The 60,948-nt window shown below is 41.7% G+C and overlaps 2 protein-coding genes and 1 long non-coding RNA gene across 6 annotated transcripts; 2 read left to right on the top strand and 1 right to left on the bottom strand.

Annotated features, from left to right (window-relative positions):
- Positions 1–3,404: 3,404 nt before the first annotated feature.
- On the bottom strand, positions 3,405–20,203 carry ZBTB49 (zinc finger and BTB domain containing 49). Its single transcript, XM_042469904.1, is given in 11 exon segments — positions 3,405–4,763; positions 8,428–8,448; positions 8,451–8,511; positions 8,513–8,592; positions 9,072–9,148; positions 11,014–11,065; positions 11,068–11,095; positions 12,162–12,208; positions 13,287–14,374; positions 17,876–18,048; positions 19,649–20,203. Coding segments are annotated over 10 exon segments (2,262 nt in total). The 5' UTR covers positions 18,028–18,048; positions 19,649–20,203; the 3' UTR covers positions 3,405–4,107.
- A 152-nt stretch (positions 20,204–20,355) lies between these two features.
- On the top strand, positions 20,356–34,070 carry LYAR (Ly1 antibody reactive). Of its 4 annotated transcripts, none has more exons than XM_042469899.1 (9): positions 20,356–20,569; positions 22,128–22,293; positions 24,442–24,556; positions 26,757–26,864; positions 28,610–28,693; positions 30,022–30,382; positions 30,830–30,904; positions 32,344–32,429; positions 33,743–34,070. In XM_042469899.1, exons 2-9 carry the CDS (start codon positions 22,172–22,174, stop codon positions 33,875–33,877), a joined length of 1,086 nt encoding a protein of 361 aa, XP_042325833.1. In that variant the 5' UTR covers positions 20,356–20,569; positions 22,128–22,171; the 3' UTR covers positions 33,878–34,070. The 4 variants fall into 4 exon arrangements, with proteins under 4 accessions (XP_042325833.1, XP_042325834.1, XP_042325836.1 ...); XM_042469900.1 differs by having other exon boundaries at positions 20,360–20,569; positions 30,025–30,382; XM_042469902.1 differs by having other exon boundaries at positions 20,361–20,569; positions 30,836–30,904.
- A 12,065-nt stretch (positions 34,071–46,135) lies between these two features.
- LOC121930674 lies at positions 46,136–49,181 on the top strand. The gene is made up of 3 exons (XR_006103991.1): positions 46,136–46,154; positions 47,107–47,215; positions 49,045–49,181. It is a non-coding gene; the product is annotated as an uncharacterized LOC121930674 (long non-coding RNA).
- The last annotated feature ends 11,767 nt before the right edge of the window (positions 49,182–60,948 follow it).

Below are 60,948 nucleotides of genomic sequence, written 5' to 3'. Positions count from 1 at the left end.
AAAAGCCTCTTCTAAGAAGAGGGACCTTCCTCTAAAGTTCCTGATCTAAAATAAAGCGTAGGGGTGCATAAGAACACACATTCTCCAAATTAAGGTACCATAACTGATTTGCTGAGAGAAGGGTCCCACAATTCGTCTGACCAGCTTTGCCTTATAGGCTGGAAGTACCAAGACTGCCTAGCTCCTTTGCAGCTTTGTCCCATCCCTTCATGCATTCTTCTTGGCTCCTCCAGACCAAACATGTCTTAGCAGGGACAGAAGAGCAAATGAACTTCAGTTTTAACCTACCACCTGAAGAGCTTTGGATGTTATGGGAGCAGGGAGAGATTCCTGTCCTTTAGCACTTTTCAACCTACCCTTCAGTGTATGCCCCAATTTTGATTGTGATATGTGTGAAGAAGTAGCGAAGTAGCATCTGAAGCACCCAAACACATTAACATTTTACGCTTTCAACTAATCCAGATCATGCACAGGGGGCTCCAAAGCCAGGCAGGGAAGGCTCTTCTTGGTTCCCTCTCCTTAAGCTATGGTATCTCAGAGCTGCACACACTGAGAGACAAGCCTTGGCATGATCACCAGAAGCATTTCTGCAGTGTCAGGGAGAGAGCGCAAGGGATCTACATTGATGTTGCCACGGAAAGGAGGAGGAACAGGTTCTGTGTATTCCAGGGGTGGGGACTGTGTGGCTTGAACTCCAGGACTATCAGAGGGAAATTCAATAAAAGATGGAGAGAGTACAACTTTCCTACTACTCTTAATAATAGTACCTTGACAGCCTGTTCAGGCCATAAAATGTTTTCAAAAACTGGGTACTGTATGTTCTTTCAGTTGCAGCAAGAGGGGCAAGTGTGGCCTGCTGACATCCTGAAGAAGAAAAGGGATGGATTTCCCAGTTGCCGATCCCAGACTACTCCATCTTGTCCTAAAAGGTAAGAAGAATAACTACCTTATCTGGACCACTTCTCACAATCCTTACTGTACTCCTGTGAGCAGTTTCTTCAGCCTGCCAGGGCAAGACAAGTTCTCTGAAATGAAGGTGTAACCTTTAAACCTGGCACTCACCCCTTACACGGAATTGTATCAAATGAAGTCAGGATGAAAAGAAAATAAACATCTTTAGCCCACTTCATTTATTGCTGCTTCAATCTGGCAGCTCTTCTTGTGTAAGGTTGACATATTCTAGTCCCTCATATCTGGGCATCTAATTTGCATATTATCCAAATTGTTATAGTTATGCATATTATTAATTTGCATACTGATTGTGCAAATTCAACACATTTACCATTGCACTTTTTTTACCATTATGTTTCAACCCGTACCAAGCTAAGATCTCTTCTTTTCTTCTTTTTCTCCCAGCCGGTGTGAAGAGATGGAGGCTTCCAAGCATCCCTACAGAATGGAGATACTCCGTTTACTCTCTTGAGGCTGTCTGGAAGTAAAGTTCCACAGTGCCACCTAGCCCTAGGCTGAAGCCTACAACACAACCACAACACAAGGCCATCTCTGCTTGCCTCCTTTCCTTTCTCAACTTCTGGGTCTGTCAGGGGAAGTGGGGAACCAATGCAAGAATAAGATGGCAAAGCTACTCCTTTGCAGTAGCTGATCAAGAGCAGGGCCAGGTGGGAATTGAAGAAGCTACCTTGCCTTTCTAAAAGAATATAAATCTCGGTAGGACATGCTTCCCCAATACCCTAAGTGTACTTTCGATTCTGATCTTTGTATCCTTGTCTAAATATGTGTGTTGGAAATTTGGTGAAAAGTTCGAAGTTACAACAATCCCAGTAACTGCCAAAGAAAGGAAAATAATTCTATTCTAAGCACACAAACACTCCTTCTTGTTTCTTCCGGCTCTTCCTGTTTCCAGGTTCCCTCTGCCTCCTCCATGGAGCCCAATCCTTCTTTCCCTCCAACTGTCTCTCAAATCATTCCTTTTCTTTCTTCCAGCTTTCCCCTCTTTCCCCCTCCCAAATCTTCCTTCTTTCATTTTATCTCCTTTACTCCATCTTCTTGCCCTCTGACCCAGCATTTTCAATCCCACTTCCAAATAAAGTTTATACTTCTTTATCTAATTTTGAATTTAATATATATAATCCATAATATGAATTTATGGCCAATAAATGAGGCCTGCTTTTGGATTAACATTCTGTCAAATTTTGAAACTTCATTTTGGTGCAAACAATGATTACTTTTAGACAGGTGAGCCAGCATGGTGCAGTGGTTTGAGGGTTGGCCTACGACTCTGGAAACCAGGGTTCACTTCCCATCATGACCATGAAGCCCACTGGATAACCTTCGCGTAGTCTCATTCTCAGGGAAAGGCACAGGAAAACCTCCTCTGAATAAATCTTGCCAAGAAAACCCCATGATAGCTCACCTTAGGGTCACCTTAAGTCAGAAACAACTTGAAGGCACACCACACACACACACACACTTGTGTCACAGAGTGGGAATCTGTTGAAAATACTACCAAACAACTCATTTTCTCCCTTTCTCTTGCAAATTAATTGTAACTGAAGAGATATTACTTATCAGGGGATGAAGAGCAAAGTAATGAAATAATTTATTTTGGGCAATTTGGATGAGAAACTAACCAGATGATATCAGTTTCTGTAAAATTTAATTGGAGCCTAGTAATTCTTTCTAAATATGTATGTGTGTATGGGTTTGTGTAAGTGTAAAAATATGCACATTTTATGTAGATTTATGTTCTTCTGGCCTGGGCTCACATCTGTCAAATGCCTACCAATTGCTCTGAGCTCAAGCAAGCCAGACTTTGACAACTGAGAATTCTGAGAACATCCTGACAGTAAGGGCTGTTCGACAGTGGAACACACTCCCTTGGAGTGTAGTGGAGTCTCCTTCCTTGGAGGTCTTTAAACAGAGGCTGGATGGCCACCTGTTGGGGATGCTTTGATGTGGATTTCCTGCATGGCAAGGGGTTGGACTGGCTGGCCCTTGTGGTCTCTTCCAATTCTATGAAGGTTCTCTAAGAAAAAGGAAGTCTGATGTTTTTTCTCTCCTCTTATATGTTTATTTCTCTTTAGGTGTTAAGTTGGGGAGAATCAAGGAGAAAACCAGAACTGTTTAATTCTCTTCAAATTTCTCGTAAGAGCTTCACAATAACAGAGGAATGTTTAGACATGGTTATTTGTTACTGTGAAACAGCTGGATTCTCAGGGAATTAGCCAGTTACCAATAGCTGGGGTAATCTAAGGTTTAAAACACACTGCAGAAATAATCCTGTTTGAGAGCACTTTTAACTGCCATGGCATTTAAAGACTAAATGTCTCACAAAACTACAGTTTCCAGAATTATTATTATTATTATTATTATTATTATTATTATTATTATTATCCTTTATTTATAAAGCGCTATAAATTTACACAGCGCTGTACATACAATCTTTTTAATTGGACGGATTCCCTAGCATTGAGCCAGTGAATTTAAAGCAGTCTCAAACTGGGTTATTTCTGCAGTGTGTTTTGGACCTAAGACATTATGGCAGGGGTGGGTTAGTACAGAGGGAGCTAATTTTGCCTGGGCTCCCCTGTGGTGGGCCACTCCTTGGGATTTTCAGTCCAAAACTGTACCTGCATAAAAATTAGCCCCAGGATCACACCCATTTTTTATGCCCTGAATTGTAAGCTTATTTTAGGAGTTTGGGGATGTTTTTAAAGTGTTACCACTGTTCTGGAAAGCCTTTTTGGACATATGAGGGGCAATTTTTCACCTGTTTTTTTATATGGCCTAGGCTCCAAAAAGGGGGACAGGTCCACCTGAAGTCCCTGGGATACATTTTCTTTATATAACACTTGATACACAAAATGCAAATGGTGCTTTTCTGATGCATACAGGTGCAACTCCAGACAGATGTTCTTCTGGGAAACCTCACTGAAACGAACCAAAATTAAGAAATAGCTCATCTATCAGAAACTGACCATGGGTGAACCGTTCTTCTTCTCATTTGCCCTCTATCTCTAATACAGATATTATACAACAATCCTATAAAGGTAGGCCAGTCAAGGTATGATCATTAAGAATTAAAAGGTGTATATGTCAAACACCTTGGCTGAAGTACTATATATCAACAAAGGTAACAGCTACCCTTTACTGGCCTAATTCACTCTCATTCTGTAAAGTCTTCATTGCTAAACCCCAGAGGGTTACACTAGAGAAGAATGGGCCTTCATTATTTCTGCATTCAATAGAAGACATATGATTATTCAGTTCACTACTACAGTTGCCACCCACAGTGCTCACAGAGGAACGAAGCAAGGGAATTCCATCAGACTGCAAAGGTTCTTCCTCAGTTGATGGGTCTATTTCTTTATAAGAGCATGTCCGATTAGGTCTTTGCTGAGACTTGCTGAGCTTAACAAGATCCAAATTCAGTTTCTGTTGATTTGTACAATCATTCTGTTGTACTAGGGGCTGCACCTTGCGGAAATTGTTCAATTCACTAGATGAATTTCCACTTGGCTGGACAGGAAACTTCACTGACATTGGTAACAAAGTTACTGATAGTTCTTGTGTAAAAGAGTCTGAGCTCTGGGATTTCTCAAGATCAGAGATTTCCATTGCTTGAGTAAAATCATCTAGAGTATTTGGACTTCCATCATCATCTTTACAATGGATTTTTTTGTGTCGACGTAAAACAGCTGAACGACTGAAGCATTTATTACAGGTCTCACAGTTATATGGCCTTTCCCCAGTATGTGTTCGAATGTGTCTTCGTAAGTCACCAGATTCTGCAAAGCATTTTCCTACAAAAGATGGCAGGCAAAATAGCATCAACTATGTACTGTATGTTACCTTGTACCTTAATTTAGTAATGGCGCCCTTAACACTACCTTCAGTTTGTAAAAATTTTCTGACAGACTCAAATCTTTTTGCAAACAGTTCAAGTACTTTTGATATAACAGGAATTTTCCATAGAATTTAATTTTGAATTAGTTAAAAACAAAGAATGCAAAGAACAAAACCAATAATTCAGTAAGATCATAAAAAAAAATTAAACAAATTCACTGGACAGAATCTGGATTTCTCTCAACAGATCAGCAGATTCCAGTTGAATTGGATAGGAAAGGACACAACCTTTCCTAGGTGTGTTCATAAAATGGTTTTGGGGGCTGGAAAAATATTCAGAGCCAGTTTTTGGATAGTGTGGAGGGCTACAAGGGTAATACCAGATTTAGTCCGCTGATTACAGTTTCTAGTATTTCATTCAACTATGACAGATAATGAACCAGGAAAACAAGGTACACTTAATAAACCCTTGATTCATATAATAAATTGCTGTGGAAAAGATTAAGCTGGAATTTTACATTTAAATCACTATTTGTAAAATAATTCATAAATTTAAAAGTGGCTCAATTAATAATATGGGACAGGCTATACAACCTTGAGGTTTTTTTTATTATTATGAGTCAATTCTCAGTTCGTTGAAACCTTTTAGATATTTTGCTTCTGAATTACTGCTTAGGGCCTGTCAGAATGCCCTCCTTTTTTCTTCTACTAGAGGAACACTGAACAGATACACCAGGCCTGTCAGATCTCTTCCTTTTTACTAATGATAACACAGGATGACCAGCACAGATTCTGTGCCTGTCCTTCTATCTCTTTTTACTGTTCTGACCTCAACATACATTGTGTTTAGCAGTATGTCTATCCAGATAGTTAACTCACATCCAACTGCTGATATAAACAAAAACTAAACTGTATTGTGGAACTTAGTAAGAATAACAAAAAGGGAAACATAGGCCTGTTACAGACGGGCCCTTCCGGCGCCCCCGTCACATGCTAGGGGTTGGCCGAGGACCTAGCGTACACACCAGCCTCACCCCTAGCACGTGGTGGGGGCGTAAAGATGGCGGCGCCCTATACACATGGGCACCGCCATTATTACGTGCCGGACATCATGCCCCGGATATGATGCCGCAAGTGCACGAGTAGCGCCTCGCGGTGTCTCATCCGGGGCACAAGAAGAAGCGCCATTTTGGCACTTCTTTTTAGCTGTGCCGGGAAGCCTCGCGGTCTGGCCGCTGGGGCTTCCTGGTGCAGCTAATGACGGCGCAGGGAGAGCGCCGCTTTTCGGCGCTCTGTAATGCGCCATAGAATGGAAGGATGAATGGTAGGATGAAGCAAAAAATAGATGTGTGTACAAGGCCCTTCAAACACCAGAAAGTCACTAAAACTGAAGAGAACAAAGCCAGAGGGAAGAGATCTATAAATGACAACAAATCAAACACAGATACAAGGAATTAGGATTGATCGGTTGATAGCAGTTCTATAAAGAACAAACTCCTAACTACACTTAGGGCAACAGACTATAACCGAAACACCATGTTGGGACAGAACATATGCTACTGACTAAGAAATCATAGAGTTGGAAGAGACCGCAAGGGCCATCCAGTCCAACCCCCTGCCATGCAGGAACTCACAATCAAAGCATCCCTGACAGATGGCCATCCAGCCTCTGTTTAAAGACCTCCAAAGAAGGAGACTTCCCCACTCTCCAAGACAGCCCTTACTGTCTGGAAGTTCCTCCTAATGTTGAGCTGGAATCTCTTTTCCTGTAGCTTGCATCCATTATTCAGTATTCCAGCTGAGCCCTGACCAAAGCGTAATAGAGTGACACTATTAAAGTCGACCCTCCTTATCCACAGATTTTTTTTAATCCATGGATTCAAGCATCCACAGCTTGAAAATAATAAAAAAGTTGAAATTCCAATATAAGCCCTTATCAGATGAGTGTGGAACGGGGGTCTTCCGCACAGGGTGGTTTTCGAATTCCAGTTATTTTCGCCAATACCATCATACCAGCATTCGAATGGCCCAATCCACACTCACGTGAATGGCGAGCTGCCGAACTGAATGCGTACGCTCCTCTTTTGGAGCGTGTTTGGCCAGCGCTGATAAGGGGATTGGCGATATCCTGGATGGGGCTCTGTTCGATCCAGTGCGAAGGGTCTGGTGTGACTACCCAGTCCGGAATTCCATCAAGACCCCCAGATTCCAATTTTTACTTCCGGTGGGTCTTTCCTCTTGCCGGTTCCAGGGAAGCGGGGGGGGGGGGGGGGCGGTTCCAGCGGCCTCCCCCTCCTCCTCCCGGCTTGAGAGGCATCCCTGGCTGCATCCCGGGCAGGGAAGAGGCGCGGGGGCCCGCTGGAATCGCGGTTCCAGCAGCCTCCTCCTCCTCCTCCCGGCTTGGGAGCCAGCCTAGCTAGCTGCATCCCAGGCAGGGAAGAGGCCGGGGGCCGCTGGAATCGCGGTTCCAGCAGCCTCTCCTCCTCCCTCCCGGCTTGGGAGCCAGCCTAGGGCCATCCAGGCAGGAAAGAGGCGCGGGGGGGCCGCTGGAATCGCGGTTCCAGCAGCCTCCTCTCCTCCTCTCCCCGATGGATGCCGCGCATTCTAGCGGCCCCTGCGCGTGTTCCCTGCTGGATGCAGCCCAGGCTGGATCCCAAGCCGGTAGAGGAGGAGGAGGAAACTCTTAATCAAAGCATCCCCATTTACTTAGATGGCAATCCAGCCCTTTTGACAGCCGCTGGAACTGCTCCTCCCCCCCCCCCCCCCCCCCCCAGAATACATACCACCACTCACACCACCGTAGAACCGGGCATTGCTAATTTGTTGCAAGGAAGGTCATGGTAACATTAAAACCAGCAGGAATGTAGAGAGGAAACAGAGAGGAATGGGCACGTTGATCGCGATTGTAATGTGCATGAGCTGGCTCTCCAGCTGTTACCGGGCTGTCATGACGTGACCTCCTTTCACCCCCGGAAGCGTTTAAGGTCGCAACCATGCAGGGCACCACTGAGCATGTGGCGAGGGGGCCGATACGAATCGGCCAATCCTCATGTTGAGCACCGGTGTGACAAAATTCGGCACGAATGCACTTCGCGCGAATGCGGACTGGCCAATTTGAATCATGCCAATGCGGAGGGACTCCCAGGTAGATGGTATTGTGCGAAATAACGTGAATTCGAATCGCCCAGTGCAGAAGACTCCCAGTTCCACACCCATCTGATAAGGGCTATAGTCCACTAAACCAGGTGCCTCCCATCCTACATCTAAGTGCAGTACATTATTATTTTCTCCATGTTAAAATCATTTTGTTAGCTTTGGCCCGGCTTTTTAATCTATTTAAGTTCATTTTAATTTTCCTCGTCATCTGGGTTATTAGGTATTCCTCCTAATTTTGTGTCATTCACAAATTTGATAAGCATGTCCCCATTCTTTTCATATTTCGTTGCTTTAATGAGGTGTTATTGTTTAAATGTCCAAGCAACAACTTCATCATCACAAAAGAGGAGATGCTGCTGAGCTGTGGGATCCAGTTACTATTATTCCACTGTCCAGAAAGTCAGAAGAGCAAGCAAAAACACGACAATAAATGATTTAGGTGTTTTTTCTAAAGCACAGACTTACCACAAGCTGAGCAACTATAGGTCTTTCTCCAGTGTGTCTGCTCCTGTGCTTTACTAACTTTCGAGGTAAGTAAAAATGACTTTCCACCAATTATCACAGGTTGAAAACTTTTTTCTATTGTATGGTTCTTCTTATGTTCCTTTAAATTACTGAAGTTACTAAAACCTAATGAATGTAATAGAAAAAGGATCAAGATGACTGTTTTACAAGGTACAACCGTAGATGGCGCACTATCCTGTGACAAACTGCTTTTACTAATGTTTTCAGCCAGCAAACCAGATATCTCAATTCTGCAGTGATTCACCTTGGGTTGATAATCTTTTCCTTCCAGTCACACCCACATACCTATTGCTACCAAACAGTATTTTCATTCTATGTTCCAATTTCAAGATTTAGCTAGAGTATGTTTAGGCTGAGCAAATTAGACTAGAGACAAGTACCTATGCTGCCAGGCTGTGGGACTGTTGTTGATCAGACTGCCTTTAGAATCAATGAAAGTTGGAAGAGACCACAAGGGCCACCAGTCCAACCCCCTGCCATGCAGGAATCATAATCAAAGCATCCCAACAATGGACCATCTAGAGCCCTGCTTAAAGACCTCCAATAATCTGTTCCTAAACCATTAAGAGAGTTTATATTCCAACCTACCCGACCACAAATATCACACAGATGTGGTTTTTCACCAGTGTGAATAATAATGTGGCGCTGGACATCAACCAAGATGCAGCAAATCGTGTAACACAATTTAGAGAATTAATTAAATTTTGATTATAAACCTTTCTGCAAATGGTCTTCAGCTCTTAAAAACCTTGCATGGCATCAATTTATGACTAGCATTTTTACATGGCCACTTGTCGACAAGGCATCCAACCGTTTCATGAACTACAAGAGCTTCCCTTGCTCATGCATCCACTAATTACATGAAAGGCAAGGGACACATGGGCAGTCTTCTTAGGGAAATGTTGGTTCAAGTGACTGTTGATTCCTCTTAGGAAGTTTGTCTGGTTCAAGGCAACTGGTGCCTGTAATGCTATGATTGCATCAACATGCTGGTACCCTTTAATGTCTGATTGCATGAACTTTTAAACTTATGAACTGTGGGTAAATATCAAAGAGGGAGCTGTGTATCAGCACTTGAACCCGTAATTTGAAAAATCTAGATGGCTGCTGTTCTGAATGTAAAAAAAGTCTAATGACAGATGTTGCCAAAAGTCTCCCCAGTTGGTAAAACATGTGTGCTTCACATCACATAATCCATCTATTTCTCACCACAGCTTATATATTCATTAGCCTATCCTTTAGCAGGAATAAAATGCAATACACATTCAAATGTACATACAGCTACAATTTCAGTCAAGTTGAACAGAATGAAGCAGTAAATAGTTTTACAAGTGAGAATTAAAAAATACAAAAGGAGAAAGAAGCAGAATCCCCTAAAATTTTACTAGAAGTCTTATTTTATATACATTATTTAAAGTGAGTAGATATTTGGTAAAAAGCTAATAGATGAAATCTTTACTCATAATTTTTTTGAATAATAAGGGCAACTTTACAGACGCCTAAAAGCGGAAGTCCTGCAGGCGCTGGCCGGTTGCCTCTGTGAGGGAGACCGCAGCTTCTGTACCAGCGCAGTCTGTCTTTTTCGGGAGCAAAAAGAAGCCCAAAATGGCGCTTCTTTTTGCGCCCCAATGTGACGCCCGAGGGCTAGTCGCCACGCGTCGCTTCCAATGGGTGGGTGCGACATGCGGACGCATGCATCCGATATGTCAAGATGGTGGTGCCCTTGTGAAGAGCAAAAAACCATTTTGTAGTATCCAGTACGTACTAGGGTTAGGGGCGTCAGGAAGTGATGCCCTTCCTACCCTAGTACATACTGGATATGTACTTTACCCCCGTCCGGAACGGGCCAAGGTTTTTAATTCAGGACAAACCCATTTTAGGAAGACTAATAAAAAATTATCATTGCTATGAGCTGATGTTATCTTTTCTTGTAATTATTTAAAAAACAATCTTCTTCTTGGATGTTTACTCAGTTGACTTGTTGGCTGGCACTTTTGTTCCTTTTCACTGTTTGATCTTTCATGTTGCACTGACTCAATGATTTGACCAACTGGGAACACATCAAAGTTTTATCTGCCTAGCCTATATAAAGTCAAAATAAACCAATCACCCCTAGGGATCTATTTTGAATTATATACATTTCAGAACAGTGAATGTAGTGAATTTATAATACGAGGCACAATTCAGAATTCACATTTCCAATTCGTCCCATACCATGTTTAGAAAGACGTACAACCTCTCTTGCTTAACAAAAGACTACTGGTTTCCTCAAACTAGTTTTGCATAACTAAAAATTAGGGGGAAGGATTGCAAACTGCATGTTTATCCTATTTTGAAATGACGCTCAAACTAATTTTAAAAGTTTAACATCACCAGAAATGGCTTATTTAAGTGTGGGTGAGAGAAAGGAGGAATACCAATCAAGCTTGTGCTCCTTCCATTCTCAATAATCATGTTGGAAGGGTTGGGAATAAATGATATCTCATTCTGGCTAATAACACAATACTTATGCAGAAGTTTCACAGTCATACGAACCTTTTCCCACAGATTTCACAAAGTAAGGTTTTTTCACCTGAATCCGACGTAAATGAGTCTGGAGATTTCCTGCCTACAAGATAAGGAAAGGTCTCAGGATAAGTGATCTAATCAAGTAAAGTTGGTAAAGGTTTATGATGGAAAAGAGATCTTTTTCTAATTCCAAATATTAAAAATGTACATTGCACAACAAATCTTCCACTATTGGGACTAATCACTTAGACTAACATAGTAAACTTTGCAACGGTATCCAAGCCTGACATTATTCTTCAATCTACCCAAAGCAACCCAAACTAAACATTTAACACCGAACTTCCAAGGCAATGCCGGAAATCTCTTGCTGCCATTTTGCTTTTTTTAAAGACTTTCTAATAAAGAGCCCGAACAGACAGGCCAAAATAAAGCTGCTTTGGGTCGTCACTTTGGAGGTATGGGCTGTTTAAATGACACTTGCATCTTAAGAGACCACAAGCTGCACCAAAGCTGGGCCTTGTCCTTAGGACTGGAGCAGGCTTGTGGGTGTGGCCTCTGGCCTCTAAGATGCGTGTGTCATTTAACAGCATAACCCCAAAGTGACCCCGAAGCACTTTATTTTGCCTGTCCTGTTGGACCCAAAGATATAGAAAGATGTAGGTATTCATTTACGGAAGTAATGTAAAATGTATCTTTAAATTAACCTGTCTACAAACAAAACACTAGCAGTCCTGCAAGCAAGAAAAAAAAACCAAAACCAACAGACAGTAAGGAGAATATTTATGAATAAGGATTAATTCTAACTTGGGTTATACTTCATGGACTTGATTTCACTTCAGATGTCACTGATAGATTATTAATTAACCATGGAAAAATCCCAACACTACTCAAGAACGACAGGGCTACACAAGAACATATGCAGAGGGCAGGGGAGGCAGATTTTCTATAAACTTGTTTATCAACCAAAGAGATTAAAATATATTTTAGAATTGTTTCTCTTATCTCTTATCTTTCTGCCGCATTCCCAACAACTGTCATCGATATTACAATGTGTGTCCAGTACAAGTGCCAACTTCATAGGTGGCTGACTTGTAAACTGGCACAGAGGCGTGTAAACCAAAATAGACTCAAAGGAACAGTATGAAAAAATGTTCTTGAATTCATACCTGTGAGAAACATTTCCCACAAATGTTACATTCAAATGGCTTCTCACCTAAAAGAAGAAACAATAATGTTTTGCACTTCTAACAGTTTCAGCTGAATACAAATTTAAAATATTCATTAAGGGGTGAGGACAGTTGCCAGCAAAAATGTTCTGAAATGTATATTTAACTAAATATAAATTTGCCTAAAAGTGAAGTTTTAAAAATTGGAAGCATCCATTATGTTGTCAGTGTAATAATCATTATACAGTCCATAAACCTCTGACTTGGCAGAGGTTTCTGGCTTTTCTTCCTAGTTTTAAAGGACATCTCTCCAGGCCCCAAAACAGCCAGGAGGGGCACAGCAAAATTGAATCCCCAATGTCCTCAGAGATAACAGAGGCATTTTTAGGTTTTTTTAATTAAAAAAAACAACCCTCCCTCAAATTGGAAGGGATACCGAAGGGCCCTTAGGGATCTTCAAACTGGCATTAGGGCTGTATGCAGCTAAATCCTTTTGTACATATTATTCTGATGCAAGTCTCGAGAAGTTTAAACGGACTTATTTCCAAGTAAATGGGCACAGAATTGTGGCCTTAGGTTACCAGAGGACTCCACAGCTGATATGGGATTTGCAGACAAATTTCCTTAATCCTAAAATTAAACCTTCATCCAGTGGAATGATCCAGTTCTATAAACATTTTAGCATGAATGTTACACAGTAAGAATATTGTAGGGGAAAAATAAGTAAAAATCAAGGCTTTTTACAAATCACTTTCCTTTCCTTTTCAAGCGTTGAAAATTGTTAACTGCAGACAACTGTAACATTTTACAGCTGTATGTCAAAGAATGAAAATGTATCTTGCTGTTTGTGCAAAAGCTGATGTTGGTGGTGATTTTGTAAAAATGGAAGTGGTAGCCAAGATACTTGCATATCTTTACAGCGGTGTGTAAATTTTTAAACACACTGTCTTGGATGAAGATCATCTGATCAACATCTCAGAATCTGAGCGCTGAAGGACTGAAATTATACCATTTTACCATGTGCCTCCATGCACTGTATGTTTCTTCTCAATTTTTCAGACTGTGTTCTATCTACCTTTTCATTGTGTTATTAAAAATTGCTCTGGAAGTTTTAAATAACTATACCTGTATGAGACCTTAGGTGGAGCTCCAGATTGCTTGGATGTTTAAAAGCTTTCCCACATAACGCACATGGATATTGTTTCTCTGCAAGGAAAATCTGTAACTGGCTACCTGACTCAGAAGCTTCCTCTGATGGTACAAGTTCAGCACTTTGTTCCAAGCACTCTGAGCTAACAAGATGTTTAGCTTCTGTTTGTTCAGTAGCTCCAATGTTTGTCCTTTCCATGCTACTTTGCACTTCTGACTGCATTTCCCTTGCAGTGTCTTCATCTGGAGTACATTGTTCTGCAGACTTCTGAGACCGTAGGAAATTTAGTTTTTTAAGATGAATTGCCTTTTTAAGCCTCATCTGTCTGGTTGGCTGTGAAGAAGTGTCATCTAAATCTTGATCCTTGGGACACTCATTTAAGGGCTGAGCCAAAAAGGTTGGTAGTAAGTGATCAGATGATTCCAAAACACATTCAGATTGACTGATGGAACATGAATCATTTTTAACTGAGTTTTGTTCTGTAGAGGCACTACAATCAGAGGATAGTTCTGGTGATTTCTTCCTGTCAGGATAAATATTTTGCTTGTGGAACTGTTTGCTGTAAAAGTTACGGAGTTTGTAATGACAAGTTGGCTGTTTAAATGAAAGACCCGTGCAATCTGCATCTCTGGAATCCTGCTTCTGGTTGTTTAGATTATTAGATGACATATGAAGTGCAATGGATTGTGACTCATGTAGATTATGATCATCCAAACCTTTACAAGGCTGCTCACCCGATGAACATACATTTAGTAAATTAGCACTATCACTTGCACGATTCATATCTGGAGCCAAAGTATTTTGCAATGAAAAGACACTGTTACAAGGCATAGTGGCTGGCTGTTCAACAGCTGTGGTGGATTGCAAAAAGGAGCGGCACATGTTCAAAACATTCTGCACTTGCAAACCCTGTGCAATATCCAACAAAGTTTGTACATTGTCCTGGTTGAGGTCAAGATGAGACGTGTACATATAGTCCAAGATCTGGCCTATGCCACCTACATTTTTAATATCCAAGTGGAAGACATCATTCTTCTGACCTGAAGAATTTTGAAACAGGTTCCTAGGAAGGAAAAGTGAGACTCTTTAGAAAGATACAAATGCACGTAAGACATACACTCTTAAAATTACATTTTGTAGATAATATAATAATCAAGACAGCCAGCATGGTATAGTGGTTTGAGCGTGGCACTATAACTCTGGATGCCAGGATTCAGTTCTCCACTTGGCCACAGAAACTCATTGGGTGATCTTGGGCCAATTTTACAGCCTAGATTATAGCCTATTTTAAATGAAGTGTGAATGTTTAATTGCATAAACTCCAACATACAGTAAATGGTACAAATTACAAAATTTCTGAGAAACTTTGAATAGGCAAATGCTATTATATATAAGTGGCAATATATTTTACTACGATGCAATGGAATGTCAAATTGTAAAAATATCAGTAACAATCCCTCTCTTTTAATTTATGATCAGTCAAGGAGTCTTCTGATTGTGCAGAGCCCATAATTTTTAGCATGCTGTAAACTGCTTTGAACCCCATTATTGTGAAAAGACAGGATATAAATGAACAAAATAAATGAATAAATAATTAGATTTGTCTTATTTTGGGGTGGTCCTGTTTCTCTGCCATAATGATAGGGATGGGGCAGCTTAACTTCAGTGTTACACAGAATAACCATGATGTTTTATTTTTTTTTAAAAAATGGGAGTATAAACTTTACTAAATTTTAGTAAAAGGAATAAAGAATAATAGGATTAGAAAGTAACTAGAAAATGAGAAATTCAAAGATATAGCCATGTTAGTTTGTAGAATCAGTATGTAGAGAGATTTTATAGCACCTTTGAGAACTGAAAGAAACAAGTTGGCAGCATGAGCTTTCGTAGACTTAAGTCTACATGCATCTGAGGTGGTAGACTTAAAATCTACGAAAGCTCATGCTGCCAACTTCTTTCTTTCAGTTAATCTCAAAGGTGCTACAAAATCTCTTTACGTAGAAAATGAGAATAATATATGGTTTGCTGGTGACTTCTTGGACAACAGTGAAATGGAATCAGATTCACTGCCTTAGCAGGTCAACATATCTTTTGAAAACTGGATCCTTCAGGTATACAAAAAAGAAAAGGAAAAAAATGTATATTCGAACTGCACTGGGAATCAGACCAGAAGCTAGAGCAATGGACGAAATACCAGCACCACATATTCATAGAGCCCAAACCCAATCAGCAATCATATTTTGAATTAAGGCTGCTGCCACACTGCAGAATAAATTACACCATTTTTGCTGTTAGGGCTCCATCCTATGGAATCCTTGGATTTGTAGTGGCGTGAGAGCTCTCTGAGAGACAAGACTAAATATAAAACTATGGCCTGTTACAGACTGCCAAAATAAAGCTGCTTCGGGTCTCTTTGGAGGTATGCTGTTTAAATGATGCATGCACCCTAAGAATCCGGAAGCTGCACCAAAGCTGCCCTCCAGTGCTTAGGAAGGGAGTGTGGCTTTGGCACGACCTCCGGACTCTTAGGACCCATGCATCATTTAAACAGCATACCTCCAAAGAGACCTGAAGAAGCTTTATTTTGGCAGTCTGTAACAAGCCAATGAGTCTCAGAATCCCATAGCATTGAGCTATGGCAGTTAAAGTGGTGTTAAACTGCATTAGTCCTACAGTACAGATACAGCTTAAGAGAAGTTTCAGAACACCACATATGCACATTACAACAGACTAATCTGGAGGTTACCAGACCCCAGCTTTCTGAGGCTAGTCTCTCTGTCTAAGGAGAGTCACAGCTAGTGTACTGGACTAAGCAAGTAAGAGATAACCTGCACATATAGTGATCAAGAGGATTCAATAAGCATGCCCAGACAATAAAACTATCCCTTCATGTGCAGTGCAACCTTATTGTTTAATTTTTTATCTGTATCCCACCTGTCTCAAAGCATGGTATGCACAAGCTGAATAACACTCAATATCTTTCTCCATATTAACTATTAATAAGCCATTCTGAGCATTAAGTCAACTTCCACATCTGATGAAAACAAAAACATTACTAGAATGTTTTCAATTTAATAGTTCATCTCAAAACAGATGAAACAAAATTGAATCCTGTGGACACAAACTGTCCCAAAATTGAAATATCATGGATAGCTCTAGCAACAGGCCACCTGGGATAAAATGCTGCTGCTTAATGTAGATTGATCAATGTAAAAAACACCTTTAATCCAGGACTTGATCCTTGATGATAATGTCAACCTGGCTTGCATAACAAAGACCTGGCTGTATGAAATGCATGCACGCCTGTGTGTGTGTGTGTGTGTGTGTGAGAGAGAGAGAGAGAGAGAGAGAGAGAGAGAGAGAGAGCCTCTCCCAGTTTTGTCCACCCAGGTTCACTATATAACAGCCAGTGAGACCTGAGGGTGGAGAGGTGATGCCCTGTCCCACAGTCTGCTGAGTTCAACTGTGTGTTTTTGAAATGGCAGGGACATAATAGCAGTTCTGTTGGTGTATAACCACCCTGCTGATGGACAATCTCCTTTCCTGAGCTGTCTGAATTGTTTGCCATGGTGGTGTTGTAGTCTCCCTGACTTAGTGTCCTGGGAAACTTCAACATCCATGCTGAGACTCCTTCAGGAACAGCTCAGGATTTCATGTTCTCCATAACAACCATGAGTTTGTATCAAGTATTATCTGGTGCCATCCATGTGCGGGACACAATTTGGGCCAGATTTTCTGTGCTGGGTAGGATGATGGTGATTTGGGTGTGGAGGAACTTTCCTCGATTGTGTTGCCATGGTTAGATCACTAGCTAGTGGGGTTTACATTCACTGGGATTTGGATCCTCTGATTAAGATGGTCTACCTCAGGAGGCTTATGCATACAGATTCATAACGACTCTTGGGAAGTGCCCTATTGCCTTGTCAGGTGATCCTTTAGAAGGCCTGGCTGATCTCTTCAATAGTAAAATGTCCAGGGCAGTGGACATAATCACTCCCAAGCATCACCTCCCATGCAGTGGAACAAGTGATCACTCTGGTACACTAGGGAGTTGATGGCAATGAAATGAGCGGGACAAAGACTAGAGAGCTGAAGGCAGAAAACTTGGAGCATGTCTAACAGAACACAGGCTAGAAAGTTTACTCGCTGGCAGTAGTGTTAGCACAGTTATTCTTCTCTGCCACCACTATGTCTGCACAGTGCCACTCATTGGAGATATATCATGGAGTCAGGGGCCCTTTATGTTTTGCAACACAGAAGCATCATGTAGACCACTCTGCAGCCTGCTGTGAAGAGTCTGTACAACATTCTGCAGATGAAATCATTCAGCTCCACTCTGACTTGGACGCTGTCATTTATACAAGTCCAGTGGATGTAACTGTGGCTCCTGCTTGTACCAGGTAATGGATTCATTTTAATTTGTGCAGTCTGAGAATGTGAACAGGATTCCTGAGGAAGTAAGAGCCATCACACATGTACTGATCCTAGCTTATAAAAGTAGCCAGAGGGGACTTGCTGAGTGGGCAAGAGGTGTAGTGAATGCCTCGATGACACAGTGACATACCTGAAATATTGGCTAAAAGCAGCTAAGACATTTTTATGTGCTTTGAAGCAAACACTTTTGACCACAAGCATGCAATCACAAAGAAGTCCTTGAATTCGTTGATCATGGAGTTGCTGAAGCAGATGACAGCTGTGGCTAGCAAAAGTGTCCATGTCAAATTATGCTTGAATTACCTAAAAAAACAAAACAAAACCTCAGTGAAGAATGACTTTATATATACAAGACAGTCATGGGGAGGGGACACACACATAATAGATTTATTATACAAAACTTGGACCTGTTACAGACTGCCAAAATAAAGCTGCTTCGGGTCTCTTTGGAGGTATTCTATTTAAATGATGCATGGGTCTTAAGAGTCCAGAGGTTGCGCCAAAGACACACTCCATTCCTAAGCACTGGAGTGCAGCTTTGGGGCAGCTTCTGGATTCTTAGGGTGCATGCATCATTTAAACAGCATACCTCCAAAGAGACCCAAAGCAGCTTTATTTTGGCAGTCTGTAACAGGCCTTGGTGAACTAAAGAACAATTGTTTAATTAAAAAAAATGTCCACAGCACATTGCAGACACCAGATTTGACATTTCAACATACCATTTAAAAATGCACCCTCTTATGGAGTGGGTCTGAAAGTTGCGGTACACAAGCCTACACTGTATTTAGCCATGAAAACTAAACCTACATTTTTAGAGAAAGTGTAACTCATCCCAGGCTGAGTCTCTGCTCCCCAATTGTCCTTTCAACTGACAGAGGACTACCTCTGTTTTGTCTGGCTTAGTTCAGTTTGTTCATCCTGACAGTAAGGGTTGTTCGACAGTGGAACACACTCTCTCGGAGTGTAGTGGAGTCTCCTTCCTTGGAGGTCTTCAGGCAGAGGCTGGATGGCCATCTGTCGGGGACGCTTTGATTGTGATTTCCTGCATGGCAGGAGGTTGGACTGGATGGCCCTTGCGGTCTCTTCCAACTCTACGATTCTATCCTCATCCAGTCCATTACTGATAATAGGCTCCAGTTTATGGAAATAGACAGTTCCACGTTTTTAATTCTTTAGGGTTTTTTTTCTCAAATACTATTTTCAATTAGTTCCACGGCAAACATTTTTAGACAGCAAGTCCCTGTCTTTTCTCTTGCTAGCCTTGCTGTTGTGAGAGTAAGGAAGCTTCCTGCCACACTTTCCTGCAGAATAGAAAGGCAATGAGATTGTTAGGGATGTCATATTGAGGAGGAAACAAGCTTGTTTTCTGCTGCTCCAGAGAACAGGACCCGGAACAATGGATGCAAGCTACAGGAAAAGAGATTCCACCTCAACATTAGGAGGAACTTCCTGACAGTAAGGGCTGTTTGACAGTGGAACAAACTCCCTTGGAGTGTAGTGGAGTCTCCCTCCTTGGAGGTCTTTAAACAAAGGCTGGATGGCCATCTGTCAATGGGGATGAATCATAGAGTTGGAAGAGACCTCAAGGACCATCCAGTCCAACCCCATTCTGCCATGCAGGAAATCCAAATCAAAGCATCCCCAGCGGATGACCATCTAGCCTCTGCTTAAGGACCTCCAAGATAGAATCATAGATGCTTTGATTGAGAGTTCCTGCATGGCAGAAAGGGGTTGGATGGATAGCCCTTGGGATCTCTTCCAACTCCATGATTCTAAAGCAGTTTATTACAATGTGTAACCTAATTGCCCCCAACAACAAGTTGGCTACTCACACTTGTATGTGTGTCTAACTCAGACACACCTGGGACGTGGCTCCAAATAAACCCATAAGGGACATACATACCTGGACCCTCTGAGAAGGTGAGCCCCTGCTTCCTTCTCCTTGCTCTGCTCAGCCACCCAAGATGCCTCCTCTTCCCTTTACATCATGGTTTTCCCAGCTTTCATAAGACACATATTTAGAGTCTGGGTCAATGAGGCAACCTGGTCTTCTCTCTATTTAAAGGAGAGAGAAAAGAAGCAGGGCTCAACTTGCTCCATCCCTTCTGCTCCCTGTGAGGCACAGTGGTCCAAGGCAGACTCCTCTGGGGCTCCTCTCATAGGCTCAGCCCAGGTCCCACTTCAGGAAGGGAGGCAGGGAGGCAGGCAAGCCTCCATTTAGGCCCTCTTTGGTGGCTCCAGGCGCCCACAGACCGGAAAAGGCAGGCCTTCATTGACTACCATGTTCTTATAGTGCCGCCATTCTACCTTAACAGCTCTAGCTGCCTCCTGTTGCATGATGGGATTCGCAGTTTGACGAGGGGGCATTTAGAACGCTCAGCCAGGGAGCTCATAGGTCTCACTGGACTACAAATCCCACAATGCAACGGGAGGCAGTCCACGGCAGTCAAACCGGGCTTGTGCTCTTTAAAAGATGAGGCTTCTGGGAGATGAAGTCCAAAAGCTATTCGAGACAGTGATTCCCCAAAGACTAGGCCCTTAGAAAGATTTTTTTTGGACTTCAACTCCCAGAAGCCTCAGCCGTGTTGGCCAATGGCCTGGGATTCTGGGAAATGGAGTCCAAAAGCCCTTGAAGAACACAATGGTGGGGCAAATCTCCTCAGAGTTTGGGTTTCAGGGCGGTTCAGGGAAGGTTTCCGCCTTCTGGGAGGGAGGCCCTGGGAGGGGAAGGGCTAGGCCTCGCTGCCCATCTTCCGGCCCTTTCCTGGGCGAGTGAGGGAAACGTGGGGCTGGATTTCCTCCCTGGAGTGAAGGACGATAGATGGTAAGCGCGGGCTTCTCGAAAAGTGCCACACTGGAGAAAATAACCCGGTTTGGGACCGCTTTAACTCTTTGCCTGGCTCCTTGCTATGGAATTCTGGGAGTTGGAGTTTGTTGTGGGGCCCAGAGCTGGCCCCTGATTCTGAGCTCAGTACAGGCAGTTCAGGAAGGCAAGTGACACTTCCCTGTTTGTTAAGAGAAAGGGAAGATGGCTTGTGCTTTTCTCTATGCTGTTGGAGAACTTTTTTAGAGTATATTTGGTACCACAAAATCTTGTGTAATGGGGTCTTACAGTGTGCCTCAACAACATGTGAAAGGGATCTGGGAGTCCAAGTAGACCACAAGTCGAACATGAGTCAACAGTGTGATGCTGCAGCTAACAAGGCCAATGCGATTTTAGGCTGCATCAATAGAAGTATAGTGTCTAGATCCAGGGTAGTAATAGTGCCACTATATTCTGCTTTGGTCAGGCCTCATCTGGAATACTGTGTCCAGTTCTGGGCACCACAATTTAAAAAGGATGTTGAGAAACTGGAGCGTGTCCAAAGGAGAGCGACCAAAATGGTGAAAGGTCTGGAAACCATGCCCTATGAGGAACGACTTAGGGAGCTGGGGATGTTTAGCCTGGAGAAGAGAAGGTTAAGAGGTGATATGATAGCACTGTTTAAATATTTGAAGGGATGTCATATTGAGGAGGGAGCAAGCTTGTTTTCTGCTGCTCCAGAGAACAGGACCCAGAGCAATGGATGCAAGCTACAGGAAAAGAGATTCCATCTCAACATTAGGAGGAACTTGCTGACAGTAAGGGCTGTCCGACAGTGGAACAAACTCCCTCTGAGTGGAGTCTCCTTCCCTGGAAGTCTTTAAACAGAGGCTGGATAGCCATCTGTTGGGGATGCTTTGATTGAGAGTTCCTGCATGGCAGAATGGGGTTGGACTGGATGGCCCTTGCGGTCTCTTCCAACTCTACGATTCTATGATTCTTTCAGCTGATTGATGGCTGCTTCAGTTAGCAATAGGATGGCAAGTATACCTTCTTCACTTTATATATATCCTGAAGGATGCCATCTTCCCGCATTGAAGCCTGGGAGATGGGAGTACTTCCACACAAGAAAATAGTTTGGGCCCTTTCTCTCTGAACCTGGAAGAAACAGTGGGATGCTCGGTATGCTTTCAAACTGATCCCATGTATATAAGTTCCAGTGAGGGTCAATGTGATGTAGTGATTTGAGCGCTAGGCTACAATTCGGGAGAGCAGGATTCGAATCTCCACTCAGCTATGGAAACACACTGGATGAATATGAGTAACATCTTGAGACCATACTGTCCAATTTCATATGTATTGGGTGTTCACAAAAAGTACAAGCACCTCTGCATTCTTTAGAACGAATAGTCCTGAGTATATCCCACTTCGCATGCAATATTGTTTTCATCTGTACGTTTGACCAGAGTCTGATCCTTTTGTTTGGCTTTGATCGTTCTGCTTTTTAAAAGTAATTAAACACATCTAAAATGCCACGACACCGCATTTAATTCTTTTAATTTCTATAATTTTCCCGAAGGTGATCAAATCTGACAGCCTTTGAAGAAACAGTTATCTGTCAAGATGGTGGTTTTCACCTGCAATGCCTGTGGAGAAGCAGTGAAGAAGGGGCAAGTGGAAAAACATGTCAATATCTGCCGGCACTGTCAGTGCCTTTCTTGTATGGACTGTGGCAAAGATTTCTGGTAGGTAGAACCAGACTTTTAAGTCATGATTGATTAGATCAGTGATTCCCAATCTGTGGGTCGGGACCCCTTTGGGGGTCGAATAACCCTTTCACAGGGGTCACTTAAGACCATTGTAAAACACATATTTGCCTGTAGCAATGAAAATAATGTTATGGTTGGGGTCACCACAACATGAGAAACTGTATTAAAGGGCCACAGCATTAGGAAGGTTGGGAACCACTGGATTAGAAGAAGTTCAGTTGCATTGAAGCTATTAGTCCTTCTTTACTATTTGTGAAGTTCAGTTGCATTGAAGCTATTCAGACAAAGTCCTTCTTTACTATTTGTGTATATAATGGCTATGATGGGATATAGATTCTGAACTGTAAAGTTTGGATGTGGCTAGTTAGAAAACTGTCAGATGTATCTTTTTCTAAAACGATCGTTTAAGTTATTCTGTGGACATTTATCCACCAATCAAATGTCAAAGTTCAACGTGGATGACCAAGTTTGTTTATTTAAAACATGTCTGTATAATCTCCCAGGCCCCAAGAGCTCCTGTGGTGATTGACAAATGAAAGCTATTGAATTGTACAAATATGAACTATTTAAAAAAACTAATTAAAATGCTCTTCTGAAATGCTTAAAAGCGGTCTAAAATACAAAAGCAGTCTTGAAATACAATTTTAAAACAGTTTAAAGCAGCAGTTTCAAAAATTAAAATCCACGTGGAACAGCACTGTTTTGGCTGCCCACTGGAAGACTTTGTAGTATCAGTGCACACTATGTACATCTATGCCTGTTACAGACTGCCCAAATAAAGCTGCTTCGGGTCTCTTTGGAGGTATGTTATTTAAATGATGCATGGGTCCTAAGAGTCCAGAGGTCATACCAAAGCCACACTCCATTCCTAAGGACTGGAGTGCAGCTTTGGTGCCGCTTCCGGATTCTTAGGATGCAGGCATCGTTTAAACAGCATACCTCCAAAGAGATCCGAAGCAGCTTTATTTGGGCAGTCTGTAACAGGCCATAGATTTTCATGCTAAGCAAGCACTTTCTTCAGATACAAATTTGCTTAAGGAGGAAATTTTGTAGGGACTAGAATATTCTTTATGTACAGTATTAAGAGTTTGATAATTATGTTGTCATATGTATCAGAAATCTGTACAGAGTTCCCACTTAATGTGCATTTTAAATTAGTGGATTAAGCACACTTAGTCATATACTACATGTGATTTTAATGCTGTGGTGCTGAATCCCTGGAGCCACAGGACAAATCAGAAGAGCTCTTCTGGAGATTCTGTAATGTTGGAGAGGGGGACCTGACACTGGATTCCCCTCCAGTTTCCAAGTGCCTTTTTCCAAGGTCAGAAACCACATGTTTTGAGTTTCGTAAACCCAATTTACAGCATCATAAAGAGAGGGGAAAATGTGCTGGGGCATTTAGTGGAAATAGAGCGGAAGCAGGTCCACTAGATCTCTCAGTTGCTCCAACAACACATAGAGAAAGTTGGACACTTCCAAGGACTACTCTTAACACTTTCCCCTCAAATTGCATCCAGAATGAGTAGGGCAGACAGGATTAAAGCTAATTATATAAAATGTCTGCAGAGGGAAAACAAAGCTGAAAAATGGCTCTGCCTATACTTTCACATTCTGGAAGTACTTGGCAGTGTTTTAGCTTGAATAAAGTCACCAAGAACACCATTTCTCAATCTTCCCTATAAGAGTCTACTCTAAGCCTCTTAATATCACAAGATTTCTGAGATATATATATATGATTGCATAATTAATGTAATAGTTCAGCATTAATTTGAATCTGGCATCTCTTTGGTGAAACCACTGTGAGCCAAGGGATGTTATAAATGATGATTAGGACTCGCCTGCTATAATGTGTTCTCATCACTTAGAGGTTGAACCTGTGGTTCACATTTAGAAATGTCTCAGTTTTGGTGAAGATATTAAGATGATCTATGCATTCCTGAGATTTTAGAACTGGTTTCTAGTTGGAGTTTCAGTTTAGGTAGACATTGCCCCCCCTCCCTTTTAATGTACATATAAGACTTATCTAATGAAGCTATACCTAAAAGAATCCTGATCTTGGTTGGATATACTAAAATTACTTCTATAATAGTTGCTTAACATGTGCTGTTCTTAATGTTTAAGGGGTGATGATTATAAATGCCATGTGAAGTGTATAAGTGAAGACCAGAAGTATGGTGGCAAAGGTTATGAAGCCAAAGCCCACAAAGGAGATGCCAAACAGCAGGAATGGATTCAGGTAAAACACATAAATACATATCAAAATCACATTCAGTTTTAGTTCATATGTTATTATTTTTCTAAGCTTTCTGCTGGTGGTATCTGCAGCAGATTAAAACAGTACAAGAATAAAAAATGTATTTAAAATAACTAAATTACACTAATGCCACAAACAATTATTTATTTACAGCTACCAAAACTTTAGGAGAATAGGCCACCTATGGTCAGTACCAGACTTTTCTTGTTTGTTTATTTAAGTTGTTTTATAATTGAGAGAGATTGATTCTGAACACACATCTAAACTCTGAAAGAGGAGTCATTTATTATTATTATAACCTTTCTTTACTAACGCGCTGTAATTTAACAGCGCTGTACATACAATCTTTTTGATTAGACAGTTCCCTGCCCTCAGGCTTACATCTAAAAAGACACGACACAAAGGAGAAGGGAGTGGTGGGTGGGAAGGGGATGAGGTCCAGCAGTCTTCTCTACCTCCCGAAGGCCTGGACCACGGCCTGGATCTGGAGGGAGGAGGGCTCGGCTTCTTCCAGGCAGGCCTGTTGGAGCTAGCCTGGCTCTCTCTCCCTCAAGATGGAGGATGAAGGGAGGGCTCGTCTTCTTCCAGGCAAACTCTGTGCTGGAGCGATGGCGCGCGCCCCCATTTCAAACAGGACCATGACTGACCACCTCAGCTCATAAATGTTTAGATATGGGAATAGGCAGATAGCATGTCCTAATTCTAGTCTTTTATAGGCCAAAAGCATAACTTTGAATAAACTGGAATCCAGTGTAGATTTTACAGTATTAGTGAGAAAAATTCTCATTTTGGCATGTGCATGTATATAGTCTGCCTGCTGTATTTTGAAGAATATGAATGTTTTTTTATAGGCAGCTGATGTGTGACAAATTGAACATGCTTTTGCCAGTAGAAGTCATATCTGACATACTATATGGCTTGGGCCCAGGGTACTTGGAGGACCGCCTCTCCCCATACATTCCGCCCTGCACACTCAGATCTGCTGGGAAGCAATTGTTATGTGTCCCAGAGGCAAGATATTCTACCACCACTCAGAGGGCCTTTTCTGTCTCGGGCCCCATCCTCTGGAACTCGCTTCCGGACGAGCTCCGCTCGGCCACCTCCCTGGAACACTTCAAAAAGGGGCTTAAAACTTTTCTGTTCCAGCAGGCTTACCCCTAACATTCCATGTTGCCCCCTTCTCTCTCCTCATTGTTTTTGCAATTTTGTGCTAGTTGGGAAACTTTTTAGCTGTATTTTAACTGTTGTAAGATTTTGTATTTTCTGTATTTTAATTTTGTTGTATATTGATTGTATTGTGTTTTTGGCTGTTGTGACCTGCCTTGATCCCAGGAAAGGCGGGCTAAAAATAAAGCTTTTATTTATTATTATTATTACTAGTCAAAGTCGGTAAAGGCATTCTGAGTTACAGGTGCCATCCAGATATTTGTTAGTGATTTCTGAATTCTAAAGTGCCTCTTATATATGAACTTGATTCTTAAGATGGAGTTTAATACCCTCCAAAGCAGACCAAATACTGTCTTGATGCTTTAAGCTCTTAGGATTTATTTATTGGTCTTCCAGAGTTCAGACAGTTAATGAGAAATAATTTTTCATTCCATTTTCTGGAAAAAGTGCACCTAAAGGTTTTACGTGGACCAAGGTGGGGGAAATATGGCCTTCCAGGTATTAGTGCAGTGCAGCTCCCATCAGCCCTAATCAGCATCGGTAATGGGAAAGTGTAATGGAATTTGTAGGCCAGGAACATATAGAGGGCCACAAGTTACACACCCTGATTTAACTTCTAAAATGTATGGATCCTGTAGCACTCCATAGCTTATAAGCTGTTGTGCAGTATGAATATACAGAGTTTTCTTCTACTTATATGATCGAGCCAAATTAAGTAACTGTTATAGCCAAAAGTAAAATTTTCTCTCAGTATCATTATTTACAGCCACGATAAACACTGTAGAAGCAATATTCATTTAAACTGCGCTTTTAAATTAAATTTGCTTGACCGTTAATGTTTTTGATCCCTTGCCCTTTTTCCTGTACCCTCTGAGCAGAGGAAGTGGAACTATGTTAAATTGTAACTTTCCATGTTTACAGTATAAGTGTTATGGTATACTACATGTTTCAGTGTCTCAAATTTACAATTTATTTATTGTGCTTCTGCTGTAATCATGTCTGTTTTCCTTTGCAGAGGATTCATGAAACAATCAAGAAAACAAACATGAACCCCAAAGTTCGAGAAATTTTAGAGCAGATGTATGCCTATGATAATATTCCAAGAAAAAAGAAAAAGTTTCAGGTATGTTGTTTAGGGATAAAACTATTTAGACTGAACTTAGATATTTTGAAATGACTAGTGATAAAAGTTAAGGAAGAAAGTGCAAGAACAAGATTACAACTGAACATAAGAAAACAAAAATAATGACCACAGATGATTTCTATCACTTTAAAATGAGTAATGAAAACATGAAAATAGCCATGCTCAGTTATCAGTCAAAATGGAGATTCTAGTCAAGAATTCTGAAGAAGACTGAAACACTGCCCCTTTGCGCTGGCTTGGGGGCAGTGTCAGAGCATGATGTTTAGATGCCACATGCTTTGACGCCTTCCCCAAGCGAACATCACACAGCTCCAGTGGCACAGTGTTTATATGCCGCATGCCACAGGAGGATTGTAAAGCTGCAACAGCAGCGGAAAAGCTGGCTTTTTGTCGACTCAAAAAGGAGCAGCATTTTGCCACCTCTTTTTGGGCTGGCAAGAAGCCGGATTGGGGCCACAATGTGTGGTTGCCATGGCCCCAATTCACCTTTCTCAAGGGCAGCTTGAAGCTGCCCCTTCAGGGCCATCTGTTTCAGCCCTAAGACTTGTGAAGGGTAGCTGTGAGAGAATTAAAAAGGTCCTCACGTATAAAGATATATCATTAAATATTAAAATCAGGAGATTTCTATGTATGGAAATAGAAACTGGACAAAAAAGAAAGCTGACCAAGGAAAAACATTTCGTTTGAAATGTGATGGCTGGAGGAGAAGCCTGTGGATACCATACATGGCCAAAAAAGAAATACATTGATCCAAAGATAAATTAAACATGAACTCCCCCTAGCAGACAGAATGACAAAACTGAGCTATCATAGTTTGGATAAACGTATCGTGAGATGGCATGTCTGATTGGAAAGATGATAATGCTGGAAAAGTGGAAGGCAGTAGGAAAAGAGGAAGGATAGACTCAATCAAGAAAGCCATGGCCCTGTGTTTTCAAGAACTGAACAGGGCTGTTGATATCAGGCTATCTTGGGTCCAAAGCACACTGCAGAAATAATCCAGTTTGAGACCACTTTTAACTGTTCTGATTCAATGCTAGGGAATCCTGGGAGCTATAGTTTATTGTGTCACCAGAGCTCTCTGACAGAGAAGGCTAAATGTCTCATAAAGCTACAGTTCCCAGAATTCCCTAGCATTGACCCAGGGCACTTAAAGCGGTCTCAAACTGGATTACTTTTTCAGTGTATTTTGGACACAGTGTGTCACAATTGCAGGGTTGTTGTAAATCAAACCTGACTTGATAGCACATAACAGCAAAACAAACAAATCTATTGGCAATTTCCAATCTTTTCTGCCTAATCATAGTTCTCTTCACGAGTTCTTTCAGCACATAGGATGAACATATGGGGGGGCAGAGATGACATTACCCTTACCAGCTATGTTTATGTATCTGCAGAGGAATGCCTATGTATTATCATGAACCATTGCCTATGTAAAACCATCCCTTTACAGGTGGATGCACTCAATTTGCCTTCCCAGATATTTAGTAATTGCTTGATGTGCCTCTATAATAGTCAGGCTTTATGACATGGAAAGATTTATATTGCAAATTTACAACTCAGCTCCTGCAACTGTTGTCAGCTTCTTTAAAAGGTATGTGAATACAAGTGGATGCAGCTTCCTGGTGAACTGAGTACTGCAGAGATGACTGATTTGTTTTGTCAGAAGTGGGCCCTACATTATAGTGTTAAAAGAGAAATTCTGCTCTTTTCTGTTTAAATAGAACTGGATGGCCAACAGTTTAAAAATACACAGCACCCCTCTGCAAGACCAGGTGTGGGATATTTTTTCAGAAGCTACGAGAAAGGTAGGAAAATCAGATGTTGTTGATATGCTTTGGCTGTACTAGTTGTTGGTGAGTTGCAGTCAAATTCTCTGACCTGAAAAGAAAGCACTATTTAAAACACAAGGCAAATGACCACCGTGGACAAAGTGGGGGAAAAAAAATAAAGGCAAGATGTTTATATAGTGTAACAATAAACTTGCACAAGGCTTTTTTGGCAGGCAGCTCTCACTTGGCATTTGGGAAGACATTCTATTCCATAAATTTCAAATCCCATCTTCAGGTCACAAGCTCTTATTCAGGTCACATGAATAATAAGTTAATAAATGATGCAATTTATATAAAGCAAATAACGCAAGTGTCTCTAATTAAGTTTTTCAGCAAACAAGCTTGATTTACTTGACACATGGAAGGGGAAGGAGCCCACCTATTTAGTTACTATGGGCCCATACAGACAGGCCAAAATAAAACTGCTTTGGATCACTTTGGAGCTATGATGTTTAAATGATGCATGCGTCCTAAGAGACCGGAAGCTGCTGCAAAGCCATGCTTCAGTCCTAAGAACTGGAGCACAACTTTGGCACAGCTTCTGGCCTCTTAAGATGTGTGTGTCATTTAAACAGCATACCTCCAAAGTGACCTGAAGCAGCTTTATTTTGGCCTGTCTGTTCTGGCCCTGAGTCAGACTTTCCTTGACTCATGTTTCTCACATTCCATGTTCCTATAATGTGTGTAATACAGCTTCAGACAAGCTTATTTTAATTTTCAAGTATGTTATTTGACTCTCCTTCTGATTGAGTTCTGTTGTGCCTTTGACCATACCTCTATTTTTATTGCCCTCTGTTCTGCCTTTTTAGCTCTCTGTTTGTGTCCTGTATATTGTCTCCCTCCACACAGTACCAACTAATGTCATTACCATTGCCTCTGAAAAATTCTCCAAATTCTCTGCCCAGTAGTTGTTTGTCACCCTAATACTTACATCAACTTTGTTCTAGAGTCTAGACTAAGAATGAATATGCTTTGCCTGGCCCCTTCAAGTCCAGCCCCTCAATTCATCCCTCTTAAGTCCTTTCAAGTCCCTTCATTTCCACCCGGCCTCAGGTCCTCTCTCCACAGATCCATACACCTCCTCAAGACTTAAGTCCTCTTATGAGGAAGAGGAGCCTATGGATCTCCCCATTTTACCTATGGTCCATGACTATTCCAGATGAACAGATACATATGACACTGGATAAATGGTACTACCCTGTAATTTGAACATTTGGTGTAAATGTCTGTCCTCCCCCTTTTTATTTTATTTTTTACTGAGAAGCTTCATGATGCTGAAGTTTAAGCCCCATCATTCTTCCCAGCAGGAAGTAGTTGAAAACTCATCTGCAAACAATGAAGTTGTACCAACACCATCAGAGGTAAAAACAGAGAAATGTACAAAGAAAAAGAGTAAAAAGGAAGAGAGAGAAAACATCAAAAAGAATGAACAATCAAGTTTGCATATTGAGCAAGAAAGCAAGGAACTTATAAAAAGCAAAAAGTCTAAGAGAGACGTAGTAGAGGGCGTGCATAAAAAAAAATCCAAAACCAATTATTTGAAGATGACCAAGCAGCAGGAAGCAGTTATTTCATCTGACATGGAAATGAATGGAAATAGCCCTGATATCAAAGAACCAGGAGCCAAAGGAAAGACGAAAAAACGCAAACGCAGCCAATCAGAAGGTACAAAAATTTACACTTTATGCTGTTCCTAGAATCTTGCAGCCACAGTTGTGTTTTAAAGGCTAAATATAAATGAAAGCAAGACTGAGACTTTAAAAAACAGGACTGATCTTGCTGTGGTAAATTTTACTTTTATTGCTGGGAGGTAAAATTGGGATGGAGTTGAGCTGTGGGGAACAAGTCTGGGGATTCTTTGTCCTGTCCATGTAGGAATATTGAGCAAAATCCTATTACACTTTTTTGCTGTTGTAAGAAGCTTTAATGAATGGCCAGGCACAGCTGGATTTTGTAGTTTCATTTGATGAATATAGAATGTAGCTTTAATTGATGTTTCCAGTTTGATGGGCTAAAAGCCACTCTACAGCATAGTGGTTATTTGATTTCTAATTATTCTGTTGCTGGATTTCCTGACCCCTTTTTTCATTTTATTTATGCACCCCTCAATAGATGTAGATGGACTTCCCACTACAGAAAAAAAAGCGAAAAATTCACAACCAGAAGAAAATGAAGATGAGCATCAAGGTAGTCTTAACTTGGAAATTTAGCCATATGATATTTGCGGTGATAGAAATATATCAGATGTCTCTCTGTGTGCATTGTGATAGCACTGGAGAGATGTAAGCTGCGCGAGGAAATAGTTCACTTACTTTGGAAGCTAATTACTCTGAAGCAATCCTTGCCTGTGCATTAACTGCTTAACCTTCCCTTTTGGGGCAAGCTTCTGAACAGTGTGGTGGTCTTTCAGCGTTGTTGAGTGAGAAAGTTGGCTTACAGCCTCACCTCTTTCTGTAAAATTGGTACTGTGACTAGCTGTGCAAGTCACAACATTCATTTTGCAAATGAGTATATTTGTATGGCATTCATTTTGGGGGGTTCTCATAACACTTTCTCAAAATTTCAAATGTGACTTTTGGAAGGATGGTATCCCTGGTTTGATCTGCTCTCTAATAGTGCATCTGGATATGTTACTTTTGATGTATTTTATTTAATATGCCACCTTGTGACAGCTATTCCTAAAAGGCAGCCGTAATTACTGTTTAAATGGAAGATAATTATCTCTATGGTCTCTTTCTGTTTCCTTCACCCCAGTGTAGTTCTTTTTGATTTCCTTGTTTTCCACCAATTTCTCCCTCATATCGCAGCCCCCTCATGCCACATAATGTCCTCTTCTGAGGATGTCCTCCCTTCTCAAGAGGGCACAGATAGTTGCAGAGAAGAGGGAAATGGATTTACATAAGCAGATGACTAGCTCAGGTGTAAAGCTATGCTGGCATTTAACTTTTTAGAAACAGTTTGGGACAGCGGAGGTGTTTGTTTGTTTGTTTGAGTAACTGGTATATTTTCAAGGGTTTTTTTTCCCAAAGAGTTTTTGTGTCAGAATTATGTAAGGATTTTTAAAATCCTCTTTTTATGGTGGAAGAATAATAAATACTACACTAGTATTCTTAATGCTAATGACAGTATTTTAGCCTTAAGAGAATCTAAGTGCAGCCACATTTTAGAGCTTGTCCACATGAGGAGGAAAGCCCGACCCCCCCCCCCCAAATGTGGCAAAAACAGGTGTTCCCTCTGAACAATAGATTTGCACTGGATTGTGGGGATGGAGGGGGGGCAGGCAGGACAGGTTGCAACCTGCCATTTAGCAGTGTCTGGCAGTTTCCTTCCTGCAATGATATTTACTAAGGTTTTCCTCACTTGCAAGGCACCACTTCTGGTGGTGCCCTCTGAGAGTGCACCTCACAAGTGGGGAAAACCTTTGTAACAATCTTTTATGGGATGTCTCAAGGATGGGTGCAGGGCAGAACAGATGGAGAGTCCATTTGGACCTACTCCCTCAAATGTAGACAAGTCCTTAGTAAACAAATAGTAGCTAGTGAGGTGGTGTTTGTTTTCAGTAGTAAATTGGACTAAATGTATTGAAATACTGCTTTTAGTTGTTGTTGTTTTTCCTTTTTACACAGGTAAATTCAGGTGGAAAGAGACCATAAAAGCTGTCCTGAAGCAAGCGCCTGACCATGAAATATCAGTTAAGAAATTAAGGAAAAAGGTATGAGGACACTTTTATAAAACAATAAGCAAAAAGGTTTTCATGGCAGGCATCCATAGTTTTTTGTGGGTTTTTCGGGCTATATGGCCATGTTCTAGAAGAGTTTATTCCTGACGTTTCACCAGCATCTGTGGCTGGTATCTTCAAAGAATGCTGGCATGGAAGAGAATCTTCCTCCTAGAATCTCCTAGAACATGGTCACATAACCCAAAAAACCCACAAAAACCAATTGTTTAATTAACTCCTAATTGGTGTGCACTATCCAAAGCATGGGATAGCCCATTTGTCTGTCTGTTATTTGTAAACTGTGTTAGAAGAATGGCAACATTGCTTTTAACTTCAGCCTTGAAAATCAAATCCAGGGTACAACCTTCTTTGTACAAGTTGCAGTAATTTTGCAGGGATATGAGCTACAGAGGTAAAAATCAATGAATCTTCTCTCCTTCTTTTCCATTAAGGCCTTTGTGCCTTCTATAAAGTTGTTCCAGAAAACTGGAGCCATGTGACTCTGCAGAGACCTATGAAATAATGTGATCTGCTACCTGTAGCACTATCAAGGCTATCACCATCATTAAATGATGGCTTGATTCTAGTCTAAATAAAATACATGTATAATTTAGTTACTACACTTAGACCTATAGTCAACATTTAATAAAGTAAATCAAGTGGATCTCAATGGGTCTTGTTTGTAAATGATTACATTTAAAACTGAACCTGAATTTCACATTTTATTTTAAACATTTATTTGCAGCTTTTCTACTATATGTATAGTTGATGTGGCTATATGATGATGTATTGCTATATTCTAAATGGTGGCTGTAATTCAAAATAGTTTAACAATAAGAACAAAAGTAGAAGAGTCAACACCAGTCAAACAGCACCAGAATTTTATGCAAAGAGATGTTTTAAGTAGACCCCACTACAGATGCTGGTGAAATGTGAAGGGAATGCCACCCACCTCAGCTTCAAAACCCAGAATCCTTATTTCATATGTGGGAAGGTTGATAGGAATAGCTAGCCACCCCCTGACCATTTAAAGCTGTTTCTGCTGGCTGGTAAGCAGTTTATATACACTGGCAAAAAATAATTGCAGCTAAATATTCCAGGAGTTAATCTGGTTGTGGAGCTGAATTTGTAGATTACTCCCCCATGCTGGAAAGAAGTAGTAGCTCATGCTTGCATAACATGATTGCCGTTAATATGTGTAATTTCTTGAAGGTGGATGTTTGGAGGAGATTCATGTCTGATTATCTAAAATTTGCCTGAAAAGCTTGAAATATAGCATGTTTTCTTTTTCTTCTTTTTGTTTTTAGGTTTTAGCCCAGTATTATGCTGTAGCTGCTGATCATTATAAATCTGAAAAGGAAATTCTGGCTCTTTTTAATAAGAAAGTCAGCAACAATCCTAAATTTAGAGTTTTAAAGGAAAAGGTCAAACTCATAAAATAGCTTTAGGTAAATGATCCAATTTTATGTACTGTATCTAGTTTTGTCAATAGATATGGAAATAGTTTAATGAGTACATAGCAGCAAAATTTAGCTGTTCTTGATTGTGAATTTCATTTCTTTCACTTACCATTTATATTGATTAAAATATATTTTTGTAAAATGACAAAACTCTATTAAAATCTTTCCAATATTATTTATAGAGACTTGCATTTTCTGTTATAATTTGAGAAATGTTCAGTTTGGTCTTCAAAATCAGTTAATATGTGTCCCATACACATTCAAATGCATCATAACATATTCTGAATCATTAGGGCCCTACTAATGATGCTTAGGTATCATTGAAAGCATTCAGGAGTAGCTGTGTTGGCCATTTAACAAATACAAACATCAGTGATACCGTTATTGGCCAACCAAAATGCACAATATACTTGTTGCAAGCTTTCGAAGCTCCATGGGGTTCTTCATCAGGCAAGATGTTACAAGTCAAAAACAATTGGAGATGTTAGTCAGATGCTTGCATGTTGTTTCAGTCCTTAGTAAAGATGTTATGATGGAGAGGATATCTTTTGCAAGCAGCCTCCTTCTCTTTCTGGCCATGTGACAATAGGGAGATTTCCAAAGTCCAGGGAATGTAAAGTCCATTTACATGTCAACAGGGACCCCTCTTTTTCAATCCAATATGTCTTCATTCCAGTAAGGTCACAGACCTCTTTGTAGGCAGAGAACAACGGATTCCTCAAGAAGTCTCCCATGTTTTTGCATCAGGAACATTTTGGTGGTGTAGAGGTAAAACATGTGAATTCTGTCCAAATTTAAGAAGAAAAAAATTGTTTTACTTCAGTTGAAGTCCCAGTGCACAAGCTACTCTTCATGGTTCCCCCGTTGCAGTTACAATGCGGCATGTTACAATTGAAAGCAGTAAGTTAGCAATGCACTTGTTCCACTGATTTGAAAGTAGCATTCACTACCACCTTGTGCATAATACAGTAGTGATGTTTAACACTGAGTTAGACTTAAAAGAAATGATTTGAGGAAATGAACCAAATTATTGTCTCTGGTAATGTACTGTGTCATCATTGTGTCCTAAATGAAATACATGCTGAAATTCTCATACATGCTAAAGTCCAATACATTCTATTGGCTCTATAGGTTCTATTACTTTAATGAAGATGTTGCACAGGAGGTACCATATTCAGGCTCGGGATCAATTTTGGGGGGTTCCTTTAAAGCAGTGGTTCCCAACCTGTGGGTCGGGATCCCTTTGGGGGTCGAATGACCCTTTCATGGGGGTCGCCTAATACCATTGGAAAACACTTATTTAATTACAGTTATGAAGTAGCAACGAAAATAATTTCATGGGTTTGAGTCACCACAACATGAGGAACTGTATTAAAGGGTCACGGCATTAGGAAGGTTGGGAACCACTGCTTTAAAGGGTGAAAGTAGTAATTTAGACACCTGTTCTACAAGCCTTGGCCTTTCTATTCAGCAAGACAGAAAAACTAGTCCAAAAATTGTAGAATGCAATTCCACATTTTATTAAATCCTGGCATCGATTCTCCTGTCCTGTGTGATTTTGTGTGTCTTTGAGAATAAATAGAACACTGTGTTGATGACACATTGTGAGACTTCATAAAGTCTCTCAGAAAAATGCTCAGCCCCAAACACCTCCACCGTATGGATTAAGATGGGTTGTCATTTGTATGCACTGCAAATAATTGCTTCTGCTTGTGTTTACAGCGTGATGATTTGATTGAGAATATAAGAAGATGCACAACATTCTCATTAAGTGGAAAACTATTTCTGCCAAATTGCAATAAATGGGAAGAATAGTTCATTGAAATTGCAAATGCTTCTGAAAAGCAGATGGTGGAGCTGCAGACCTTTCCATGTTTTGCTTGCCTCTGCAAAGTACTGATACCGAGTGTTGGTTAAAGTACTGCGCCTGCATGCATGTGTTTGACAACAAAGGAGAAAAAACAGTTTGTTGTAGCAAGAACACTCACTATGGCTTTCATAAGGTTCATAACTTTGTAGCTTAGAATTGGAGGAATTCTGTTCCTCTTTCGTCCTTCTACTGGCCTGCCTTCTGCCGAAAGCTTCCCAATATACAAAAAGACAATGATGCTAGGAAAGGTGGAAGGCAGTAAAAAGAGAGGAAGACTGCATGCCAGGTGGTTAGACTCAGTCAAGGAGACCACAGCCTACAGGACCAAGAGGCAGAGGACAGGGAGTCTTGGAGATGTCTCATCTACATGGTAACCATGAGTCAAAGTCGACTCAAAGGCCGTTACCATCATAACAACTTTAATGATGGTGAAAGGAGAAACAAAAAATTGTTGGCTTAATTAGAAAAAATAACTATCCATTTCCTTTGTCGCTATTGAGATTGAATAGGAACAAGATCTGCAATTTTAGATTCTCATTATAGAGAATTATTGAAATATCTATTGTAATGCTCTAACCCAGTGATGGTGAACCTATGGCACGCGTGCCAGAGGTGGCACTCAGAGCCCTCTCTGTGGGCACATGTGCCGTCACCCCAGCACAGAGTTTGCTAGAGTTTGTTACTAGAAAGCCAGAGGGACACAGCACTTTGCAATAAAGAAGTGGGTCTTGGGTTGCAGTTTGGGCACTCGGCCTCTAAAAGGTTCACCATCACTGCTAACCATTTGCTCATAATGTCTAGAAAAGAATGATCATAGATTAATTCCCACAGATTAAGCCCCTAGCTTTAACCTGGAATATCCATCCTTTGAAGATCATATCCCTTGAGCGTCATATAAAGCTAAATGACTTTTTGAATTTTTGAGAGGACCTTTGAATCTCAAACCCTTGCCTTCAGACTACGTGCGTTTACACAAAGATGAGAAAATAAACTTCTGATGAGAAATGAACAATTTTCTTTATTTCTTTTCTTTATTATCTGAAATGTCGATTACATTCCTTGTTTGAAGAAACGAAATGTTGGTTTTGAGCAACTCTGAGGTTTCTCAGTGAGACATTGCACCCATTAAACCTGCTATCCCATGTAATAAACAAAGTCAGAACAAAGGAAGCTAGTTCCTGGGACAATTTAGGAATGTTGATATATGGCAGACAGTAAGGATGTGCTTTGATTTTTGATGTTTTATTTATTTATTAATGGGACTCAAGGTGGTTAAAGTTTTCAAGCTGTAAAAGGGTATAAAAGCTGGATTCTGAGAACCATTCAGGGTCTCCCTCTGGATCTTTCCAGGTGGACTTTTACCTACACCTTGTTTGTGTTGCCTCTGCTAACTTGGACCCTCTCTGCTGGGCAATGAACATTTCACTCTTGTGACACTATAAAACTAAAAGTATTATCACATCCTTCATTTTCTATTCATGGTAAGAGTGTTGCAGCTTCAGTGAAGATGTTAAATGGGTGATGAGACCATGATTAGATTGCTATAACAGCAGCCTACTCATCTCCTGAAATCAAGTTATGCAGATTAATATTTAATTATATGGCTTCTAACACTTGTTATATTAAGTTGTGGTTAATAATGTCTCATTCCATGGCTCTATCTGGGTCAGTTCTATCTCATCTGACAGGTATCAGTTCTTCAAGTCTATCTTAAATCTCTTTAACTGCCAACTGAGAAACCTTTTCAGTACTAAGTATATTCCCTCTGGTATATGACCTGTGGAGCATGTAGCTGTCACCAGTGATAAAAATGTCAGCTACTGAACTATGGCTCTTTCCCAATATGTGAGTGAAAGGCCCTGAGCTTGAAGAAGTTACTTCATCCTGGCTGGGAGATTCTGGGAGTAACAACCTTCCCAAGCTCTGAAAATTTCCACTTATTACTTGGGGTCCCAGCACACAGGGAACATACACACATCTTAAATCAACAACAACAACAAAAACAACACATAGAAACATAGAGTTGGAAGAGACCGCAAGAGCCATCCTGTCCAAACCCCTGCCATGCAGGAAATCACAATCAAAGCATCCCCGACAGATGTCCATCCAGCTTCTGTTTAAAGACCTCCAAGGAAGGAGACTTCACTACACTCCAAGGGAGTGTGCCTCACTGTCAGATAGCCCTTACTGTCAGGAAGTTCCTCCTAATGTTGAGGTGGAATCTCTGTTCCTGCATTCATTGCTCTGGGTCCTAGTCTCTGGAGCAGCAGAAAACAAGCTTGCTCCCTCCTCAATATGGCATCCCTTTAAGTATTTAAACAAGGCTATCATATCATCTCGTAACCTTCTCTTCTCCAGGCTAAACTTCCCCAGCTCTCTAGGTCTTTCCTTGTAAGGCATGGTTTCCATCCCTTCACCATTTTAGTCTCCCTCTTTTGGACATGCATCTAGGGCGGAAAAATGAAATGCACAGATATAGGATGGGGGACACCTGGCTGAATGAAACTACGTGTGAAAGGGATCTGGGAGTCCAAGTAGACCACAAGTTGAACATGAGTCAACAGTGTGATGCGTCAGCTAAAAAGGCCAATGCAATTTTAGGCTGCATCAATAAAAGTATAGTGTCTAGATAACAGCAAAAATGTATCTATGCTATGTATTAAAAAATCTGTAAATCAGGACCAACTGATAAATATATTCCTAACTGTAATTTCCTTTTTTGCAGCCCTGCACAATATCTTTCTTTCTTTCTTTCTTTTTTTGCTACAGAAGTACAAAATGATAATGTTCACCAGAGAGCTGCAGAATGAGGAATATTAATTGGGCATTTGCTACAACTTTGTGCTAGTCTTATCTGAAACAGAGTGTGTAAGGAAATTGTGTGAATGTACTGTACAATGTTCCCTTTTCAGTTTTCCATATTGGATTCCCAAGCATACCACATTTGCTTCTCCTCTGCCATTCTCTCTTCCCATCCAGTTCAAATGCATGCATGTTCATAGCTGATACATTCCTTGCATCAAACACACCATTATCTGCTACCTCCTCCTTAAAGGGTCAGTTCAGGGTTACAACGTAATTTGATATCCACTTGAGAATTTTCACTTGAACTCAGCAGATTGTTCAGCATCAAACTTAGATTGGACTGCAGCATCTGGTTGCATTTCAACAGATGGTGTATTGATAAGCTCCTGACTCTGTGCATTTAGCTGTTTGGTGAGTTTTAAAAGTGAAAAAATGAACAGAGAAACACATGAACTAATTAGTTCTGTGCTATTAATAAACTGCCAATCGTTGGCTGTCTCCCAGTTTAGGATCTATTAATCATCAGTTCTCTCAAAGAAACATAACTGCACCACCTCAACAGAAGGAAAGGTGTAACTTTTGCCCTGTAGCGCATTTGTTACAGAGAAGATAGTTGATGGGAAGAAGCATTTTACAATTTGTGTCACGTTGCCGCTGAAGTTGCCCTTCAGTACCAGAAATGGGGAAACCAGAGGCTGTGGATCCCAACGGTAGAAGCCTCTGAATTGATATTTGAATAATTGTTTGATTGTCCTTGAGATTAAGTGGCTTCAACATAAGTAAATCAAGAATGATACATACTCTACTGCCACAAAGACTAAGGATTGTTGTGTAGTAGCACTGATATTTCCAAGTGTCCTCTGTGCTGTCACAGAAACAGGGTTTGCTCCCTGGGCAGCTTTCAATCAACACCCTTTTCATCACTTGTTGTAGCTGGTATCCTTCTTTTCTTACTCAGGAAAATACATTTCAAGTATTGATCAAGCATATGGCACAAGACTTCTGAGACCAGTTACTTCAGGGTGGCATCTAAGGGCATAAGAAAACCTGTATCATGTACACAGAGATACTGCTGTTCCGCAGCAATACTGTATTCTTTAACAAGAGTTCTTCCCCAACACACCATATCTCAAATGCATTGATTTTCTTCTTATCCGCTTTCTTCACTGCCACATCTGTATATGGTGATGGGGAATACAATGGCTTGTATGATTCTAACTTTTGTGCTTAGTTGTGTATATTCCTTAGGACCTTTTCTAGTTCTGTGCTTGCTGTCCTCCCCTTTCCTAGTCTTCTGATTTCTTGGCTACAGCCTCCATTCTGGTCAGTGTTTGATCAAAGCATGTGAACTCCTTACTATTTCAATTTCCTTGATTTAGATTGAATTTATGTGTCTGTTCCATGGTCATTGTTTTTGCTTTCTGTGGGTTCGGCGGTAAGCCTGCCTTTGCACTTTCTTCCTTGGCCTTCTGTAGTAGTCCAAGTCTATTTTCCGCTATTGGTTTGGTGTCATCCACATATCTAAAATCGTTGACGTTTTTTCCTCCTATCTTCATTGCTTCTTCTGTGCCCAAACCTGCACTTCGTATATTTTTTGCAAACAAGTTGAACAGATAGGGTGAAAGGATGCAGAACTGTCTGACTCCTTTGCAATTGAGAACCATTCTGTTTCTCCATGTTCTGTTCTGACAGTAGCCCCTTGTCCTGAGTACAGATTCCTTACCAGGACTACCAGATTTGGTGGCACTCTCTCAGCCTTTGGAGCCATTCATAGCCTTTCATGATCTATATAGTCCAATGCTTTGCTATAGTCTATAAAGCACATGATGATTTTCTTCTGGAATTCCTTTGCATGCTCTATTAGCCATCGTATATTTGCAGTGTGATCCCTGGTGCCTCTTCCTTTCCTGATCCCTTCTTGGATCTCTGGGATCTCTCTCTCCATGTATGGCTAGCATCTATATGTCCTTTTAATGAAGTGTGTGAAACTTAATCCTCATTCCAGTTAGTTTATATATGTGCCTGTGTTTGTGTGGGTGCATAAATACCACATACACACACACAACCCACCAGAATGTAACATTTATTTACACCCCCATATTTACATCTCCCCCAAGGAAAGAGAAAGAATGGTGCCCAACGACCATGAAATACAAGAGGTACAGTAATGGCCACTTTTAGGGGAGGCACTGAGGTACAAAGGTCCCCCAAATAGTGCTCTTTAAGGGCTTTTGGACTCCAGCTCCCAGAATCCCAGACTAGTGGCTGACATGGCTGAGGCTTCTGGGAGCTGGAGTCCAAAATCTTTTTAAGGCAGTGGTCCCCAAACTGTGCTTTTCAATGGGATTTTGGACTTCAGCTCCCAGAATCCCAGACTATTGGCTGACATGGCTGAGGATTCTGGGAACTGGACTTTTTAAGACAGTGGTCCCCAAACTCTGCTTTTCAATGGGATTTTGGACTTCAGCTCCCAGAATCCCAGACTATTGGCTGACATGGCTGAGGATTCTGGGAGCTGGAGTCCAAAATCTTTTTAAGACAGTGGTCCCCAAACTGTGCTTTTCAATGGGATTTTGGACTTCAGCTCCCAGAATCCCAGACTATTGACCAACATGACTGAGGCTTCTGGGAGTTAGAGTCCAAAATCTTTTTAAGGCAGTGGTCCCCAAACTGTGCTTTTCAAGGGGATTTGGGACTTCAGCTCCCAGAATACCAGACTATTGGCCGACATGGTTGAGGATTCTGGGAGCTGAAGTCCAAAATCTCTTCAAGGGCACAGTTTGGGGACCACTGTGGGAAAGGGGCAATAAGCTTTCAAAGCAGGCTATAAACCAAGTAATTGAGTGAATAAAACACATAGATTTGCTATAGGATGAGAAATCTGAGGGAGGAGGGTCCTTTCTATGAAATTAATGGTGTAACTAATCCTCCTCCTTGGTTTTAATACAGAAAATAGCCACCAATGGGCGTTACAACTGAAGTGACAGAGGAAAACAGTTCCAGGGACACAAGCCACTGTCTTTCGTCAGAGAACCCTGAGGGACACTTTTAGACTTCATTTCCCAGAAGCCTCTCCCGCCCCCTTCCGGTTGAACGACGCAACTTCCGCCCTCCCACTGGCGGCGCGTTTTCCGAGATGGCGGAAGGAGAGGGAGAGGCGCTGCTTCTGCGCCTGCGCCGGAGAGGCCACGCGGCGGAGCCCCTTGGAGCGGAGCAGGGACCCCCTGGTAAGTACCCTCGCCGCCTGTAGGGGGAGCCAGAGCGCAGGGCAGAGACCCATTTCCCTGAAGGGCTCCCATTCATTTCCTCATGGCAACCCTGTCTCTGGGGTCTCTGGGCAAGGTTCATCAGAAGGGGGTTGCCATGGCCATCCTCTGAGGCTGAGAGAGTGTGACTTGGCATGATTCGAATCCTGCTCTCCACAATCCAAGGCTTAAACCACTTCGAGCTGTCTACTTATCTAATGGCATTCTAGATCATGCTGAATGTATTGTTGCAGACTCCTGTTCTTAGCCAGTCTAGGTCTGGACATTCCCAGGTGGAAGTGTTGGCTCTGCTCAGCTCTGGGGCCCACAACAAACTACCCTTCCCAGAATTCCATAGCCTTCAGCCAGAGCACTTAAAGCGGTGTCATAATGGATTACCTCTACAGTGTAAACGCAGCTGTCTTCCGCTTGTGCCAGAATGTGCATCTTTCTCAAAGAAAAAACCAGTCCTGTTGAGTTAACTCCTATCAGTTTCACAAACTGTTGTTGTCCAAATCATCATACCAAAAAAAGCCTATTGTGAAATATTGTTTGTGTGGTTTGAATGCTTAAAAAGTGCAGCATACGCCAGTGGTGTGTCAGTGGTTCCTTCTGTCTGCCCTCAGTGTAACCCACATGGAACACCTGTGTGGATATTGGACAACTTGGTGATGCAAGTTTGCCCATAAAGCAGTAGATCTTGCCGTTCTTGTGATATAGCGCTGTGTTTATCGTGACTTGAGAAAAGTATATTTCATTTCCTTGTTTCTGTTTGTTCAGGTTTTGAAAACTAATCTGTGTCAGGGTTCGCATCTGATGGTTCTACAATTTGTGTACTTTCCTCTTTTCTTTCAGGACAGTGGATACTGCCCTTAAGGCAGAAAAGGTTGCATACTTGGGTTTATCAGTTGTTTTAATAGCAGATAAGATCCTAACACAGGATTTCGTAGCAGAAGTGTAAAGCAAAATAAGAGATTATGGCCTGTTACAAACTGCCAAATAAAGCTGCTTCCGGGTCTCTTGGAGGTAGCTGTTAAATGATGCATGGGTCCTAAGAGTCCGGAAGCTGCAACAAAGCTGCTTAGGAATGGAGGTGGGCTTGGCGCAATCTCTGGACTCTTAGGACCCCATGCATCATTTAAACAGCATGCCTCCAAAGAGACCCAAAGCAGCTTTATTTTGGCCGTCTGTAACAGGCCATATGTTGACAAGTAGAGACTTCAGTTTAACAACTACTCTGGTGGTTGGTAGAGAAGGTTGTAAATATCTGTCAAAGCAAGTTGTTGTTTTATAATGATATAATATAATTAAAAAAAACATTTAAAAAAAGATCTCCTCCATTTGCCCCTTTCTTTCTTTCTGCAGTAGGGCCCGTTACAAATGGCAGGAAAGTACGCGCGGAGCGCGTACTAGGGTTAGAAAGGGCGGTGCTTCCACACCCCCTAACCCAGTGCATGCTCCGCGTGCACAAAATGGTGGCGACCGTTCCACATGGCCGCCACCATGAGGACGTCACGACCGCGCTGCCTCTATAAGGGGCGGAGCAGACATGATGTCCTGCTCCGCACCAGCCTTAGTGCACCCTTAGCATGAAGCAGGAAGGAGCTCCGTTTCGGAGCTCCTTCCTGGTTTGGTCTGCTGGGCATAGCCTCACATGGCTGTGCCCAGCGGACCAAAGAGAAAGGGGCCAAGTGGCCCCTTTCTCCTCCTCCCCGCCGCCACGGGTGTCCTTGGGCTTGAAGCCCAGGGACATCCCTTTTCAGGCTACGGGGAAGCGGCCTTTTGCCACTTCCCCACAGCCTGGAAAGCGGCGGATTGGGGCCTCACGGCTGCCGGTCTAACCACTGAAGCCCCGATACACCGGGGAAAGGGGCAGGTGCAGCCTGCCCCAAACAGGCAGTCTGTAACCGCCTATATTTCTTCTGGAGAGACCTAATAGCCCAGCCACTTCTGCTCTAACTCACATTGAATCTCCAGTGAGCAGACACTTACCACACACCATAATTTCATTTCTCCCCCGAACTCAGATGTAGCACATTCCAGAATGCTCCTGGTTAAGATAAATAGATGTTGGGAACACATGTGTATTTCAAGGAGTCTTTAAACAAGTGCTGTGCATCTTTGCACTGCAACAAGGGTGGGTTAGAAGGTTCATGTGCTCCATTTTGCTTGTGTAACATTATACCTCATGTAGTACTTATAGATAATAATGGTGGTTTTATTTACAGTTGAGGTTACAAGAAACGAGAAAGAAAAAAAACTCTTCCCAGACTAAACATTCATTCGCATTTTGGATATTGACGTCGGTAGTTACTACATACTATGTTGAATTTTTTAAAACGATTCAAGAGATTATTCAACAAGAAAGGTAGGTTCTCCTTTCAACAAGCACCTGTTTTATAAATGTCACTTGAACAAAGAAGGTGATGTCACTGTTGTGGATATAATTGTATATGAATAAATGCTGGGGTAGCTGTCTTGGCCATTTAATATATTCAAGCAAAACCACCAAGCAGTTATACCTTTATTGGCCAACTGAAAGGCACAATATACTTGTTGCAACATTTGAAGCTCCAGGCTTTTCATTAGGCAAGATGTTACAAACCAAACAGAAGAAAAAAAATGGACATGTTAGTCAGATAATAATAATAATTTGTTTTATTTATATACTGCTTTCCAAGATCATAGCGGTGAACAGCAAGTAAGCTAATTAGCAAGTAAGCTGCATGCATGCTGTTTCAGTTCTTAGTAAAGATGTTATGATGCGGAGGCCTATAAAAGTAGCACTATAAAATGTGCTCAAATGTCTTCTGTGACTATTTTCGCCATGTTTGCGGGTTTTATTAATTATCCTGGGTGATGGTTTGGGTTACTGGGCATTCCAACCTGTGCAGAATACCTTATAAGTACTGGGTAAAACAGTGCAGTGTTGTGCAGAAATCTGTCCTCAATATACAAAATAGGAAGTTTGGAAACACTTTGATAAACTTTTTCAGATTGAATATTCTCAAAGTGTTTCCACCTCATCCTGGATATTTGTGTTATCTGTAACATCATAGGTCTTGGAGAAACCATTATAGAAACTGTCGAAATGTCAGCTAAGAGAGGATATTGCCAGATTTTATACGTTAGAGGACTCTTCCATGAAAGATCCAGAACACACTGCAGAAAAATCCAGTTTGAGACCATTTTAACTGCCCGGCTCAATGCTAGAGAATTATGGGAACTGTAGTTTTGTGAGACATTTGCCTTCTCTGTCAAAGGGCTCTGGTGCCAAAATAAACACAATTCCCAGGATTCTCTATACAGAGCCAGGGCAGTTAAAGCATCCGTCTGATTATTTTGCACTGTGTTATGGACTGAGCCCCCTTTTTCACATCAGACCCTTGTCTCTTCTATGGAGAATGCGATGAAAGAAAACTATTGTTTCTTATGTAAAGTCTCCCATACCTTATGAAGGCAATCCTAAATAGTTTTTGTGGGTGTTTCAGGCTATGTGGCCATATTCTAGAAGAGTTTTTTCTGAAGTTTCACATCAAATTCCAATATACTAGCATCTGTGGCTGTCATCTTCACAGAATACTCTGAAGATGACAGCCACCGATGCTGGAGAACTGTCAGAAACAAACTCTCTAGAACATGGCCACATAGTCTGAAAAACCCACAAAAAACTATGGATGCTGGCCATGAAAGCCTCGACTTTGCAAACGGAAATAGCTTTTCCTCTTCTGGGGGCAGATAGGCGTGTCTTAGTCGAGGAGAAAATAGTCAAAGCCTATAAGGTGCATTCCCTTAGTCAGCCATACCAATTGTATTGATAGAATAATTGTGCATAGTGAATAAGCTTCACAAGAACTTTTCTTCCCGGATAACTGTTGAACCAATCAAGTCAAGTGTAGTGGAGTTCTAGCAGTGTTTACTTAAATGAAAACATACAACTCCTATAGGTTTTATCTAGGCTCAGGCAGTTCATTCTTCTTCCTCTTCCGTCACACTACAATTTAGAGCAAGCGAATTCCCAGCTCTCTTGTTATAGGTCTAAGAATTCCACACAGGTTCAGAAGAGAAGGCTTGTTCAGAGGAACCTGATAGATATACTATCCAAAATGTGCCTGAAGTGGCAGAAACTGACATGGTATGTTGCTGATAGAAAATGATATATACTGTTTATATCTTTTTCTTGCAGTTGGTGGTTTGCACTTGGCAGCGTTTATGGTTTCCAGTTTGTCGGGCCTATATTGCATATAATCTTGAATGGTATCGTGGAATGAGGACTACGATGCAGCTACCCCGCACTGATACCAATCACAACCCGCCAGTTTTCATTGCTGGCAATTTGGTAAGTTTGGGCGGGGTACACACCGCCGCTTTGGCGGCGGCTTGCCGCCGCCGCCAGAAGGTCCGCGGGGAGCGGAGCCTATAACGGCCCGACTCCCGCGCCGGACCGAAAAAGAAGCTCCAAAATGGGAGCTTCTTTTTGCGTCGCTTTGCGACGTAGCGAGGCCAGGGGCGCGCTCGCTACGTCAGCAGCGGCGCGACGCGTCTGGACGCTGTGCGTCCGATGCGTAAAGATGGCGCCGGCCTGTAGAAAGGCCGGCGCATCTTGTACGGACGGAGTCCGTACGAGGCCCAGGGCGTCTAAAAGAGACGCCCCTTTTTAAAAATGGGACGTCCTCCGGACGTCCCAAAGGGCCGTGTAGAAAGCCCCTTGGTGTCCCCAGAGTGTGAGATTTTCAAAACAGCATTCCTTAGAGTCCAGTAATTGAATGATTTACTGTAGTTAATTCAGTTTTGAAGCCTGTCCAAATGTAATCAGTAAAATTATTAGCAATCTTGAAATGTTAACAAAAAAAGTAGTTACAATATTTAGTGTCCTTTGGTTACTGCAGTGACATAACCTGTGGCTAATCCAACATACATACTTTGGGGGATGCTGCAGGAGGAGGTATCCAGTTCCATTGTACCTGGAATATAACAAGAGTAGGAGGACTCCCGGCACAGCTTAGTGACCCTGGCCACTGCAGGGGTTCATCTGGGGAAGAAGGAGAAGGCATATATGCCATCCTCTTAGCGTGAAAGATTTTTACTTGGCCAAGGTCACCCAGTGGGTTTCCAGGCTGAATGAGTTTCAAATCCTGGCCTTCCAGAATCCTAGTCTAACACTAGACCATGTACCACACTGTCCTGTGCTCCTAATAGTAGCTGCTTTAAATATGAGTATAATATATGCTAATCTAAAATTACTGGCAGCAAATTGAAACTTATTGTATATGTCTGTTTTCTTTTCTTAGTTTTAATATTTCCTTTTGGCCTGTATGGTCTTTTCTCACACCTGTGGTCCTCTTCATCCAGTTCATGGGTGTAGTGATGCTGTGTCACTCTTGGGCTAAGTCCTCTGTGGTAAGAACCTACTATTTATAAATCTGTTCTGAATTATGTGATCTCTTTGTCTTCTAAATCATTAACACGTTTAATAGAGATTAAGGTGTGCTCAAATGAAAAATAAATTCCATTTCATTGCATGAAGGATTCAGCCTAATCATCTGATGTGACATAACGATCCAACAGGTGAAAGAAGTCTTGAAGCAGCAGATTTGGGGGCAATTAAGAAATGACTAATTTTTGCAAAGAACAATTCAATTAAAAGCGGACTGTTGTCACAGAAGCATGCTATTAAATTCTGGGTAACTTCCTGAGATGAATGAATGAATGAATTGAATTCAGTAGTATTTGCCAATGGTGAAAAACTAGACGTCATACTTTTTCTGGAACGTTTTGAAACTATTTCATTGGCTATTTCCAAGAAGTTCCCAAGTAAACCAGTGTGCAAAGCATGATCAAATTTGATGGAATATTAATGAAGCAAGTTAAATAGGACACCAAATTATTGCCACCTATTAATGCCTTTTATTTTTTTAAAAAATGTGCCTGTAATTTCTTTCTATTGAAGCAATATATAATCTTTCAGTGGCTAGACAGGTCATGCTTTGACATTTTTAATCAAAAAGAATAAATATATTAAATTCAGATGTGGCTTAACATGGGCTTAGTGCAGTTTGTTCAGTGTGTACAAAATTTCCCAAAGAAATCTTAAAAGAATTGTGCTTTCCCACTTTCCTTGCAACATGGACATATGGTAGTGGTGGTGAACCTATGGCACGCGTGCCAGAGGTGGCACTCAGACTCTCTCTGTGGGCACATGTGCCATCATCCCAGCATAGAGTTTGCCAGAGTTTGTTACTGGAAAGTGAGAGGGACGTGGCACTTCGCGATAAGTAAGTGGGTTTTGGTTTGCAGTTCAGGCACTCGGTCTCTAAAGGTTCACCATCACTGGCATATGGTATGCTCAGTCACTGTAAGAAAGGGATATGTGGATACTACCCATATTCTAGCTCTTTTTACCTTTGCTCAGCTACATGGACAAATCAGTATTTAAGCAATTTGATACAAAAAGCTATTTTAGAAACAGTTATTTCCTCTTCCAATAGTGATCTTGCAAAGGCAGTCCAAGCGGAAACTGTTAAACAGAAGTTGGGTGTGAGTTAGCTTGTTTCCTGATCCTTAAAGCTGTGCATAGTAAAAGCTTGTTGATTTCAATTAATATTCCAAGTTAAAGTTGTTTAAGAAATTAGTATCTGTTTTCTGATGTTGCACCACAGCTGGTCTGTTAAAATTTTAAGATACTGGAGCTAGCTGCTGAACATAACAAACTAGTACATTATCTGTTTTGTAATTTTTCATAATGATAAAGGTAGCAGATGCATGAGGAGGAACTGATGCTAATGAGGCTAAATGTAAAAACACCCATAACCTTTCATTTGATAAACTATATGTTTCTGCAATCTTCCACTCTGATACATTGAATGAAAGAGTATGGTCCATAACATAATCATTTGTTTTCTTGTTTGTACAAATTATTACTCCTGTAATCATACATGATGGAATACTTTTCAATATCAGCCACACATCCAGTTAAAATTATTATGGTAGTTCACTTGGTTATGTAAACTCACTTGGTATGTAACACGTAGTTCCCATGGAGCTTCACAGAAAACTAACTAAAGAGAGGATACTGGTGATGAACAGCATTTAAATGTTTGAATTTTACCAAGGCTGTCAACTGAAGATTGAAGTTGAAGCTGTAAGCTTTTTCATTCTTACCTGTGTGGAAGAAGAAATGTGCATCAGCTAGAAACATTTGTACTTAATGTCTTTCTCTCTGCTTGCAGAGTCTGTGCCAGTGCCTTCCTGCTGAGATGTCTACCAGAAACTGAAACTGGTAATTTCTACCTTCAGAAATGCATACATTTGTATGTACCATAAAGTTCTCCTTTGATGAGCTTGGATGCAGCAGCTCATGACATGTGGAAGAACCCAGTGTGCAAATGGAGATGTGAAAAAAGCAGCTGCATTGATTTGTTCAGCTACAAACACACAGTGGGATCATGCATGGAGCTACCTGAAATGACTTGAACTGAGGAGTTCACACATACACCACACACACAGCCTTTGAAGAATACGCTTTGGGTTCATGGAATGTTGGATTGGAATAATTATATTTAACTACTAATATTAATAAATTGCATAATAATTTGTATTTCCTTCAGTATTCTATTCAGTTAAAGAAATACTTGGTAATAGGGAGCTTGGTATCACATTTATTGAAAGTATGGGCCCATACAGACGGCCAAAATAAAGCTGCTTCAGGTCACTTATGCTAAGTCATGACTGGGAAGAGCTGTATGAATCCAGTGACTTGGTCCTCATGAGCAAGCTAATCTGGCATGTAAACTGAAACCTGGTGACTGAAGTGGGGAGCAATGCCAACTTGACTCATTTTTTTGCTCACCACATTTTTAAGTGCAGCAGTGGACAGATTTGATGGGCATCAAGGAAGAGTCCATCTATCATGAGTCCATCCCATTGAGATACCTGACAGTCTCCATGGCTCGAATCTATACACCTGGACAGTGAGACAAGGTTTAGGATTGTGTTGGTGTTCATCTTCTTCCCCACTACACCCAACTTGTCTCCGCCCTGAGTACTGGAGAGGCTTCTGAGATGGTGTTGGCCCACTGTGTTGGGAGATTTTAACTTATATGCTCGCCCCGATAAAGGTGAAGTCAGTCAGGAGTCATGCTTCCTCGTGTTTGTCTCAGTTTATATTGGCCTTACAAATGATCTAGTTTTTATGGGTTTTTTGTGAGTTTTTTGGGCTATGAGCTGTGGTTCTAGAAGAGTTTTTTCCGACGTTTGCCAGCAGCTGGACTGGCATCTTCAGGGAATTGACAGCTTTTGCTGAAATGTCAGGAAAAACTCTTCTAGAACAAGGCCCAAAAAATCCACAAAAATCAGGATGCCGGCCGGTTGTGAAAGCTTTCAACTCAGGTCTAGTTTTTATGGTCAGGATGAGGTGATGAGGGTGGAAAGAACTCTGTCATGAAAAGATCACTACCTAATAGCTTAGGTTTACTGGAACTCTTAACTTCTGCCATGGGGGGGAGAGGGCAGTTAAATAATCACCCCTCAGAGACTAACAGATCCAGAAAGATTCCTCTTGGATTTCCATTTCTAGAACAGATTACTGTTGATGCCATGGATAATCTGTGGAATGGGAAGATACCTGAGATCTCTGTTCAAGTATTAAATGATATCAGGTTTTCTTGACTCCATAAAACAATCTAACTGAAAGGTTAAAATGATTAATACATCTCCCAGTATCAATTCATAGTTAAGAGCAATGGATACCTTACAGAAATGAGCCAAGTCAGAATAGGGACATTTGACACCTTTGGAACAGAAGCCTTATTGCTCAAAAATAAACTATAACATGGAAAAAACCTCCTTTTTAAAGAAAATGTCAATTTTGATTAAATGATAATATTTCAGAAAAATTGCAGTCATTTACATTGTTTCTAGGTCAGGGGGAACTTGTCAGTTATGTACATAAACGCAGAAGTTTTTGCTAGAGTTACCTAATGAAATACTAATTTTTCTCAGTCATTTCCTGAACTAGAGAGAATAGAGTTTATCACGTGTCGTCTTTGATGTCTCAAAATGAATCATTATGGTAATGGATCCTTAACAAAAAATCTACAGCAGAGGCTGCAGGTGAGAACCAACCTGAGTCAGAACCTTACTCTTAAGTACAAGCTAGCAGCCGGGACATTCCTATAAGTTATATCCCGTAGATTGAGCTCACTGCCACGCGAGAGTGGTGAAAAGGCCAGGTCATCAGGGGCCTCAATGTTTGGTGTTTCACCACAGTCCTGATTAATTGGTTATAAAGACTTCACAGTATGAACACTGAGGGAACTGCTGCAGCACATGCAACACTTGTGGGATGTTTGTCTTCTTGCCTACAGAAGTGGAGAACTTCACATGCACCAAGTGCAAGTTGGTAGCACTCTTGGAGGAGAAAATAACAGCAGCTAGAACATCCAGTAGCTACACTTCAGCATATTAGGGAGCAAGAGGATTTCCTGGACACAACGGAACTAATGATCTTGGATGAGTACCACGCAAAGGAAGTTGCTGGGTGGGAGGTTCACTTCACAAACCAGGAGGCAGACAGCTGGAGAAATGTCACACAAAGAGAAGCCAGGAAGCAATTGTTCTGAGAGTTGCAGCTAGGGAATTGATTTGAGGAGGACAAGGAAGAGCAGCATAGACAGATTTCAGGGACAGAGCAGGGGAGCCTGAGAGTTCCACCAGAGGGAACATCGCTGCTAACTCGGAGCAGTATGTGATCGTTAGTGGGATACTCCTGCTGAGGGATACGAGAAGCAGTGATTGTGCCGACAAGATGCATCGAGAGGTGTGTTGTCTCCCCGGGCAAAGATCCATGATGTGACAGAAAGGCTGACAAGACTGGTCCAAGCTTACTGACAAAACCCCTTCCTTTTGGTCCACATGGAACCAATGATTACTGCAAGACACAGCCTTCAGAATATCAGAAGGATTACGAGCTCTGGTAGGAAGCTGAAAGAAATGGATGCACAGTTGTCATTTTGTCTTTTCTCTCTCAATTGAAGGGCATGGTCCAGGAAGCGAGGAGGAAAATAGTGGATGTGAACAACTAGCTCCGCAGATGGTGCTGCCGAACATTTGGATTCTTCGATCATGGCTTCAGTTCCATGAGGAGGGACTTCTTGCAATGGATGGGTTGCATCTCACCCAGTTTGGAAAAAATGTTTGTTTTGCCACAGTGTCAGAATTTGACAGGAGGGCTTTAATCTGAGTTTTGTGGTGGGGGGAGCAACATTAAGGAAGACGAAAGGACTGGAGAAAATAGTCAAACTGACACAGAGGAAAAAAAGACAACGTGCAAGGACCCAGTGGGAGGCAAAAAAACTTGCCAGGCAGCAAGTAAAGGGGGCCTGGTCTGCCAATCACTATCTAATGCACCAGCATGGGAATAAGCAAGATGAACTTGAACTCCTAGTACAACAAAGCAAATATGATATAATACGCATCACTGAAACCTGGTGGGATGAGTCTCATGATTGGAATGTGGAAATAGAGGGGTATACCTTTAAAGAGAAATAGGCCAACAAGAAAGGAGGAGGATAGCACTATATGTCAGAGATATTTACACACAGTGAAGAGATCCAGGACATCAATACTGGAAGCCAGATGGAGAGCATCTGGATAAAATTAAAGGGCAGGGAAACAACAAGGATGGTTTGGGGGAGTCTACTCAGACCCCAATGTCAGACGGAGGAATTGGATGGTGCCTTTCTAGAACAGATGACCACACACAAAGGAGAGATTAGTAGGATGGGGTGACTTCAATATCCTGATATTTGCTGGAATTCAAACTCGGCAAAATCCTCAAGGTCTAGCGAAATTCCTCACTTGCCTGGAAGACAGTTTTCATTGTCCAAAGGGTGGAAAGGCAACAAGGGGTCAGCTATTTTAGATCTGATCCTAACCAACAAGGATGACTTGGTTAATGGGGTGCAAGTAGTGGGATCATAGGTGGAAGTGACCATGTTCTCCTGGAGTTGTAATACAGTGGAAAGGAGAAGCCCAGGCATAGTCAGACACGCATCCTAGACTTAGGAGAGCGGATTTCAGTCAAACTTGAGAAGTTTTTGAGGGCGATTCCATGGTCAGAAATACTAAAAGATAAGGAGTTCAGGACGGATGGGGTTTTCAAAGAGAGATACTGAAGGCACAATTTCAAACCGTTCCAGTGAGAAAGAAAAACGGGGAGGTGTCTCAAGAACCAGGATGGATGACTAAGGAACTTTCAACTGAGCTGTTTGAAACGGAACATGTATAAGAAATGGAAAAAAAGGGGAAATACACAAAAAGAAATTCAAAGAATTAGCAGGCATTGTAGGGGTAAAGTCAGAAAAGCTAAAGTGCAAAATGAACTCAGGCTGCTAGAGAGGTTAACAAAAGGGCTTTTTTGGATATGTCTGCAGCAAAAGAAGAAAAGGAAACGGTAGGGCCACTGCTGAGAAATGGCAAGATGCTAACAGAAACAGAGAAAGGCAGAATTACTCAACACCTTCTTTGCCTCAGTCTTCTCAGAAAAGGCAAAGGGTGCTCAACCTGAGGATAATAGAGCAGAGGACAGAATAGGGAAATTCAGCCAGAACAGAAAGAGAAGTAGGAATACCTTGTTATCTAAATGAATTAAGTCTCCAGGACCGATGAACTACATCCAAGGGTACTAAAGAAACTGGCAATGTAATATGGAGCCATGAAATAATCTTTGAGAACTCCGTGGAAAACAGGAGAAATCCCAGCAACGTGGAGAGGGCAAACGTTGTTCCCATCTCAAAAGGGGAAAAAAAGAGGATCCCAACATTATCGTCCAGTTAGTTTGACATCTATACCAGGAAAGATTCAAGAGCAGTATCATTAAACAGAGAGTCTAGAAAGCAATGCCATAACACAAAAAGTCAACATGGGTTCCAGAGAAAGAAGTCATATACCAGACAAATCTGATCTCTTCTTGATAAAATTGCAGCTTGGTAGAGAGAAGGAAATGCTGTGGATATATATATCTTGATTTCAGTAAGGCCTTTGAGAGGTTCCCCATGACATTCTTGCAAACAAGCTTGTAAAATGTGGGTTAGAGAAGGTAAACTGTTACATGGATTTGTAATGGTTCACTGGCCAACCCAACAATGGCTCCTTTTCATCCTGAGAGAAGTGACCAGTGGATCTTCAGCTATCAGAAGGAAAGTAGATAGGATACCTGAAGATTCAGTACTTCTAATCATGATTTGGATCTAGGATACCCAAAAGGGTCACATTGTGTCAGAATCAATCCAAGCAAAATTGCACTCCAACCAAAGAAGGAAGGGATATACCACCCCTTAAAAAAAAACTCTTAAGCACCCTTTTTGCTGGAGTCAATCACAAGTATCTATTGATTTTATACACATCCCTTAAAAAAAAACCTTAAATCTTGTACACGCTTGTTACAGCTGAATGGAGTTGGGTAATTGAGCTGGGTAAATCGATTGGTGACGGGATATTCAACCAATTCGATTACCCAACCAATGTTGTTTAGTCGTCAAGGCTACTTCAACTGATAGCAACCCTATCCAGGTTTTCTTGGCAAGATTTATTCAGAAGAGCTGAATAAATTGCTCAAGTTTACCCAGTGGGTTCTGAGGCTGAAGGGGAGGATTTGAACATGACCTCCCAGAATCCATGTTAACTCTAAATTGGCTCACTACTCAACAATTATTGGACATATCTACTCAAGTTAGGATGACCACAAGAGGACAGTCATTCAGCTAAGTGATTTCTATAGAAAACACCAGCAGTTTTCTAAGCAAAGCAAGAACACAATGAGCCTGAAGTTGATTTCTTATCCCTGGTTCTTATTTGCATGAAAAATCTGCAAACACAGCTAAATCCTTCAGATGGATCAAGACATGAGGTCTGCTACCCTTGAACTGAAAAACAGCTTCTAAAAAACCTATATTGCATTGCCATAACAGGAAAACTGTTCCCCTTCAAAATAAAATAAATAATTCTTGCCACTTGAAGAAACAATTCTTGAAAATAGCAGAAAAATAATGATAGAAGATGGCTATAATAAAGGGAGAAAACTATCATCCTAAAAAGAAGCCGTATGTCACCCAAAATGGTACACCATCACAACCAGAGAGGACTCCTTTGTAAAATGCACATTTTACATTTACAACACGGAAAAATGTAAGGTACACGCACTTAGGGCAAAAATAAAATGCACCAGATATAGATGGGGGACACCTGGCTGAATGAACTATGGTGGGGTACAAACCGCCGCTTTGCGCGCTCCCCCACCGCCGCCTTTGCTCTGCGCGGGAGCCGCAGCAGCCAAACGTGCGACTCCCGGCGGGAGCAAAAAGAAGCTCCATTTCGGAGCTTCTTTCTGCAGCGCCTCTATGACGTTCGAGGCACCGCAGGCGCATTCGCAACGTCATAGGTGCCACGACACATCTGGACGCTATGCGTCCAGTACGTAAGGCGTGCCCATGTGGAAGGGCGCTCCATTTGTACGTACTGTATACGTACTAGGGTTAGGGGGTGCGGAGCACCGCCTTCCTAACCCTATACGTATACAGTACGTACTATATGGCGGTGTGTATTCCCGCCCCTCTGTTATGAAAGGATTTAGACTTCCAAGCAGACCACAACTTGAACATGAGGCACCAGTGGCGCAGATAAAACAAAAGGCCAATGCGATTTAGGCTGCATCAAAGAAGTAAGTGTCTAGTCTAAGGGAAGTAATAGTTACCCCACTGTATTCTGCTTTGGTGACAGCCCCACCTGGACTATTGGTCAGTTCTGGGCGCACAATTCAAAAGGCATTGAGAAAAATGGAGCGGGTCAACAAAGGGGACTAAAATGTGCACAAGGTCTGGAAACCCATGCCCTATAGGAACGACTTAGAGCTGGGGATGTTTAGCCTGCGAAGAGAAGGTTAAGAGGTTGATATGATAGCACTGTTTCAATATTGAAAGGATGTCATTTTGAGGAGGGAGCAAGCTTATTTTCTGCTCTCCAGAGAACAGGACCTGGACAATGATGCAAGCTCCAGAAAAGATTCACCTCCACATTGGAGGAACTTCCTGACCAGTAAGGGCGTCCACAGTGGCACACACTCCCTCGGAGTGTAGTGGTCTCCTTCCTGGAGGTCTTCAAACAGAGCTGGTGCCATCTGTTGGGGATGCTTGATTTGGATTTCTGCATGGAAGGGGTGTTGGACTGGATGGCCCTCTAGATTCTATGATTCTTGGTTTTCAATTAAACTGAAGATGTTTTTCTATGTGCAGGGCACATTCAAATGTGCACCCCTCAGCCCGTTTAAGACAAAAATCAACCAAAAGACATACGGAAACTGTTCCTGTGTACCTAAACAAGCCTTGGGTCACCAATTGTACCTGTCACATCTTGAGGGATGCCTCCTCCTCTCACCTGGAAGTGATTTGGTCCAAACTTGACATCGTTTCTGTGACGAACATATTCTGATGTGCCCTCCTTGCCAGTTAAAACAACCATATGTCAAATACTAAGACATTTGCCCTCGTACCTCAAAAAAAAATTTGGGTCTCACTGAATTTACATTGTGCTTCTCTTTGTGTTACCTTAAAGTTTGCCTGTGACTTATGGTAACCTCATGTATTTTCACAGGGTTTTGTTAGGCAAACAAACATAAACTTGGCGGTGGTTGCCCAACTCCTTCCTCTGAACTGAGTCTACAGCACCTGTATATCTGATCTTGGGAGCTCCGCCAAGAATCAGCCCTGGTTTAGTACTTGATGGGACCTAATTCTACCTCTAGGGAATTCTCACTCAGCTGGGCTTGATTTGGTCCAGACATGAAGCCATTTTTATGCTCACGGCACAAAATCCAATATGCCAACCTTTAATTACCAGTTACAATCAAAAGTTAACCAGGAATAAGAAACTGTAGCTTGGGGCAAAACACTCTAAATTAGCCTCAGATTAACCCACTTTATAGGCCCTCACTTCCCAGTCCCTCTTCTTTGAGCTAACATTCATTTCAGCCTGAACCAAATCGTTCAGTATTTTCAATTCAATACCTATGTGCTGACTTCTGCAAAAGGAGATCAAACCGCAAAATAAGGAAGGGGCAGTTTTCAACGTTTTCCATCCATTCCACCCCAAAACAAGTAGTGTGCCCAACCTAACTGATACACCTTCAATCCGAAACAGTCTTTTGTAGAGGTAGTCATTCTTTCCAACACAAAGGCTCGTGGATATGTGTGGGACCAAGGGTTTGCCAGTTTACAGGAGACGACCCTGATGGAGGTGTATCCTTGGTGCTTTTGGGCAGTCTTTATTAGAGTAATCTTCCAGCCCCAATCATTTATGTTTTTTTTTTCGCGCAAAAGTGGTTTTCACCGTGTGGCAAGAATTACGGCCATCTCCCTCCATATTCGCTAGGGTTAGGGGCACAAGACCCCCGTGATATGGAAAAAAAACCACAAAATAACAAAAACACCCATGTTTTTTCCTTGACAGGATACCTCTCTAGGACTCTCGAGGTCTGCCAAGTGCAACTCTGGCTCAATGTCCAACCTAACAACGGACATAGAACGGGGCTGGAGAGCTACAAGGCCGAGTAAGAGGTCATTCCAATGCAAGTTTAAAGTTGCCCATAGAGTTGCACTGGCACTGGAGGACCTAGATATTCCTAGAGGGAACAGAGTAATCAAATCCCATAGTAATCAAATTCTTGCAAAGTATAAAGCCGCAAATTGGAGGGATAACTGTATTGTTTGTTCGAAGGGGACATATGTTTTCCTTATGGCAATATACCAAATGGGTTGTTAGAAGATGTTTTGGGTTTTTGAGAAGAAACACGCAAGCCTTTGGCTATTCATCTGAATCATTTAGCTTGGTGTAGATTTCCTGTGCAAATAAGGAATGGGGAAAAGGAACAGTTACCCAACTTCGGTTGTTGTGAGTTGTTGTTGCTGTGTGCCGTCGTCCTTTCCGACTTATGGCAACCCGGTAATGCGGTTCTTGGCAAGTTTGCCATTCAACCTATTTCTTCTTGGCTGCAGGGTTTCTGCTTTCCACCTTGTACAAAGAGAGAATTTTAAAGGTGTAAGTAAACTATGAAATATGGTGTATGGAGTCGTGAGACCTGACATAACAACCGCCTCGTAGTTTTGATCTCGATTACTTCCAAATGACTTTGCTCTTTGTCGTGCATGGCTTCTTCATATTTACATATATGTTCATCCATGGGCGTTCCAATTATTAATGTGTGAATATATTTCCGACTTATATACGTTTAGAAATGTTTGGCTACATCAACTCATTTCTAATCATTATTATTCATGCTAATTTCTCTCACAAGAATAATATTCGTTTTATTACTAGGTTGTGAGTGCTCCCAGGCATGGCTCCAGGTCAACTTAGCCTTGCTTTCCGTCTAGTCCCCACTTGTTTGGGGGCAATTTGCTTACCATTTGTAAACCCATTGTAAAACCATATAGTAAAGTAACATGTCCCTCCACATTGCAGCTTTGGACTTTTGTGGATTTGATTAATCAAAATTTATGATATCTCTCTAGAATCTCTAAAGGTCCTCCACGCAACGCTATGGTCACCTTTAACCAAAAGTCACCCCAAGGGACCTAGAGAATTCCTAGAGAGACACTCCACTAGGCATTGTATCTCCACTACCTCCTCCAGGCATTTCTGTTGTCAAGTGTCCTGGCAAGATGTGACCACAGAGTTTGAACTGGAGGAAACAAGATATTCCAGATTCCTAGAGAGGTGTTTCTCCAGGTTGAAAACAGGTTTTGTTATGTTGTACTTTCCCACCCATTCTGTGGGGTGGGGCGCTGGGCCCTATCCCCCACAATGTGGAGGGAAGAGTGTAACTTGCTATGGCTACGGTGTTTTCTCTCCTCTTCTCCTCTTCTTTAACTTTACCTTAATGTTGGCTTATGGATTAACTTTTAAACCCTGTATGTTTTGCTCCATTAAGAATGTAAAAAGATTTGTTTACACTGTATATGTTGCAGGTACAATAATACGTGTGTGTGTGTTGCGTGTTGTGTTGTTATATATATAAAATGCTTGTGTGATATATATATGAATGTAGTGATGGATATAATATGTGTGCTGGTATCTGTGTGCGGATATATGTCTTAGTGTGTGTGTATGTATATATAGTGTGTTGTATGTATCTGTGTGTGTATATATCACATATACTATATGCGTGTGTTGTATGTGTGTATGTTATATGTGTACTGTGTGTTGTATAAAATGTGTGTTGTAATATATATTGTTTATATATGTGTGTATATATGTGTGGGTATGGATATGTGGCGTATGTGGTGTTGTGTGTGTGGTTTATGTGTTTGTCTATATATATGGTGTTGTATGTATATGTATATGTTATATATATATATATATTTGGTATGTATGTTTGTTTATAGTGATGCGTTATATGTTTTGGATATGTGTTAATAAATGTGTATATAATATATATCTGTGTATGTATCATGTCTGTGTGTATATATATTTCGTATATATATGATGTGTGTGTTTATGATGTATCTATGTGTCTATGATGTGTATATATACGATGATGATATAGTATCTGTGTCATATATATTTGGATTGTGATAAGTGTGTGTGTGTGTTTATGGTGTATGTATCTGTGTATATTATTGTGTATGTCTGTGATAGTGTGGATATATATTTTGGTGTAGTGTTTATGTGTGTATATATCATGATGTGTATGTATATGGTGTCTTATAATTTGTGTATAGATATGTGTGTTTATATGTGTGTGTTGTATATAATGTGTATGTAGATGTGTATGTGTATATATATTTTGTATGTAGTATGATGTGTCGTGCGTCTATATATGTGATGTGTTATGTGTGTGTATATATATGTGTATGTATATGTATATGTGTAGTATTGATAGTGGTGGTTGCGTATACATGTGGTAGTGTGTTTATATTTGTATATAATGTGTGTATGTATTGTTGTATATATATTGTGTCATGAACGTGTCATGTATATAGTGTGTAATATATGTGTGTGTGTTTGTGTTGTATATGTGTCTGTAAAGGGCTTATTGCTAATGGGCAGCCCCTTATTCTTCTTCCCGCTACTTCTTCGCGGCTGAAATTCCCATCTTACCTCCTCTTTCTGCCGACGGCGCCTTTGCCTCTGCTTTCTCAACGGGCATAGTTCCTTCTTCTCTCCTCTAAACTCTCTATGGGGCAAATGGCTTCCCCATTGGGCTGGGGCTCTCCCATTCCTCTGGGTCCCTCCTTAGCCCTGGGCAACCTTCCCTTACTTCCTTCCTCCCTCGCAGTCGGGGCTCCTTCTTCTTACCGCTCTTGTGCCTTCTTTTCCTCCAGGTGCAAGAGAGAGAGAGCTAGAGAGAAGAAGGTGGATGCCCTCGGGGTCTGAGGCGGGAAATGGCCCTTTCCCAGGCAGGGCTGAGCAGGCGATCGGGAAAGCCAGCCCGTGAGACCAGGGAGGGCTGAGGCAGAGGAACCGTCGACTAAACTGCAGCCGAGAAAGAGCCAGAGCCAGCACCAGGACCAAGTGGAAGGCCACTGGCGGGACCAGTTTGCCCAGTGCCGCCTCCTCCCCTACCTCCTCCCTTTAGGGTCGCCAGGGCCGTCGAAGGACGCCCCGAGGGGCAGGAAAAGACCCTGGCCAAGAAGGAACCCCGAGGCCTGGAGATGGAGAAGGCAGCCGCCCAGGACCCCCCCTGAGTCCCCTGCCCCGAAGCGCCCGTCGAGGAGGGTCTACCCGCGAAGAACGCCGAGATCCTGAGCAGCCAGTACGGCTGCACTCTTCCTGGCGGGGCTCGCTGCTGATGTTCGCCTGGGCGGTCCACGCGGTGGGCATCGCCCCGGCGCCGTCTTCGCCTACCTCCTCACCCCATGCTCCCTCCAGCTCCTCTGATGGCCTGGTAATCGCCCGACGGGGCTGCCCCACCGCAAGCGCCGTCATCCACGACAAGAGGACTGACCACCATCCGGGCACCGGGTGGCTCAAGTGTGAGTCCCTCCGTCCGGGAAGTTGAGACAGGGCAAGGGAGGCTCATGTAGGGCCCTACGGAACACGTCGAGGACTCTGGTGGGCGCAATAGGGAAGCATTGGAATAT

Source organism: Sceloporus undulatus, chromosome 5 (assembly GCF_019175285.1).
Source record: "Sceloporus undulatus isolate JIND9_A2432 ecotype Alabama chromosome 5, SceUnd_v1.1, whole genome shotgun sequence".
Classification (NCBI taxonomy): Eukaryota; Metazoa; Chordata; class Lepidosauria; order Squamata; family Phrynosomatidae; genus Sceloporus; species Sceloporus undulatus.
This window is presented reverse-complemented; position numbering and strand designations above follow the sequence as displayed.

Coding starts and splice junctions, on each gene's coding strand:
- LYAR (XM_042469899.1), top strand. CDS start 22,172: ATGGTGGTTTTCACCTGCAATGCCTGTGGAGAAGCAGTGAAGAAGGGG. Junction 24,557..26,756: donor AACAGCAGGAATGGATTCAG/GTAAAACACATA, acceptor TTTCCTTTGCAG/AGGATTCATGAAACAATCAA. Junction 26,865..28,609: donor GAAAAAAGAAAAAGTTTCAG/GTATGTTGTTTA, acceptor CTGTTTAAATAG/AACTGGATGGCCAACAGTTT.